Source organism: Amblyraja radiata, chromosome 31, assembly GCF_010909765.2.
Source record: "Amblyraja radiata isolate CabotCenter1 chromosome 31, sAmbRad1.1.pri, whole genome shotgun sequence".
In the NCBI taxonomy this organism is placed as follows: Eukaryota; Metazoa; Chordata; class Chondrichthyes; order Rajiformes; family Rajidae; genus Amblyraja; species Amblyraja radiata.
Genome location: NC_045986.1, coordinates 5,948,111 through 6,020,199, shown reverse-complemented (window position 1 = coordinate 6,020,199; position 72,089 = coordinate 5,948,111). Strand labels below are relative to the sequence as shown.

Below are 72,089 nucleotides of genomic sequence, written 5' to 3'. Positions count from 1 at the left end.
TGAACAGAGGGATCTGGGAATAACCGTGCATAGTTCCTTGAAGGTGGAATCTCATATAGATAGGGTGGTAAAGAAAGCTTTTGGTATGCTAGCCTTTATAAATCAGAGCATTGAATATAGAAGCTGGGATGTAATGTTAAAATTGTACAAGGCATTGATGAGACCAAATCTGGAGTACGGTGTACAATTTTGGTCGCCCAATTATAGGAAGGATGTCAACAAAATAGAGTGAGTACAGAGGAGATTTACTAGAATGTTGCCTGGGTTTCAACAACTAAGTTACAGAGAAAGGTTGAATAAGTTAGGTCTTTATTCTCTGGAGCGCAGAAGGTTAAGGGGGGACTTGATAGAGGTCTTTAAAATGTGAGAGGGATAGACAGAGTTGATGTGGACCAGCTTTTCCCTTTGAGAATAGGCAAGATTCAAATAAGAGGACATGACTTCAGAATGAAGGGACAGAAGTTTAGGGGTAACATGAGGGGGAACTTCTTTACTCAGAGAGTGGTAGCGGTGTGGAATGAGCTTCCAGTGGAAGTGGTGGAGGCAGGTTCGTTGGTATCATTTAAAAATAAATTGGATAGGCATATGGATGAGAAGGGAATGGAGGGTTATGGTATGAGTGCAGGCAGGTGGGACTAAGGGAAAAAAGTTGTTCGGCACGGACTTGTAGGGCCGAGATGGCCTGTTTCCGTGCTGTAATTGTTATATGGTTATATGGTTATAAGAGCTGACGATTCAGTATGACGTGAGCAACAAGGGATTGGGGGCAGCCTTGCTCCAAAAGGGACGTCCCATCGCGTATACAAGCAGAGCAATAACGATATGCCTCGATTGAGAAGGAGATGCTCGCCGTGGTATTTGCAATGGAGCGTTTCCATCAGTAGACATTTGGTCGTTTCACCGGCGTGACCAGCAATCACAAGCCGCTGGAAATTATAGCAAAGAAGACGCTAGTGAAAGCACCGAAGCGTCTTCAAGGAATGCTACTCTGCCTACAGAGCTATGATTTCGACATCAGCTACTATCAGGGGAAGCTCATGTACCTTGCGGATGCACTGTCACATGCAGTTAGCGGTACTCCGAGCAGAGAGCAAGCATTCGAGGAGGTAAACATGGTATCACACTTGCCAATTCGAGATGTGCGTCTTGAGCAAATTTGCGATGAAACAGCGACAGAAGACACACTACAGATGCTGAAACGTGTCATCATCAGTGGTTGGCCTAGTGAACTAGATAGGCTACCAGTGCTGCTCATGCCTTATTACAGCTATCGGGATGAGCTCGCAGTCCAAGGTGGTTTGATCTTCAAAGGCGAGCGCGTGATCATACCGATAAGCTTAAGAGACATGAAAGTAAAGATGCACTCTTCACATCTAGGCGTCGAAGGCTGCCTGCGAGGAGCATTCAAATGCCTACTCTGGCCTGGCATGAGTAGCGACATCAAGCAGTATATTGCTACATGTGATGTGTGCCAGCAAAAAGAGACACTCATGAGTCATGGGCCACCGACAAGACCATGGGAGAAAGTCGGCACAGATCTCTTTAAATGGGACGGGAAAGATTATCTCGACACTGTAGACTACCATAGCAATTTTGTGGAAGTAGACCGGCTGAGAGACACGAGCAGTCCAACTGTGATTCGCAAGTTGAAAGCTCATTTCGCGAGATACGGCAGCGCGACACAAGTTGTGAGCGATAACGGGCCGCAGTACACATCGGTCGCATTTAGCCAGTTCGCGAGGGAACGGGATTTTGAGCACCTGCGCATCAGTCCCGGTAATAGCAAAGCGAACGGGAAGTCAGAATCAGCCGTCAAAACAGCGAAGCGAATCATGATGAAGAGCAGCAAATCACGACCCACCTAGCGATGTTGGATCATCGCGACACGCCTTCGCAAGGGCTGAGCACGTCCCGCTCAGCGCCTCATGAATCATCGTACACGTACACTTCGGCCAATGACAGCGAGACTACTGGAACCCAGAGTTGTGTACGAGCATGTACGCATGAAGCAGTGCGTTCAGCTAAAGACCTTTCCACACATCATGAGGACGACACAGTTCCTCGTACAAGGAAAGAAGAGTTGGGAGAAAGTCATTGTTTCTAGCCAGCATGACAAGCGTTCATATGTGGTTCGGAGCCCATCTGGCATATACCGTCGCCATCGCGTACATCTCCCCAAGACCTGCGAAAATCCACCAGACGAGCTAGTTGCACGTCAACGCGCAAAGCACGACCAGACCATCAAAGAACAGGGCGAATCTACTACACCAACCACAACTAACGCGACACAGGCATTGAAATGAGATGTGTAATGTGCCTTTGACGACATAATAAAGTCCATGCATGCCCAGGGGTTCCAGCCATGCGTAGGTGTTTGACTTACTGGAAAAGCTTGTCCTTTCTTTTCTTTAAAATCTTTTTATTCGTTTTTTTCAAATCTAAAAACAAAACCACAAAAATAATGATAAACATAACAATGATATTGATACGAGTCCAGTGTCAAAATACACATTGAATATAGACCTCCCTCTATGTAAATATAGTTAAGTGTTTAAAAGAGAACTTGTGTATAAATAAGAACAAAAAGAAAAAAAGAGAAAAAAGAGAAAAACAAAACCCCCTAAACTAGAAAAAAAAAAGCAAAACAGAATCTGGGCTGCAAAGAATTTCAAACTACTTTGGTTCCTTCTTCACTAAGGAAGACATAAATAATCTGCAGGAAATAGCAGGGGACCACGGGTCAAATGAGATGGAGGAACTAAGTGAAATCCAGATTAGCCGGGAAGTGGTGTTAGATAAATTGAATGGATTAAAGGCCGATAAATCCCCAGGGCCGGATAGGCTGCATCCCAGAGTACTTAAGGAAGTAGCCCCAGAAATAGTGGATGCATTAGTGATAATTTTTTCAAAACTCTTTAGATTCTGGAGTAGTTCCTGAGGATTGGAGGGTAGCTAATGTAACCCCACTTTTTAAAAAGGGAGGGAGAGAGAAAATGGGGAATTACAGACCAGTTAGTCTAACATCGGTAGTGGGGAAACTGCTAGAGTCAGTTATTAAAGATGGGATAGCAGCACATTTGGAAAGTGGTGAAATCATTGGACAAAGTCAGCATGGACTTACGAAAGGTAAATCATGCCTGACGAATCTTATAGAATTTTTCGAGGATTTAACTAGTAGAGTGGATAAGGGAGAACCAGTGGATGTGATATATCTGGACTTTCAGAAGGCTTTCGACAAGGTCCCACATAAGAGATTAGTATACAAACTTAAAGCACACTGTATTGGGGGTTCAGTATTGATGTGGATAGAGAACTGGCTGGCAAACGGGAAGCAAAGAGTAGGAGTAAACGGGCCTTTTTCAGAATGGCAGGCAGTGACTAGTGGGGTACCGCAAGGCTCAGTGCTGGGACCCCAGCTATTCACAATATATATTAATGATTTGGACGAGGGAATTGAATGCAACATCTCCACGTTTGCGGATGACACGAAGCTGGGGGGCAGCGTTAGCTGTGAGGAGGATGCTAGGAGGCTGTAAAGTGACTTGGATAGGCTGGGTGAGTGGGCAAATGCATGGCAGATGCAGTATAATGTGGATAAATGTGAGGTTATCCACTTTGGTGGCAAAAACAGGAAAGTAGACTACTGTATTATGTAAATAGTGGCCGATTAGGAAAAAGGGAGATGCAACGAGACCTGGGTGTCATGGTACACCAGTCATTGAAAGTAGGCATGCAGGTGCAGCAGGCAGTGAAGAAAGCGAATGGTATGTTAGCATTCATAGCAAAAGGATTTGAGTATAGGAGCAGGGAGGTTCTACTGCAGTTGTACAGGGTATTGGTGAGACCACACCTGGAGTATTGTGTACAGTTTTGGTCTCCAAATCTGAGGAAAGACATTCTTGCCATAGAGGGAGTACAGAGAAGGTTCACCAGACTGATTCCTGGGATGTCAGGCCTTTCATATGAAGAAAGACTGGATAGACTCGGCTTGTACTTGACAGAATTTAGAAGATTGAGGGGGGATCTTATAGAGACTTACAAAATTCTTAAGGGGTGGGACAGGCTAGATGCAGGAAGATTGTTCCCGATGTTGGGGAAGTCCAGGACAAGTGGTCACAGTTTAAGGATAAAGGGGAAATCCTTTAGGACCGAGATGAGAAAAACATTTTTCACACAGAAAATTGTAAATCTCTGGAACTCTCTGCCACAGAAGGTAGTTGAGGCCAGTTCATTGGCTATATTTAAGAGGGAGTTAGATGTGGCCCTTGTGGCTAAAGGGATCAGGGGGTATGGAGAGAAGGCAGGTACAGGATACTGAGTTGGATGATCAGCCATGATCATATTGAATGGCGGTGCAGGTCGAAGGGCCGAATGGGCTACTCCTGCACCTATTTTCTATGTTTCTATGAAAAAGGGTCTTGACCGAAACGTCCCCCAATCCAGAGAATTGGCCTTCACTGCCTTCTGAGGCAGAGAATTCCACAGATTCATAACTCTGGGTGAAAATGTTTTTCCTCATCTCCGTTCTAAATGGCCGACCCCTTATTCTTAAACTGTGGCCCTTGGTTCTGGACTCTACCAACATCGGGAAGTTTCCTGCCTCTCGCGTGCCCAATCCCTTAATAATCTTATATGTTTCAATAACATACCCTCTCATCATTCCAGTGTATACAAACCATGTTGTTCCATTCTTTCAACATATAACAGTCCCGCCATCCCGGGAATTAACCTTGTGAACTACACTGCACTCCCTCAATAGCAAGAATGGTCTTCCTCAAATTTGGGAGACCAAAACTGCACACAATACTCCAGGTGTGGTCTCTCTAGGGCCTGTACAACTGCAGGACTCCATTCCTCCTATACTTAACTCCTCTTGTTATGAAGGCGAACATGCCATTAGCTTTCTTCACTGCCTGCTGTACCTGCATGCTTACTTTCAGTGATTAATGAATAAGGACACCCAGATCTCGTACTTCCCCTTTTCCGAACTTGACACCATTCAGATAATAATCTGCCGCCTTGTTCTTGCCACCAAAGTGGATAACCTCACATTAATCCACATTAAACTGCATCTACCATGCATCTGCCCACTCACCCAACCTGTCCAAGTCACCCTGCATTCTCATAGCATCCTCCTCACAGTTCACACTGCCACCCAGCTTTGTGCCATCTGCAAATTTGCTAATGTTACTTTTAATTCCTTCATTTAAATCATTAATGTACATTGCAAATAGCTGCTGTCCCAGCACCGAGCCTTGCGGTACCTCACTAGTCACTGCCTGCCATTCTGAAAGGGATCCGTTAATCCCTACTCTTTGTTTCCTGTGCGCCAACCAATTTTCTATCCATGTCAGTAACCATATGCTCTAATTTTGCCCACTAATCTCCTACGTGGGACCTTATCTAACACTTCCTGAAAGTCCAGGTACACTACACCCACTGGCTCTCCCTTGTCCATTTTCCTAGTTACATCCTCAAAAAATTCCAGAGGATTAGTCGAGCATGATTTTCCCTTCGTAAATCCATGCTGACCCGGACCGATCCTGTTACTGCTATGCAAATGTGCGGCTATTTAATCTTTTATAATTGACTCCAGCATCTCCCCCACCACCGATGTCAGGCTAACTGGCCTATAGTTCCCTGTTTTCTCTCTCCCTCCTTTATTAAAAAGTGGGATAACATTTACCCTCCAATCCACAAGAACTGATCCTGAATCTATAGTACATTGGTAAATGATCACAAATACGTCCATGATTTCTAGAGCCACTTCCTTAAGTACCCTGGGATGCAGACCGTCAGGCCCTGGGGATTTATCAGCCTTCAATCCCATCAGTCTACCCAATACCATTTCCTGCAGAATGTGAATTTCCTTCAGTTCCTCCGTCACCCTAGGTCCTCTGGCCACTAGTACATCTGGGAGATTGTTTGTGTCTTCCTTAGTGAAGACAGATCCAAAATACCTGATCAAACTCATCTGCCATTTCCTTGTTCCCCGTAATAAATACACCTGTTTCTGTCTTCAAGGGTCCAACGTTGGTCTTAACTAATTTTTTCCTCTTCACATACCTAAAGAAGCTTTGACTATCCTCCTTTATATTCTTGGCTAGCTTACCTTCGTACCTCATCTTTTCTCCCCGTATTGCCTTTTCAGTCATCTTCTGTTGCTCTTTAAAAGTTTCCTAATCCTCTGGCTTCCCGCTCATCTTTGCTATGTTATACTTCTATTTTTATACTGTCCTTGACTTCCCTTGTCAGCCATGGTCGTCTCATACTCCCTTAGAATCTTTCTTCCTCTTTTGAAATGAACTGATCCTGCTCCTTCTGTATTATTCCCAGAAGTACCTGCCATTGTTGTTCCACTGTCATCCCTGCTCGGGTCTCTTTCCAGTCAACTTTGGCCAGCTCCTCCCTCATGGCTCCATAGTCCCCTTTGTTCAACTCTAATACTGACACTTCTGATCTTCCCTTCTCCCTCTCAAATTGTAGATTAAAACATCATATTATGGTCACTACCTCCTAATGGTTCCTTTACCTTGAGTTCCCTTATCAAATCCGGTTTATTACATAACATTCCAGAATTGCCTTCTCCCTAGTAGGCTCCAGTACAAGCTGCTCTCAGAATCCATCTCGGAGGCACTCCACAAACTCCCTTTCTTGGGGTCCAGTACCAACCTGATTTTCCCAGTCTACCTGTATGTTGAAATCTCCCATAGCCACCATAGCTTTACCTTTGCGACATGCCAATCTTAACTCTTGATTTTACTTGCACCGTATATCAGGTTACTGTTTGGGGGCGTGTAGATAACTCCCATTAGGGTCTTTTTTACCTTTACAATTCCTCAATTCTATCCACAGCGACTCTACATCTCCTGATTCTATGTTACCCCTCGCAAGGGACTAAATTTCATTCCTTACTGACAGAACTCTGCCCGCCTGTCTGTCTTTTCGATAGGACGTATACCCATGAATATTCCGTTACCAGCCCTGGTCCTCTTGCAGCCATGTCTCTGTATTTACCACAACATCATCGTTGCCAATTTCTAACTGAGCCTCAAGCTCATCAACTTTATTTCTTATACTGTGTGTATTCATATATAATACTTTTAATCCATTACTCACCTCACCTTTCACATCTATTCCTATTTCACTTGGCCATACTCTCCTATCCCTTCGTGAGCTTTTTGCCCCGTTAATTCCAGTGTCTTTCTTAACTTTTCCTGTACTCTCTTTTCCTTTAACGCCATCCTTGTATTTCCAATGTGTCTCCTCCCTCCCCAGGGGCAAACCTATCTGCCAGAATGCTGGCCCCCCCGCCTGTTACGGTGCAACCCGTCCCTTTTGTACAATTTACCCTTACCGCAAAACATAAGAATCTAAACCCCTACTCCATTCACCAGCTCCACAGCCACACCTTCAGATCCCCTATCTCCCTGTGCCTGCCCTCACCAACCCGAGGAACTAGAAGCAAACCGGAGATAACCACCCTGGAGGTCCTGCCTTTCAACCTTCCTCCGAGCTCTCTGAAGTCATGCTGCAGAATCTCTTTCCTCTTCGTCCTGACCTCAGCCTCCTAGCGGAAGAAGCCAAAGACTCACTTTTCTCACAAGGCACTTCCCTCGACAAGGCCGCTCCCGTTCTCAGCCAATCCCCGCACTCACTCCTTCATCCGCCGCTCCTCTGCTGATTTTGAAGGTATGTGTTGAAGGCTGGCCCCGACCGGTTTTTAGTTCACCCGCTCCTGAAAATACACTGAAAAACACCCCAAGAGATTACCTTCTCCGCCAATCCCCGCACTCACCTCTGCCGACCTTGAAGGTATTGGCTTGGTAAATGTAAAAATTGTCCCTAGTGTGTGTAGGACAGTGTTAACGTGCGGAGATCGCTCGTCGGCGCGGACCCGGTTGGCCAAAGGGCCTATTTCCGCGCTGTATCTAAACTAAATTAAAGTAGACATCAGGGGAATGGGGCTGATGGGAATCCATGAGAGCTGGAAATTGATCTGGCCATCTCCATAAAACATTATCATTCCACTGCTGATATTGATGTCCAGCTAGGACCATGTACAGTTTTGCAGAAACCTAATGTTTATTGGCAGTGTTGTCCATGAACTATGAAAATACTCAGGCGGTGATTGACAGTAACAATGCCTGCTCCAGTATATTTGTGATGAGAGATCTGGCTTGCAAACAAATAACTAAACATTAAAATGAATTAGAACAGATCATAGAATATTACAGGCCCTCAATGTTTGGGCGAACATGATGCTAATTTTAAACAGATCTCAGCTATTCCTTGCACATCCATGTGCCTAGCCTCTTAAATACCATTATTGTATCTGCCTCCACCACCACACGAGGCAATGCATTCCAGGCCCCTAACACAAAATAAAAGCTTACCCCGCATATCTCCATTAAACTTTTCTCCTCTCACATTGCTCTGCCCTCTCGTGTTGGACATTTCCACCCTGAGTAAAAGGTTCCACCTCTTCTATCTTGACCTCTCAATTTTACAGTGTAGACTTCTCTCGTCTCTCCCTAACCTCCGACGTTTCAGAGTAAAAGTCCATCCAATCTCTCCCTGTTGCTGAAACCCTCTAATCCATGAAGCATTCTGGTAAACTTCCTCTGCACCCTGTCCGAAGCCTCCACATCTTGTAATGGGGCGACCAGAACTACACGCTGTACTCCAAATGCAGTCCAACCAAAGTCCTATAGCACTGCATCATGGCTTCCTGACTCGTATTCATTGCTCCTAGCAATGAAGGCAAGCATACCATGCGCCTTCTTTACCACCCTATTTATTTATACTGCCACCTTTAGTGAAGTATGAACTTAGACTCCAAGATCCCTCTGCATATCAGTGCTGTTAAGGATCTTACCATTCACTGTAAACACTTGCCTTACATTCAAAATGGTTTAATTTGTTTTGCAGATCAGTTTCTGGGGCTGCATTGATGAAATCGGTGCATGCGACTGTGGCTTTGGCCTTATCCAAGACATTAATTAAATTTATTTTTATTACATTTAATTGACTTTGTCTGGCATATACCTTGGTTTGTGATGTACAGTGTGTTCCTTTCAATGTCTTCAATCACTCCGATATGTCTGGTTTCAAGCTTCGCTTGACACAGCGGAGCTGTTTGATATAGGAGCCAGTTGGAGTTCTGGCAGTAGGAGTTGGCCATTTGCTCCCTTGATCTCACTCTGCCATTCACTTTCAATGCAGTTAATCAGAACCTCAGTTTGTTGCCTTTGTACTGTATTTTGATAGTCTCTATGGGGTAAATAAAAGGACATCCTTTTAGCAGATAAATCCATAATTAAGGAGCAATGACATCAGTTGGTAGAGGATTGGAGGAGAATTGAGAAATCATTACACTCATTAATGATGGCTGTGCAATCTGGTAGTCCAGATAGACTGAAACCTTTACATTGCTAAATGCTCAGATGCTAAATACCCATAAATTCTCATAACCTGCAGGCCAGTGTACCAGGAGCTGGCAATGGGATTAATCTAAAATTCACTTTTGATGGGCATAAATTGACTAGCCTTTTCTTCTGTAAATCTCTAAATCTAAGATTATGCAGTTATTGGTTTAAACTTTTTATAAAACTCACTAATAAAATGTGATGGCCAATGATCAACTGTAATTGTGTTTTTTAAAGTTGCAGTTTATAAAGCTACCGGGTTGCTTGGAAGAATGAGCAGGATGTGAGGCTTTGATGAAGCGGGAATGCTATGAATGATTAACTGGGCAAGGCCATGAAGTTCTGGATAGTTGCAATTTGGAATGAGGTGACAAAGTTAAAGGTAGCACTTGTTGATCTGCTCAACCTGAGAGGAGATCAAAAACATCACTTTTTGTTGGCTTAAAGATCATAACGTTTTGGCTATCCTTTGTATGAGGCAATGAATTACAAAGGAAAGCAAGCGGGCGACTCAACCCAGACGTTCCTGGTCCATTTGTTTAGTCCACGTCACATCTCATTTTGCTGCATCTCACCGTATCAGCATGCCGTTTTCCTTCCGGTAGTGATATGATTAGCACAGTGGCAAGGCTGATGGGAGGCCTTTAAATGATGCTGCCTCACAAACCTGGATTAGATCCTGATCTCAGATGCTGTATGTGTGGGGTTTACATGTTCTCCCACTGTCTGTGTTCTAGCTTCTTCCCATATACCAAAGACATGGGTAGTTGGGAGGATAATTGATTATTCCAAACTGCACTTTAGATGGGTGGTGGGATGAGGGTAGTTTGATCTGAAATTTGGGGTATTTAAAAGTAGGGATTAATACAGGATTAGGGTAAATGAATGGTTGAAGGTTGGCGTGGACTCGGTGAACAGAAGGGCCTGTTTCTGTGCTCTATCCTCCAGTTTAAATGCACCAGTCAATACTATGAAAATCAGTAATTATATTTTTGTTTTAATCTATATATAGAGTTTATTTCATCCATAACTTTATTTTAACAATAATTACACGATCCCAATGAGTTTTGCTTAAAATGTGCTTTGATTTATGAATATTTCTGAGTCCCTTTTCACTTCATGACTTATTTTTTGTGTTCCTTTGAATGATTGAAATTACAAATAACTTTGCAGGATGGTTAAAGGGGCATGGAAAATTAGGGAAAAGATGAAGTTATAGTTGGATACAAATTATAAGGTGCCAATGCTTTTGTGATGTATTTCTTAATAGCTCACAGGTGCCCTTTTTTGGTTGCTTATCAGTGTTTTTGCAATGTAAAACAACCCAGTTTAATTAATACCCGTAAAGCTTGAGCATTTATTGTAAAGTTGTGAAATGTGTTATTGTGTCATACCAAACCATATTGTTTAAAAAGTTGTCATTTTTGATATTGGTTACTCTTGTCATGTAAACTGAGATACAGTGAAAAACTTTGTTTATGGTTTAATCAGGCAGATCATGTCTATGAGTACAACAATTAATCATAAAGAGTAATTAAACAGGGTAGAATGTAGGGTCAAGTGCAGATTTTTTAAAAGTGCAATGTGAGGGGGACTGCAAGGTCGGGAATACATCCTTAGCATCTGAGAGGTCCGTTCAAGAGTCTATTAACTGCAGGAAAGAAGCTACTTGTGAATTTTATAATTTGTGTGTACAAGCTTTTATGGTGTTCCGCCTGATAAAAGAGAGGAGAAGATAAAGTAATTGGGGTGTCTATGGTAGACATGAATGTTTTCTATGGTGCATCTGTAGAAATTGGTGAGAGTCATTCGGGACATGTCGAATTTCCTTAGTCACAGATAAAGGATAGAATTAGGTTAAAATTGTTTAATTATTTTCGCTCTTGAAAAATTCTCAAGATATTTCAGATACAATGAATTATTTTGAAGAACAGTGACAGTTGCCATGAGGGCAAGTGTATCAGCTATTTATCAAGAGTTCACATAGAATAATGCATTCACTAAAATATTAATAAGTTACACGGGAACATGCAGTACCACAGATTTTGAATTGGTCACTTTCCTACATCAAAAGTAGTTAATTCGATTTTAAACACTTTGGAACATCCTTAGAACATTGCTTTTTGGTTCTTAAAAAGACAGTGCTGGAGTAACAGCGTGTCAGGCAGCACATCTGCGGAACATAGATACGTGAGGTTTTGGGTCAGGACCCTTAAGTGTCATTACTTTTTGTTTTTTTTACGATGATGTGCCATGGAGAAAATGAGCAGAACAAGGAAGATTCTTACTGTTCTTGCAATAGAACAACCGGACATTTGACATGTTTAAACTAGTAGGATAAGTATGTAGGGTAGGAAGGAAAACCATGTGCCGTCTATATCTCGCGTTTAACTTTCCCCTGAATCCCCTAACTTTCCCCTAACTCTCTGTCTGAAGAAGGGTTTCAACCTGAAATGTCACCTATTCCTTTTCTCCAGAGATGCTGCCTGATCTGTGTTCCTCCAGCTTTTTCTGTCTATCTTAAATGTGTAGGGCCTTGTGTTGAGCCTTGTCATTTAAGCAGTTGCATAATGTGATATATGTGCTGACTGTAATGCCAATTTAAACTGCATATCTGTCTGCATGTTGTCCATATTCTTCATTCCCTGCCTGTTCATGTGTCTGTTTAAATCCTCTTAAGCATTGCTTTGTATCTGCTTCCGCTGCACCCTCTGGCAGGACATTCAGGCACAACCACTCATTATGCTATAAATAAACAACTTGCTTTATAAATCCCCTTTAAACTTTCCCTCTGTCCCCTTAAAGATATGCCATCGAGTATTTGACGCTGGGGCACCCTGGGAAAGAGATGGACTCAATCTACTGTAAATATGTCTTTCATAATTTTAAATTCTGCAGTCATTTTGCCCATTATCCTTTGGTCCAGAGAAAACAATCCATTCGTCCAATATTTCCTTCTAGCTGATACTCTAATGCAGGTAGCATCCTAGTGGGCCAGTCTGAAGAAGGGTCTCGACCCGAAAAGTCACCCTTTCCTTCTCTCAGCCTGTCCCGCTGAATTACTCCAGCTTTTTGTGTCTATCTTCTGCTTCAACCAGCATCTGCAGTTCCTTCTTGCATATCCTAGTGGACCCCTTCTGCACTCTCTCTGAAGCCTGTACATCCATCCCATAACTTGGAAACACAATAATAAGTAATGGAATAAAAGCAGAACATTAGGCCATTCAACTCATCGAGTCTACTCCACCATTCAATCATGTCTGATTTATCTTTCCTTCTCAACCGCCTTCTCCCCATAAACTCTTGACACCCTTACTAATCAAGAATCTGTCAATATCCACATAAAATATACACAATGACCTGGCCTCCAAAGCGTCTGGCAATGAATTCCACCTTCAGACTGAAGAGACTCCTCTTCATCTCCTTTCTAAAGATTTGCCCTTTTTTTCTGAGGCTGTGCCGTGTGGTCTTAAACCCTCCCACTAGTGGAAACTTCCTATCCACATCCACATCCAGAAAGCATTCTACCCTTCATGTTTCTAAACTAATCAAAGTGGCAGGATCAAAGTAACATTAGCAAATTTGCAAATGACACAAAGCTGGGTGGCAGTGTGAACTGTGAGGAGGATGCTACGAGAATGCAGGGTGACTTGGACAGGTTGGGGGAGTGGCAGATGCATGGCAAATGAAGTTTAATGTGGATAAATGTGAGGTTATCCACTTTGGTATCAAAAACAGGAAGGCAGATTGCTATCTGAATGGTGTCAAGTTGGGAAAAGTGGAAGTACAACAGGATCTGGGGGTCCTTGTTCATCAGTATGAAAGTAAGTATGCAGGTACAGCAGGCAGTGAAGAAAGCGAATGGCATGTTGGCCTTTATAACAATTGGAGTAGAGTATAGGAGCAAAGAGGTCCTTCTGCAGTTGTACAGGACCTAGAGAGACCACACCTGGAGTATTGTGTGCAGTTCTGGTCCCCTAATTTGAGGAATGACATTCTTGCTATTGAGGGAGTGCAGCGTAGGTTTACAAGGTTAATTCCCGGGATGGCGGGACTGTCATATGCTGAGAGAATGGAGCAGCTGAGCTTGTACACTCTGGAGTTTAGACGGATGACAGGGAATCTTATTGAAACATATAAGATTGTTAAAGGTTTGGACACACTAGAGGCAGGAAACATGATTCCCGATGTTGGGGGAGTCCAGAACCAGGGGCCACAGTTTAAGAATAAGGGGTAAGCCATTTAGAACGGAGACGAGGAAACACTTTTTCTCACAGAAAGTTGTGAGTCTGTGGAATTCTCTGCCTTAGGCTGGAGGCTGGTTCTCTGGATACATCTTTAAGAGCCTCTGATAGGGCTCTTAAAGATAGCAGAGTCAGGGGATATGGGGAGAAGGCAGGAACGGGGTACTGATTGGGGATGATCAGCCATGATCACATTGAATGGTGCTGCTGGCTCGAAGGGCCGAATGGCCTACTCCTGCACCTATTGTCTATTGTCTATTGATCCTTTGGAGCAATGATATACAGAGGGATGTGTCTCAGCCTGGTATGGCAACTGTTCTGCTGCTGACACCCAGAACCTGCAGAGAGTGGTGAACGCATTCCAGTCCATCAAAGGACTTCCTTCCATTCATTCCACCTTCATGGTACAATGCATCAGGAAGGCTGGATGTGTCATTAACGGTGCCTGTCAACTTGCAATTCCCTATTTTCTCTTCCACTTTTTAAGAGAAGAATCTGGAGTTTGAAGGATAAGACATACAGACTTAAAATAGTGTGCATCATTCTGTTGTTTTGCAGTTGTGTTTATTGTTATTTATTATTACTATATCTATCCAGTTTACTCTGAGCTTCATGTGAACAAGACATTTCATTGCACCCTGGTAAATGTGAAATTGATTAATCTAATCCTATCTCTTGGTGTTTTCAATAATTCAGGCTATCATCCTGAATAGATCTCATCAGGTCCTGGGGACTGACCTATCCTCCTCAATGTTCTTTAAAAAAAATAACCCCTAAGACCACCCCTCCTTGATATCGCCATGCCCTAGAATATCCGCATACCCCTCCCTGGTCTCTCTGTGCTCCATGTTCTTCTTGTTGAAAATCGATGCAACTTCCTCTTTTAGTACCTTCTTGTTTTCTCTTTTATTATATTGTTTACAGTGTACTATGATTACATGTTGTGCTGCTGCAAGTAAGAATTTCATTGTTCTATCAGCATCATATGACAATAAAACACTCTTGAACCTATTTATTCCTCCTGATTCCCTGTTTAATTTCTCTCTTGCTTCATTTATATTTCTCTAAGGCCCTGTCTGATTTCAGTTTCCCAAACCTTACAAACGCTTCCTTTTTCTATGATTTGCTATATTGCTTGTCATCCATGTGTCCTGAACTTTGGCATTCTCGTGTTTCTTCCTCACAAGAACATGCTGGTCCTGATTTCTGACCAGCTCCTTTAAACGACTCGTGGAAGAATTCCATTTATAAAACTGGGGAATGACAGTGATTATCTGGTACCACTTTATGTGGCTTTCTGCACTTAAAAATCTGTTTCAGCTAGCTTGTATGTATCAAATTAACGAAGAAGCAAAGTTAATAGAGATCTTATTTTTATTCCACGCTTTATTTAGTTATCTAATCGTGTTTTGATACTTTTTCCTAGGTCTCCACCAACGGACCTTTCTGCTGGGATGTCTGTGCTCGATCAATCTGTCCTACCACAGTCGTCATCATTTGTATTCCGACCTAACCCATGTCCCACCAGCTTCAACAATAATGTTTCTTCTCCTGTGTGTCATAATCAGAACATGATCTCATTCAGAACAAGTGTATCCAACTCTATTACCAACACAGTGACTATTCGCCATGACACGGCTACCTCAAACTCTTCCTCAGGTTCAACACCTCCATTCAATGGCCTTCAAGTCCTTGGTCATTCCCACTCTTCAAGATCCAGTGGCCAAAGGCACATCATTCCAGAAGCCTCTAATAACATTGTTTCCAACGTGACAATGGGACGATATGTGAATGGCGACTTGATGGGCAGTCGCATCGGATTGGCACTTTTTGGCATTTGCAGTGGCAACAGAGCTTTGTTTAAAAGTATTCAAGAGGAGAGTGGCTGCACCTTGCTTTACATTGTAGAGGACTGCATTCAGGATCTGGAAAGTGCCTTCAGTGCGGATGTTCTTGCGAATACCAGGGTGTTACGTGGGCAGGATGCGGACATTGTGCTCAATGACCAATGGTATGGTTATATGCTCTCAGTTCAACAAAGACCTTCCAGAATTGGAGCCTTGTGTATTTCAGAAATTTACCAATTTGCTTTATTTCGCAGATATTCTGGGCAGATCTACAGCTATCCAAAGGTGCAACATGCTATCTATCTTAATTCTTTCCATGTTTCAGCTGCAGCAAATTGTCAAAGTCATCATAAGAAATAGAACCAGGAGTAGGTTGTATGGTCTCTTGTGCTGCTCTGCCATTAAGTCAGGCCATGGTTGAAACTTTACCTCACCCCACTTTCCTGCACTATGATTCCCTTAATGTCAAACAATATATCGTTAAAAACTTGATTACATTTCGCAACTAATCCTCCAAAGCTATCCAGGGTAGAAAATTCCAGAGATTTACTATCCTTCACGTGAAACCAATTTCTTATCATTGCTGTTCTGACAGATTCCCAGATCTTGATACCTAAGCTAAGGAAGCATGTCAAGCCTGTAAGAATTTTGTATTTTTTAATCACATTGCCTCTCATTCTTCTACATTCAATTTATTTTCGCCCAACAAACCTGCTGTACCAGAAACCAATCCGATGAAGCTCTGCTGCACTTCCTCTAATGCAACAATTCCCTCCTTGAGTAGGGAAACTCAACCGTCTTCCTGATGCAGTCCCATCATGTTCCTAAATTACTGCAGCTAGATATCCTGCCTCAAAATTACCTCAAAATTGCGTTAGCTTTCTGCTTCATGTTACCCACCAACATCTTTCAGTGGCTCACTGCTTTAAAAATATCTCCCTTTTTCTATTTATTCTATCAAAATGGATTACCTATTTTTCCACATCATATTCCATCTGCCACACCCCTGCCAAGCCTGTATCTATTCTGAAGCCTTTATGTATTCTCCTTGAAAATATTTGGCCTTGTAGTCTCCTTGGAGACTTTTGGATGGGCTCATTGATATGCAGGGAATGGATATGGATTTTGTGCAGACAGTTTAGAGTTGGTCTTATGTGGGCCGAAGGATCTGTTCTTGTGCTATGCCAAGCATCCTCCTCACAGATCACAATGCAACCCAGCTTTGTATCAATCGCAGGTGTGGATATGTTGCACTTGATTCCTTCAAGTGTAACATTAACAAGATGGCGCCAACTTGCGGCGACAATTTGCAAACAGCTCGAAGAACGGCACAAAGAAAAACAGTAAAATACAGCTATTATGAACTCACCTGCATCAGGAAATCCACTGGAATCAACGCCGTAAGTAGCGAGCTGTTAACGCATTTAAATGCATTAGCGCTACTGAGGACTCCTGATGTTAGCGCTGGCAAGGGAAGCCGCTGTCAGAGGGGATTCCCCAAACTCGTGGAGAAGTGCAGGCACAGCAAGAACCTTACCTGCAAACATCGGGGAGGTCTCCAGGGAGTCCGGAATCAAAGCCGTCGGGCAGGATCCCCCAGCAGCAATGGAGCTGGAGGTGCAGACTGTATGTGAATTCCCGATCTCGGGGGATTCCCCGACGTCGCAGAGACCCGTAAGTACTGTACCTGTAAACAGCGAGGAGGGCTCCATGGAGTACGGAAAAATGGCCGTCGGGCAGGACTACAGGTCAGGCTGAAACTGAGGGGACTTCGGCCCCCTCTCCCATCTATCCTACTGGCCAACGTACAGTCTCTAGAAAATAAAGTGGAGGACCTAAGGGCAAGGCTGCTTTATCAAAGGGAGCTGAGGAAATGCTCTCTGTTCTGCTTCACAGAGACATGGCTCACCTCCAGATCCCCAGACTCAGCGGTCCAGCCTGAAGGGTTCTCCATCCACTGTATGGACCGTACGCAGGCATCTGGGAAAGGGAGAGGTGGGGGCATCTGTCTCATGGTCAATTCTGCGTGGTGCTCAGACGTGGCAGTCCTGTCCAACTCCTGCTCTCCACACCTCGAACATCTGGTGGTGAAGTGCCGCCCCTTCTACCTTCCAAGGGAATTCACCTCCATCATCCTGACCGCGGCTACATCCCACCCCAGGCAGCCGTCCGTCTGGCACTGGAGGAGCTGCACGCCATGGTCAACAAACACCAGACGTCTTACCCCGAGGCATTTACCACCATAGCCGGGGACTTCAATAAAGCAAACCTCAAGAAATCACTCCCTAACTTCCACCAACATGTCTCCTGCGGCACCAGAGGACCAAACACCCTCGATCACTGCTAGTTAACAATCAAGGATGCCTATCGCTCTATCCCTCGCCCTCACTTCGGTAAATCCGACTACACCGTGGTGCTGCTTCTTCCTGCTTACAGGCAGCAATTGAAGAGCGCACCCCCAGAGGTGAGGACTGCACAGAGCTGATCGGGGGGAGGGGGGTCAGAGGAACAACTCCAGGACTGCTTGGAGTTTGTAGACTGGGCAATGTTCAGGGACTCGGCAACGGATCTCAACGAATACGCCACAGTCGTTACAGACTTCATAAAAAAATGTGTGGAGGTCTGCATCCCTACAAAAATCTTCCGAATGTTTCCCAATCAGAAGCCTTGGATGAACTCTGAGATCCACACTCTTCTGAAGACCAGACACCGAGCATTCATGTCAGATGATACAGTGGTATACAAGAAGTCCAGATATGACCTTGGTAAGGCCATCAAAAAGACCAAAAGGGACTTCTGCTCCAAGTTGGAGGATGAGACAGATGTTCGGCAGCTGTGGCGGGGCCTGAATGCAATCACCTCCTATAAGGTGAAATCAGGAGGTAGCTCGAATGTCGGCGAAACATCACTTCCTGACGAGCTCAATGCGTTTTACGCACGCTTTGATTGGGACTGATGTGCCTTCTCGAGCCCCCATTCGCTGTGATGGTATTTCAGTCTCAGTCACAGAGGCTGACGTCAGAAAATCCTTCAGAGGGGTGAACCCTCGAAAAGCGCCTGGATCTGATGGTATACCCGGTCGTGATCTAAAAACCTGTGCGGACCAACTGGCTGGAGTTTTTGCGGACATTTTCAACCTCTCTCTTCTGAGGTCTGAGGTTCCCACCTGCTTTAAAAGGGCATCAATTATACCGGTGCCCAAGAAGAGCAAGGTGACGTGCCTCAACGACTATCGACCAGTGGCACTAACTGATGGTGATGAAGTGCTTTGAGAGGTTGATCCTGGCGCAAATCAACTCCTACCTCGACAAAAACCCGGACCCACTGCAGTTTAAAGATCAAAGGTGGATGCGATCTAGCTGGCCCTCCACTCCGCTCTGGACCACTTGGACAATAAAACTCATATGTCAGGCTGTTATTCATTGATTACTGCTCGGCATTTAATACAATCATCCCCTCCAAGCTGGTTACCAAGCTCTCAGATCTGGGTCTCTGCGCATCCCTCTGCAATTGGATCCTCGACTTCCTCATTCAAAGACCACAGACTGTTCGTATTGGTAGAAATGTGTTAGCCTCGATAACAATCAGCACGGGAGCAAGGCTGCGTGCCTCAGCCCCCTGCTGTACTCACTCTATACTCATGACTGCGTATCCGGTCACAGTGCGAACTCCATCATCAAGTTTGCTGACGACACCACTGTTGTGGGAGGTATCATGGATGGGGACGAGTCAGAGTATAGAAGTGAGATCGACCGACTGACCAAAAGGTGCCAGCATAATAACCTGGCCCTCAACACCAGCAAAACCAAGGAACTGATTGTGGACTTTGGAAAGGGTAAGATGGGGAACCACAGTCCCATTTATATCAACGGGTCAATGGTGGAGAGGGTCAAGAGCTTCAAATTCCTGGGCGGGCATATTTCTGAAGATCTCTCCTGGTCCGAGAACACTGATGCAATTATTAAGAAAGCATATCAGCGTCTCTACTTCCTGAGAAGATTGCGGAGAGTCGGTATGTCAAGGAGGACTCTCTCTAACTTCTACAAGTGCACAGTAGAGAGCATGCTGACCGGTTGCATCGTAGCTTGGTTCGGCAACTTTAGTGCCCAGGCGCGGAAAAGACTACAAAAAGTAGTAAACACTGCCCAGTCCATCATCGGCTCTGACCTCCCTACCATCGAGGGGATCTATCACAGTCGCTGCCTCAAAGGCTGGCAGTATCATCAAGGACCCACACCATCCTGGCCACACACTCATCTCCCCGCTACCTTCAGGTAGAAGGTACAGGAGCCTGAAGACTGCAACGTCCAGGTTCAGAAATAGGTACTTCCCCACAGCCATCAGGCTATTAAACTCAACTGAATCAAATCTCTGAACATTAATAGACCATTATCTGTTTATTTGCACTTTATCTGCTTATTTTATGTGTGTATATATTTATATAATGGTATATGGACTCACTGATATGTTCTGTATTCATGCCTACTATATTCTGTTGTGCTGAAGCAAAGCAAGAATTTCATTGTCCTATCTGGGACACATGACAATAAACTCTCTTGACTTCATCCAAACCACTGGTGTAGATGGTGACCAGCTGAGACTGTAACACCGATCCCTGTGGCACTTCACAAGTTATTTCCCTCTCCTTTCTTAATTTGCTATCTCCTAATTTGTAGGAACTTTATAGAATATGTAGAATTTTGAAAGATAACCTCTGAATACATTATCTCCATACCCAGCATCCTGAAATGCCTTTCATTAGATTCTTGGCAGATATTTATTTTCAAACCCATTAATTTCTCCAAACTAATTTCTTTACTGATGTTAATTCCCATGAGCTCTTTCAAGCCTGTAGTTCCTCTCAATTTTCTGAGAGATTTGTTGTGACTTTTATTAAAATACTTGCTTAATTTATCTTGCGTTTTCTCGTTGCATGCAATTTCCCTCAATTCTGTGCGTAAGGGACACACATTAGCCTTAGTATTTTCTTTCTGACTTCAAGTTCAAGTTCAAGTGAGTTTATTGTCATGTGTCCCTGTATAGGACAATGAAATTCTTGCTTTGCTTAAGCACACAGAAAATAGTAGGCATTTACTACAAAACAGATAAATGTGTCCATATACCATGATATAAATATATACACACATGAATAAATAAACTGGTAAAGTGCAAATAACAGAAAGTGGTTGTTAATAATCAGAGTTTTGTCCGAGCCAGGTTTAATAGTCTGATGGCTGAGGGGAAGTAGCTATTCCTGAACCTGGTTGTTGCAGTCTTCAGGCTCCTGTACCTTCTACCTGAAGGTAGCAGGGAGATGAGTGTGTGGCCAGGATGGTGTGGGTCTTTGATGATACTGCCAGCCTTTTTGAGGCAGCGACTGCGATAAATCCCCTCGATGGAAGGAAGGTCAGAGCCGATGATGGACTGGGCAGTGTTTACTACTTTTTGTAGTCTTTTCCTCTCCAGGGCGCTCAAATTGCCGAACCAAGCCACGATGCAACCGGTCAGCATGCTCTCGACTGTGCACCTGTAGAAGTTAGAGAGAGTCTTCCTTGACAATCCGACTCTCCGTAATTTTCTCAGGAAGTAGAGGCGCTGATGAGCTTTTTTGATAATTGGTTGCATCTGTAGAACATGCCATCTCGTTTTACGCAAACAGAAGGAACTGCAGATGCTAGTTTTGAAAAAAAAAAGCAGTGCTCAAGTAACTCAGTGGTCATGCAGCACCTCTGGATCACTGCATTTGGTTCTCCCGATATTGGCGAGACCAAGCATAGACTAGGCGACTCTTTCACCAAACACTTGCACGTTCCACCAAGGCCTGCTGGATCTCCCAGTTGATACCCATTTTAACTCCCTAACTCATTGCCATACCAAACTTTCTGTCCTGCAACTCTTCCCTTGCCAGGAAGTAGCTTACAACCCAATGGTACGAACATTGAATTCTCCAATTTTAGGTAACTAACCAGAAACAACTCTTTCCCCTTCCCCTGACCCCTTCTACCTTAATCCCTTCCTTTTAATTCACCTTTCGTGCCTCTTTCCTTATCCTTATCTCATAGCCTTTGCCTTCTACCATCACTGACATTCAAAACCTCACCTGTATTCACCTACCGCCTGGCATGTTCACTTCTTCCAGCTTCCTCCTAAAACTACAACCAGTCTGAAGAAAGGTCCAGACCTGAAGCATCCCTTTGAATTCGGAAATATTCCCAGTTCTCACCTTTGCTGTTTTATTTAATTTACAACAGAAAAAACTTCTTATTTTGAAGTAACAGAATCTTTGAGTTCTCAGCTGGATCACATTTGCTGTTGAGTTTTTTGACTCTGAGATATTACGCCAACTATGTATTCATTATTTTAGTCAGCCATTGCTTATTACTGTCATAATGGTGATTAATATGCATCTGATTTTTATTGAACCAACTGGATTGTTGGAACAGTTAAGGTAAATGCACCAAGTTTGCTTGGCTCTCAGGAGATATTCCACATTATTTCCCCTTAAATCAATTACAATTCATTCTGTTTACTCTTTTGCATGGTTTGGTACTCTACCAGAAAAGAAGCATGATCTATTGAAAAAGATGAAAATACATAAGCTTTGTTTATTTACATAGAAACAGAAAATAGGTGCAGGAGGAGGCCATTCGGCCCTTCGAGCCAGCACCGCCATTCATTGTGATCATGGCTGATCGTCCCCAACCTGTGCCTGCCTTCTCCCCATATCCCTTTATTCCACCCGCCCCTAGAGCTCTATCTAACTCTCTTAAATCCATCCAGTGATTTGACCTCCACTGCCCTCTGTGGCAGGGAATTCCACAAATTCACAACTCTCTGGATGAAAAAGTTTTTTCTCACCTCAGTCCTAAATGGCCTCCCATTTATTCTAAGACTGTGGCCCCTGGTTCTGGACTCGCCCAACATTGGGAACATTTTTCCTGCATCTAGCCTGTCCAGTCCTTTTATAATTTATATGTTTCTATAAGATTCCCCCTCATCCTTCTAAACTCCAGTGAATACAAGCCTAGTCTTTTCAATCTTTCCTCATATGACAGTCTCACCATCCCAGGGATCAATCTCGTGAACCTACAAGGATGTCCTTCCTCAAATTAGGAGACCAAAACTGTACACAATACTCCAGATGTGGTCTTACCAGAGCCCTATACAACTGCAGAAGAACCTCTTTACTCCTATACTGAAATCCTCTTGTTATGAAGGCCAACATTCCATTAGCTTTCTTCACTGCCTACTGTACCTGCACGCCAACTTTCAGTGTACAAGGATACCCAGGTCTCGCTGTACCTCCCCTTTACCTAACCTAACCCCATTGAGATAATAATCTGCCCCCTTGTTTTTACCGCCAAAGTGGATAACCTCACATTTATCTATATTATACTGCATCTGCCACGCATCTGCCCACTCACTCAACCTGTCCAGGTTACCCTGCAACCTCCTAACATCCTCTTCACAGTTCACACTGCCACCCAGCTTTGTGTCATCCGCAAACTTGCTATTGTTGCTCCTAATTCCCTCTTCCAAATCATTAATATATATGGTAAACAGTTGCGGTCCCAACACCGAGCCTTGTGGCACTCCACTCGCCACTGCCTGCCATTCTGAAAAGGACCCGTTCACTCCTACTCTTTGCTTTCTGTCTGCCAACCGCTTTTCTATCCATGACAACACTCTACCACCAATACCATGTGCTCTAATTTTAGTCACCTGTCTCCCTTACGGGACCATATCAAAGGCTTTCTGAAAGTCTAGATACACTACATCCACTAGCTCCACTTCATCCATTTTACTTGTCACATCCTCAAAAAATTCCAGAAGATTAGTCAAGCATGATTTTCCTTTCATAAATCCATGCTGACTTGGACTAATCCTTTTACTGCTATCCAAATGCCCCATTATTACCTCTTTAATAATTGACTGCAGCATCTTTCCCACCCTTGAAGTCAGGCTAACTGGTCTGTAATTCCCCGTTTTCTCTCTCGCTCCTTTCTTGAAAAGTGGGATAACATTAGCCATCCTCCAATCCACAGGAACTGATCCTGAATCTATTGAACATTGGAAAATGATCACCAATGCTTCTACTATTTCTAGAGCCACCTCCCTGAGGACCCTGGGATGCAGACCATCAGGCCCAGGGGATTTATCATCCTTCAGTCCCATTAGCCTACCCAATACTATTTCTCGCCTAATTAACATTTCTTTCAGTTCCTCGACCCCCTTAGATCCTCTGTCCTCCAGTACTTCTGGGAGATTGTCTGTGTCTTCCTTAGTGAAGACAGATCCGAAGTACCTGTTCAACTCTTCTGCCATTTCCTTGTTGCCCATAATAATTTCACCCGTGTCTGCCTTCAAGGGAACCACATTTGACCGCTACTCTTTTTCCCTTAACATATCTAAAGAAGCTTTTACTGTCCTTCTTTAGATAGATAGATAGATAGATAGATAGATATAATTTATTGCCACACAACCAGGGTTGGTGGAAATTTGGGTTGTCAGCAGCAGTACAATAACAAAGAACACACAATAAAACTGTAACACAAACAGTTGTATTCCTTTATATTCCTTTATATTCTTTATATTCCTGGCCAGCTTCCCTTCGTACTTCATCTTTTCAGCCCGTTTTGTTTCCTTCTGTTGTCCTATGAAAGTTTCCCAATTCTCTGGCTTTCGGCCACTCTTTACTGTGTTATACATCTTTTCTTTTAGTTTTATTCTATCCCTAACTTCTCTTGTCAGCCATGGGTGCCTCCTACTCCCCTTAGAATCTTTCTTCCTTTTTGGAATGAAATGATCCTGCATCTTCCAGATTATGCCCAGAAATTCCTGCCATTTATCCCAAGCATACAGGAGGTCCATTGAAGAGTGGGCATAACAGTGGGGAAAATCCTGTTCTTGAATCAGTTCATGATGGTGAATATCAGAGCCATTGGATGATGGTCATTAAGGCACACTGACTTGTTTTACTTGGCACTAAGATGATAACGGTCATTAGAAACGGGAATAGTGCGCACTGCGCATGTTGTTCCATTGTTTAAAAAGGGTTCTAAGAGTAAACCTAGCAATTATAGACCTGTTAGTTTGACGTCAGTGGTGGGCAAATTAATGGAAAGGATACTTAGAGATAATATAATAATAATAATAATAATAATATCTTTTATTGTCATTGCACGTCAGTGCAACGAGATTTAGTATGCAGCTCCACTGATGTACAAGAAAGGTAAATAAATACAATACATAAATAAGCACGCTGAATTGATTGACGTGACCATCTGAGGGAGACTGTCCAAAGGGGGTGAGTGGGGGGGCACTCATTAGGGCCGGTTCAGAGCCGCTATAGCTCTTGGGATAAAACTGTTCCTGAGTCTGGAGGTTCGGGCGTAGAAGGCCTTGTAACGTCTGCCGGAGGGAAGTAGTTGAAACAGACCGTGGCAGGGGTGTGATGAGTCCTTATGGATGCTGAGGGCCTTCCTGAGGCACCGCGTGTGGTAGATGCCCATATATATAATCATCTGGATAAACAGGGTCTGATTAGGAACAGTCAACATGGATTTGTGCCTGGAAGGTCATGTTTGACTAATCTTCTTGAATTTTTTGAAGAGGTTACTAGGGAAATTGATGAGGGTAAACATAGAAACATAGAAATTAGGTGCAGGAGTAGGCCATTCGGCCCTTCGAGCCTGCACCGCCATTCAATATGATCATGGCTGATCATCCAACTCAGTATCCCGTACCTACCTTCTCTCCATACCCTCTGATCCCCTTAGCCACAAGGGCCACATCTAACTCCCTCTTAAATATAGCCAATGAACTGGCCTCGACTACCCTCAGTGGCAGAGAGTTCCAGAGATTCACCACTCTCTGTGTGAAAAAAGTTCTTCTCATCTCGGTTTTAAAGGATTTCCCCCTTATCCTTAAGCTGTGACCCCTTGTCCTGGACTTCCCCAACATCGGGAGCAATCTTACTGCATCTATCCTGTCCAACCCCTTAAGAATTTTATAAGTTTCTATAAGATCCCCTCTCAATCTCCTAAATTCTAGAGAGTATAAACCAAGTCTATCCAGTATTTCTTCATAAGACAGTCCTGACATCCCAGGAATCAGTCTGGTGAACCTTCTCTGCACTCCCTCTATGGCAATAATGTCCTTCCTCAGATTTGGAGACCAAAACTGTACGCAATACTCCAGGTGTGGTCTCACCAAGACCCTGCAGTAGAGCCTCCCTGCTCCTATACTCAAATCCTTTTGCTATGAAAGCTAACATACCATTCGCTTTCTTCACTGCCTGCTGCAATGTACCATGACACCCAGGTCTCGCTGCATCTCCCCTTTTCCTAGTCGGCCACCATTTAGATAATAGTCTGCTTTCCTGTTTTTGCCACCAAAATGGATAACCTCACATTTATCCACATTATACTGCATCTGCCAAACATTTGCCCACTCACCCAGCCTATCCAAGTCACCTTGCAGTCTCCTAGCATCCTCCTCACAGCTAACACTGCCCCCCAGCTTAGTGTCATCTGCAAACTTGGAGATATTGCCTTCAATTCCCTCATCCAGATCATTAATATATATTGTAAATAGCTGGGGTCCCAGCACTGAGCCTTGCGGTACCCCACTAGTCACTGCCTGCCATTGTGAAAAGGACCCGTTTACTCCTACTCTTTGCTTCCTGTTTGCCAGCCAGTTCTCTATCCACATCAATACTGAACCACCAATGCCGTGTGCTTTAAGTTTGTATACTAATCTCTTATGTGGGACCTTGTCGAAAGCCTTCTGGAAGTCCAGATACACCACATCCACTGGTTCTCCCCTATCCACGCTACTAGTTACATCCTCGAAAAATTCTATAAGATTCGTCAGACATGATTTACCTTTTGTAAATCCATGCTGACTTTGTCCAATGATTTCACCACTTTCCAAATGTGCTGCTATCCTATCTTTAATAACTGACTCTAGTAGTTTCCCCACTACCGATGTTAGACTAACTGGTCTGTAATTCCCTGTTTTCTCTCTCCCTCCCTTCTTAAAAAGTGGGGTTACGTTTGCTACCCGCCAATCCTCAGGAACTACTCCAGAATCTAAAGAGTTTTGAAAGATTATTACTAATGCATCCACTATTTCTGGAGCTACTTCCTTAAGTACTCTGGGATGCAGCCTATCTGGCCCTGGGGATTTATCGGCCTTTAATCCATTCAATTTACCCAACACCACTTCCCGGCTAACCTGGATTTCACTCAATTCCTCCAACTCCTTTGACCCGGTCCCCTGCTATTTCCGGCAGATTATTTATGTCTTCCTTAGTGAAGACGGAACCAAAGTAGTTATTCAATTGGTCCACCATATCCTTGTTCCCCATGATCAACTCACCTGTTTCTGACTGCAAAGGACCTACATTTGTTTTAACTAATCTCTTTCTTTTCACATATCTATAAAAACTTTTGCAGTCAGTTTTTATGTTCCCTGCCAGTTTTCTTTCATAATCTATTTTTCCTTTCCTAATTAAGCCCTTTGTCCTCCTCTGCTGGTCTCTGAATTTCTCCCAGAAAAGTATGCTGCTTTTTCTGGCTAATTTGTACGCATCATCCTTCGCTTTGATACTATCCCTGATTTCCCTTGTTATCCACGGATGTACTACCTTCCCTGATTTATTCTTTTGCCAAACTGGGATGAACAATTTTTGTAGTTCATCCATGCAGCCTTTAAATGTCTTCCATTGCTTATCCACCGTCAACCCTTTTAGAATTAATTGCCAGTCAATCTTGGCCAATTCACGTCTCATACTCTCAAAGTTACCTTTCTTTAAGTTCAGAACCATTGTTTCTGAATTAACAATGTCACTCTCCATCCTAATGAAGAACTCAACCATATTATGGTCACTCTTGCCCAAGGGGGCACGTACAACAAGACTGCTAACTAACCCTTCCTCATTACTCAATACCCAGTCTAAAATAGCCTGCTCTCTCGTTGGTTCCTCTACATGTTGATTTAGATAACTATCCCACATACATTCTAAGAAATCCTCTTCCTCAGCACCCCTGCCAATTTGATTCACCCAATCTATATGTAGATTGAAGTCACCCATTATAACAGTTTTGCCTTTGTCGCACGCATTTCTAATTTCTTGTTTGATACCATCTCCAACTTCACTACTACTGTTAGGTGGCCTGTACACAACACCCACCAGCGTTTTCTGCCCCTTAGTGTTTCGCAGCTCTACCCATACCGATTCCACATCCTCCAAACTAATGTCCTTCCTTTCCATTGCGTTAATCTCCTCTCTAATCAGCAATGCTACCCCACCTCCTTTTCCTTTCTCTCTATCCCTCCTGAATATTGAATATCCCTGGATGTTCAGCTCCCAGCCTTGGTCACCCTGGAGCCATGTCTCCGTGATCCCAACTATATCATAGTCATTAATAGCTATCTGCACATTCAACTCATCCACCTTATTACGAATGCTCCTTGCATTGAGACACAAAGCCTTCATGCTTGTTTTTACAACACTCTTACCCCTTATACAATTATGTTGAAAAGTGGCCCCTTTTGATTTTTGCCCTGGTTTTGTCTGCCTGCCACTTTTACTTTTCACCTTGCTACCTATTGCTTCTGCCCTCATTTTACACCCCTCTGTCTCTACGCTCACACATTTAAGAAACCCTTTCCCTTTAACTCCATCCTCCACTATCCCATTCGACACCCCACCCCCCTTATTCAGTTTAAAACCACCCGTGTAGCAGTGGCAAACCTGCCTGCCAGAATGCTGGTCCCACACCTGTTAAGATGCAATCCGTCCCTTTTGTACAGTTCCCCCTTACCCCAAAACAGATCCCAGTGATCTAAGAATCTAAATCCCTGCCCCGTGCACCAGTTCCTCAGCCACACGTTCAGGTCCCGTATCTCCCTGTTCCTGCTCTCGCCAGCACGAGGAACTGGAAGCAAACTGGAGATAACAACCCTGGAGGTCCTGTTTTTCAGCATTTTTCCGAGCTCTCTAAAGTCACGCTGCAGTGGATGTTGTCTTTATGGACTTCAGTATGGCCTTTGACAAGGTTCCACATGCAAGGTTGGTTAAGAAGGTTCAATTGTTGGGTATTAATAGTGGAGTAGCAAGATGGATTCAACAGTGGCTGAATGGGAGATACCAGAGAGTAATGGTGGATAACTGTTTGTCAGGTTGGAGGCCGGTGACATATATGACAAACCCAGTGGACCCAACACAGATCCCTGAGGCACCCCACTGGTTGGAACAGCAAATGGGAGTAGGGTGAGGTTAAGGATGTCCACAAATATTCCTGGCAGATGGTCCCCCTGTGCAGGTTTGAGGACACGGCCAAGGATTCCATCCTCTGGTTCACTTTCACGAAGGTCAGCCTTATCGTGGAAACAGATCAACTTGAGACTATTCCAGTGACCTTCTGTTCAAAACAAGTGGAGAATGCATTTGGCTCATTGGAGAGTAATACATTGTCGCCAGCGATACTGCCTAACTTTATAGCCCGTTCCCATGCAGGCCTTGGCACAATCGAAGGTCTGCAGAGCCACTTAGTTCAAGGTAAAAAGGATAGATAGGAAAGATATGAGGTGGATGGGAGTTAATCTTGTGGGTTAACTATAATAACTCCCAAAAACTAAATGTTACTGTTTAAGTGTTTTCTTATTTCTTGTACTAAGTCTGAGATGTTTATTTTTAATCTGATGGAACACGTAAATATGCCATTGGTAATATTGTAGTCAATATATATTGGGCTATTCCATTTCTTGGTGTCCATATTTAATGCCAAAGATGATAGTGTTTTGCAACAACCTTCCTTTGTGCATTAGAATTGGAACATTTCAATTTTTTATCCACAATTAGGAATGGTGATCTGGCTTTGTGATAGTCACGCTTTTCAAGTTATCCTATAAAGATCACTGATTGTTTCTTTTCCATTTGTATAGTGTCTCAGGAGTCGTTATTTGCTCGCTGGCAGAGGAAGGCTCGGAAGTTGTTTTGGATGCTTTACGCGCAGGTACAGTGTGTAGTGGATAAATGTCGATGGGAATTGGAGGGAAAAGAAAGGATGATGTTCAGGGACTAATGTTCATACAGTTAGTTATATGAAATTTAAGTTATATGAATAATATATAACCATATAACCATATAACAATTACAGCACGGAAACAGGCCATCTCGGCCCTACAAGTCCGTGCCGAACAATTTTTTTCCCTTAGTCCCACCTGCCTGCACTCATACCATAACCCTCCATTCCCTTCTCATCCATATGCCTATCCAATTTATTCTTAAATGATACCAACGAACCTGCCGCCACCACTTCCACTGGAAGCTCATTCCACACCGCTACCACTCTCTGAGTAAAGAAGTTCCCCCTCATGTTACCCCTAAACTTCTGTCCCTTAATTCTGAAGTCATGTCCTCTTGTTTGAATCTTCCCTATTCTCAAAGGGAAAAGCTTGATCACATCAACTCTGTCTATCCCTCTCATTATTTTAAAGACCTCTATCAAGTCCCCCCTTAACCTTCTGCGCTCCAGAGAATAAAGACCTAACTTATTCAACCTATCTCTGTAACTTAGTTGTTGAAACCCAGGCAACATTCTAGTAAATCTCCTCTGTACTCTCTCTATTTTGTTGACATCCTTCCTATAATTGGGCGAATGTTTGACAGTTTGTTGTAAAGGTTCGGAAAGTATGCATGATATGGTTATGCCATCCGAATTTGATATAATGCATTTTGCCAATTCTGTGCTATCTTTGTTTACTGTGACCAATAAAACACATTGAGTTCTGTAAACATCCTTGGACTAGGAAATTGTAAGTAATTAGTCAAATTTGCAAATGAATGGTTCCTGCTGGAAATGTTTTCCTTGTCTATTAAGGATGAAGATTCTCAGTATTGCTCTGGATAGTGAAGTGTTTGGCTTCATTGTAATGAGTGATCAATCAAATGGAGTCCTTGAACAGAGGCACAGTATACGGCAGATTTTGGAATTTTGCGCAGAGCACCAAGTGCTGGAGTAACTCAGCAGGTGGAGGACATGGATAAGTGACATTTTGAGTCAGGGCTCTTCTTAATACTAAAACATCGCTTGTCCATCTCCCCCAGAGATGCTGCCTGACCCACTGAGTTTCACCGGTACTTTGACTTCTTGAATAATTGCTATCACTTGTGTAGCTGCAGCAAACTATCAATTGTGGTGGAAGGAGGAATTAGTGGAATGGCAAACAAGCTGATAATTTGAACAGATTTTGTATTTTTATTTTTATGTTGAGTTACAATCTTATGTATTCATAAAGTTGGAGCTAAATTGATGCATACATTGAGATTACTAAAGGAATCATTATTTTATTAAAATGATGCTTTGTTCCTGTCTGTGCTACACATTGAATCAAGGAAAGTTATTTTCAAAATGCAGAAGCACTTAAATACCAAATCCAGGTGGCTTAATTGATCCTACCACAAACAAACCAGTGTCTGCCAATGCCAGCTTGTATGATTCATACAAACATAGAAACATAGAAAATAGGTGCAGGAGGTGGCCATTCGGCCCTTCGAGCCAGCACCGCCATTCATTGTGATCATGGCTGATCGTGGCTGAGCAGGCTATTCTAGACTGGGTATTAAGTAATGAGGAAGGGTTAGTTAGCAGTCTTGTTGTGCGTGCCCCCTTGGGCAAGAGTGACCATAATATGGTTGAGTTCTTCATTAGGATGGAGAGTGACATTGTTAATTCAGAAACAACGGTTCTGAACTTAAAGAAAGGTAACTTTGAGGGTATGAGACGTGAATTGGCCAAGATTGACTGGCAATTAGTTCTAAAAGGGTTGACGGTGGATATGCAATGGAAGGTATTTAAAGACTGCATGGATGAACTACAAAAATTGTTCATCCCAGTTTGGCAAAAGAATAAATCAGGGAAGGTAGTGCATCCGTGGATAACAAGGGAAATCAGGGATGGTATCAAAGCAAAAGATGATGCGTACAAATTAGCCAGAAAAAGCAGCATACCAGAGGACTGGGAGAAATTCAGAGACCAGCAGAGGAGGACAAAGGGCTTAATTAGGAAAGGGAAAATAGATTATGAAAGAAAACTGGCAGGGAACATAAAAACTGACTGCAAAAGTTTTTATAGATATGTGAAGAGAAAGAGATTAGTTAAAACAAATGTAGGTCCCTTGCAGTCAGAAACAGGCGAGTTGATCATGGGGAACAAGGATATGGCGGACCAATTGAATAACTACTTTGGTTCCGTCTTCACTAAGGAAGACATAAATAATCTGCCGGAAATAGCAGGGGACCGCGGGTCAAAGGAGATAGAGGAACTGAGTGAAATCCAGGTTAGTCGGGAAGTGGTGTTGGGTAAATTGAATGGATTAAAGGCCGATAAATCACCAGGGCCAGATAGGCTGCATCCCAGAGTACTTAAGGAAGTAGCTCCAGAAATAGTGGATGCATTAGTGATAATTTTTCAAAACTCTTTAGATTCTGGAGTAGTTCCTGAGGATTGGAGGGTAGCAAATGTAACCCCACTTTTTAAGAAGGGAGGGAGAGAGAAAATGGGGAATTACAGACCAGTTAGTCTAACATCGGTAGTGGGGAAACTGCTAGAGTCAGTTATTAAAGATGGGATAGCAGCACATTTGGAAAGTGATGAAATCATTGGACAAAGTCAGCAAGGATTTACGAAAGGTAAATCATGTCTGACGAATCTTATAGAATTTTTCGAGGATGTAACTAGTAGAGTGGATAGGGGAGAACCAGTGGATGTGTTGTATCTGGACTTTCAGAAGGCTTTCGACAAGGTCCCACATAAGAGATTAGTATACAAACTTAAAGCACACGGTATTGGGGGTTCAGTATTGATGTGGATAGAGAACTGGCTGGCAAACAGGAAGCAAAGAGTAGGAGTAAACGGGTCCTTTTCACAATGGCAGGCAAGGCTCAGTGCTGGGACCCCAGCTATTTACAATTTATATTAATGATCTGGATGAGGGAATTGAAGGAAACATCTCCAAGTTTGCGGATGACACTAAGCTGGGGGGCAGTGTTAGCTGTGAGGAGGATGCTAGGAGACTGCAAGGTGACTTGGATAGGCTGGGTGAGTGGGCAAATGTTTGGCAGATGCAGTATAATGTGGATAAATGTGAGGTTATCCACTTTGGTGGCAAAAACAGGAAAGCAGACTATTATCTAAATGGTGGCCGATTAGGAAAAGGGGAGATGCATTGAGACCTGGGTGTCATGGTACACCAGTCATTGAAAGTAGGCATGCAGGTGCAGCAGGCAGTGAAGAAAGCGAATGGTATGTTAGCTTTCATAGCAAAAGGATTTGAGTATAGGAGCAGGGAGGTTCTACTGCAGTTGTACAGGGTCTTGGTGAGACCACACCTGGAGTATTGCGTACAGTTTTGGTCTCCAAATCTGAGGAAGGACATTATAGCCATAGAGGGAGTGCAGAGAAGGTTCACCAGACTGATTCCTGGGATGTCAGGACTTTCATATGAAGAAAGACTGGATAGACTTAGAAACATAGAAACATAGAAATTAGGTGCAGGAGTAGGCCATTCGGCCCTTCGAGCCTGCACCGCCATTCAATATGATCATGGCTGATCATCCAACTCAGTATCCCGTACCTGCCTTCTCTCCATACCCTCTGATCCCCTTAGCCACAAAGGCCACATCTAACTCCCTCTTAAATATAGCCAATGAACTGGCCTCGACTACCCTCTGTGGCAGGGAGTTCCAGAGATTCACCACTCTCTGTGTGAAAAAAGTTCTTCTCATCTCGGTTTTAAAGGATTTCCCCCTTATCCTTAAGCTGTGACCCCTTGTCCTGGACTTCCCCAACATCGGGAGCAATCTTCCTGCATCTAGCCTGTCCAACCCCTTAAGAATTTAGTAAGTTTCTATAAGATCCCCTCTCAATCTCCTAAATTCTAGAGAGTATAAACCAAGTCTATCCAGTCTTTCTTCATAAGACAGTCCTGACATCCCAGGAATCAGTCTGGTGAACCTTCTCTGCACTCCCTCTATGGCAATAATGTCCTTCCTCAGATTTGGAGACCAAAACTGTACGCAATACTCCAGGTGTGGTCTCACCAAGACCCTGTACAACTGCAGTAGAACCTCCCTGCTCCTATACTCAAATCCTTTTGCTATGAAAGCTAACATACCATTCGCTTTCTTCACTGCCTGCTGCACCTGCATGCCCACTTTCAATGACTGGTGTACCATGACACCCAGGTCTCGCTGCATCTCCCCTTTTCCTAGTCGGCCACCATTTAGATAACAGTCTGCTTTCCTGTTTTTGCCACCAAAATGGAAAACCTCACATTTATCCACATTATACTGCATCTGCCAAACATTTGCCCACTCACCCAGCCTATCCAAGTCACCTTGCAGTCTCCTAGCATCCTCCTCACAGCTAACACTGCCCCCCAGCTTAGTGTCATCCGCAAACTTGGAGATATTGCCTTCAATTCCCTCATCCAGATCATTAATATATATTGTAAATAGCTGGGTCCCAGCACTGAGCCTTGCGGTACCCCACCAGTCACTGCCTGCCATTGTGAAAAGGACCCGTTTACTCCTACTCTTTGCTTCCTGTTTGCCAGCCAGTTCTCTATCCACATCAATACTGAACCCCCAATGCCGTGTGCTTTAAGTTTGTAAACTAATCTCTTATGTGGGACATTGTCGAAAGCCTTCTGGAAGTCCAGATACACCACATCCACTGGTTCTCCCCTATCCACGCTACTAGTTACATCCTCGAAAAATTCTATAAGATTCGTCAGACATGATTTACCTTTTGTAAATCCATGCTGACTTTGTCCAATGATTTCACCACTTTCCAAATGTGCTGCTATCCCATCTTTAATAACTGACTCTAGCAGTTTCCCCACTACCGATGTTAGACTAACTGGTCTATAATTCCCCGTTTTCTCTCTCCCTCCCTTCTTAAAAAGTGGGGTTACGTTTGCTACCCGCCAATCCTCAGGAACTACTCCAGAATCTAAAGAGTTTTGAAAGATTATTACTAATGCATCCACTATTTCTGGAGCTACTTCCTTAAGTACTCTGGGATGCAGCCTATCTGGCCCTGGGGATTTATCGGCCTTTAATCCATTCAATTTACCCAACACCATTTCCCGGTTAACCTGGATTTCACTCAATTCCTCCAACTCCTTTGACCCGCGGTCCCCTGCTATTTCCGGCAGATTATTTATGTCTTCCTTAGTGAAGACGGAACCAAAGTAGTTATTCAATTGGTCCGCCATATCCTTGTTCCCCATGATCAACTCACCTGTTTCTGACTGCATGGACCTACATTTGTTTTAACTAATCTCTTTCTTTTCACATGGCTTATACTCGCTAGAATTTAGGAGATTGAGAGGGGATCTTATAGAAACGTACAAAATTCTTATGAGGTTGGACAGGCTAGATGCAGGAAGATTGTTCCCGATGTTGGGGAAGTCCAGGACAAGGGGCCACAGCTTAAGGATAAGGGGGAAATCCTTTAGGACCGAGATGAGAAGAAACTTTTTCACACAGAGAGTGGTGAATCTCTGGAACTCTCTGCCACAGAGGGTAGTTGAGGCCAGTTCATTGGCTATATTTAAGAGGGAGTTAGATGTGGCCCTTGTGGCTAAAGGGATCAGGTGGTATGGAGAGAAGGCAGGTACGGGATACTGAGTTGGATGATCAGCCATGATCATATTGAATGGCGGTGCAGGCTCGAAGGGCCGAATGGCCTACTCCTGCACCTATTTTCTATGTATCTATGTCCCCAATCAATAACCCGTGCCTGCCTTCTCCCCATATAATAATAATAATAATAATAGATTTTATTGTCATAGTACATAGGTGCAATGAGATTTGGTATGCAGCTTCCATCCGATGTCATAAAATAAACAACTAATACAATTTAGATACCCCGAGAAACATGGTTTATAAAAAAAGAACAATAAAACAGTAAAACAGTCTAAAGTGCAAATGTGTCAGTGCCGGGTCGATGTGCAACGTGACCATCCAAGGGAGACAGTTCATGGGGGTGGGGGGAACTCAGCAGGGCCGGCTCAGAGCAGCTATAGCTCTGTGGATGAAGCTGTTCCTGAGTCTGGAGGTGCGGGCGTAGAAGGCCTTGTAACGTCTGCCGGAAGGTAGGAGTTCAAACAGACGATTACAAGGGTGTGAGGAGTCTTTGTGGATGCTGACGGCCTTCCTGAGGCACCGTGTATAGTAGATGCCCTCCAAGGCTGGTAGCTGTGTCCCAATAATCTTCTACGCTCTGTGTACGACGCGCTGAAGAGCTCTCCTCTCCGCCTCCGTGCTTGATTCCCTTGACTCCACTAACCCCAAGTGCTCAATCTAACTCTCTCTTAAATCCATCCAGTGATTTGGCCTCCACTGCCCTCTGTGGCAGGGAATTCCACAAATTTACAACTCTCTGGGTGAAAAAGTTTTTTCTCACCTCAGTCTTAAATGGCCTCCCCTTTATTCTAAGACTGTGGCCCCTGGTTCTGGACTCACCCAACATTGGGAACATTTTTCCTGCATCTAGCTTGTCCAGTCCTTTTATAATTTTATATGTTTCTATAAGATCCCCCCTTATCCTTCTAATCTCCAGTGAATACAAGCCTAGTCTTTTCAATCTTTCCTCATATGACAGTCCCGCCATCCCAGGGATCAATATCATGAACCTACACTGCACTGCCTCAATCACAAGGATGTCCTTCCTCAAATTAGGAGACCAAAACTGTACACAATACTTCAGATGTGGTCTTACCAGAGCCCTATACAACTGCAGAAGAACCTCTTTACTCCTATACTGAAATCCTCTTGTTATGAAGGCCAACACTCCATTAGCTTTCTTCACTGCCTGCATTACCTGCATGCCAACTTTCAGTGACTTTAATTCCCTCTTACAAATCATTAATCTATATGGTAAACAGTTGCGGCCCCAACACCGAGCCTTGCGGCACTCCACTCGCCACTGCCTGCCATTCTGAAAAGGACCCGTTCACTCCTACTCTTTGCTTTCTGTCTGCCAACCACTTTTCTATCCATGTCAACACCCTACCCCCAATACCATGTGCTTTAATTTTAGTCAGCAGTCTCCCGTGCGGGACCATATCAAAGGCTTTCTGAAAGTCCAGATACACTACATCCACTGGCTCCCCTTCATCCATTTTACTTGTCACATCTTCAGAAAATTCCAGAAGATTAGTCAAGCATGATTTCCCTTTCATAAATCCATGTTGACTTGGACGAATCCTTTTACTGCTATCCAAATGTCCCATTATTACCTCTTTAATAATTGACTCCAGCATCTTTTCCACCACCGAAGTCAGGCTAACTGGTCTGTAATTCCCCGTTTTCTCTCTCGCTCCTTTCTTGAAAAGTGGGATAACATTAGCCAATCCACAGGAACTGATCCTGAATCTATTGAACATTGGAAAATGATCACCAATGCGTCCAGAGTTTATAGAGCCACCTCCCTGAGGACCCTGGGATGCAGACCATCCAGCCCAGGGGATTTATCATCCATCAGTCCCATTTGCCTACCCAATACTATTTCTCGCCTAATGAAAATTTCTTTCAGTTCCTCTACCCCCTTAGATCCTCTGTCCTCCAGTACATCTGGCAGATTGTTTGCGTCTTCCTTAGTGAAGACAGATCCGAAGTACCTGTTCAACTCTTTTTGTCCATTTCCTTGTTCCCCATGTCTGCCTTCAAGGGACGCACATTTGACTGCTACTATTTTACCCTTAACATATCTAAAGAAGCTTTTAGTCCTTCTTTAGATTCCTGGCCAGCTTCGTACTTCATCTTTTCAGCCCGTATTGCCCGTTTTGTTTCCTTCTGTTGTCCTATGAAAGTTTCCCAATCCTCTGGCTTCTGGCTACTCTTTGCTGTGTTATACATCTTTTCTTTTAGTTTTATTCTATCCCTAACTTCTCTTGTCAGCCACGGTTGCCTCCTCTCCCCTTAGAATCTTTCTTCCTTTTTGGAATGAAATGATCCTGCGTTTTCCGGATTATTTCCCCAGAAATTCCTGCCATTGCTGTTCCACCGTCATTCCTGCTAGGATCCCTTTCCAGTCTCCCCTCTCATGCCTTCATAGTCCCCTAGGTTCAACTGACAATTCAGTGACAACTCAAGTTATTTAGTTGGCTTAAAGAGCTGCACACTTATCCTCCAGCAACCTAGTAGTTTATTCTGGAGTAATAGTCTGAAAATAAAACTGTAGATGATGGTACTATGAAATAGAAACATCGGCCAGGGCTCTAGAACTCCAGGCCGCCTGGAGCCAGCTGATCCATTCTCATAGCCTACTTCCGCAGCTGATCAGCAGGCTGAATTTGCTCACTGTGGTCGGGGTTCTGGAACCCTGGCCCAGCCGGAGCCGGCAGATCCGTTCCCATAGCTGAGTCCCGATACCAACTTTGTGGGCAGATATCACATCTCCCTGGTGGCCTCGGCGGACGTATACGGTACCGTTGGGCTCCTCTGGGAGGCCATGACCTATGTTCTGGCAAAACATAACCCAGAAAGGCTCTGGAACCAAGGGTGCTGGAAATTCAGTAATGGACCTGTATTCTGTAATTTCTATTTCTTATTAAAGCAGTGCTGTATAGTCTTCCAGAGCAGGAGTGTTCCAATTTCCTGTCTTTAGGGAAGGTTGGGGAGATGAAAATGGGACAGTCTAGCCTCTAGAAAAAATGTAAATACTGTAAACCCTCATTATACAGACCATTGGGGGGAGGTATAGTGTCTGTTGTTGCCAATTGTCTGTTTATTACCCAGTAAGAGGTTATCATTGTAAGTAGTTGAATTGCAGTTGATTGTAAATACTCAAAAGGACACTGTGCTGGAATAACTCGGCAGGTCAGGCAACATCACTGTAGAACACGGATAGGTGACGTTGGGACCCTTCTTCAGACTGATTCAGTCTGCTGAGTTAATCCAGCACTTTGGGTCGTTAAACCTTAAAATTAAGTGCCAATGCCACTGATCTGTACTCGTGAGCCCTTCTTCATCCACCGCACGGTCCGGTGACATGGCTGTTGTTGCAGCTCACGTTGTTCTTTGGGCCGCTGCCAAGAGGATGCACTCAGTCACCTTGGGGCTCCCTCCTCTCGTTTGCCTCGTCTTTTTTAAAAGTTTGTGTTCGCAAAATGAATTTTGGTTGTCAGGTGGCTGCTGCCCAAATGTTTGCCTTGGCTTGGCTTTTAAAATCGTTGCAACAGTTGGCTGCCAGCCCAAGAATCCATTCGGCCCACAATGTCTACACTAGCCCTCTAGAAACCAGTACCTTTGGCCCGCAACACCCATACTAGTGCAACAGAAAGCCCCACCCCCCCCCCCCCCCCCCCACTGGCGAGCAATATTGGAATTGGTGGAGAGGTGGAATATTGCGTTGGTGACCAGCCCTCCCGTGTGATGCTGGGACCCAACGGGTCCCACTTTGTCTAGTGGCTTAGGAAAGTTATCTTCTGCGATTTTTAATGGGTTATTCACCTGGTGTGACAAAAATGCATCATTTACATGTATTATTTTTAATGACACCAAGAAAAATCAATCAGATTTTCTTCCTAAAAGTATGGTAAACTTTTGGGGGAAATAAATGAGTATGCTTCATTGCGTTGCTTTATTGTGTTAGTTAATTTAAGATTTTATGTTCAAGTTCAAGTTCAAGTGAGTTTATTGTCATGTGTCCCTGATGGGACAATTAAATTCTTGCTTTGCTTCAGCACAACAGAACATAGTAGGCATAGTAGTACAAAACACATGAATAAGTACTGATCAAGTGCAAATAACAGATAATGGGTTATTAATGTTCAGAGTTCTGTCCGAGCCAGGTTTAATAGCCTGATGGCTGTGGGGAAGTAGCTATTCCTGAACCTGGTCGTTGCAGTCTTCAGGCTCCTGTACCTTCTACCTGAAGGTAGCAGGGAGATGAGTGTGTGGCCAGGATGGTGTGGGTCTTTGATGATACTGCCAGCCTTTTTGAGGCAGCGACTGCGATAGATCCCCTCGATGGAAGGAAGGTCAGAGCCGATGATGGACTGGGCAGTGTTTACTACTTTTTGTAGTCTCTTCCTCTCCAGGGCGCTCAAGTTGCCGAACCAAGCCACGATGCAACCGGTCAGCATGCTCTCTACTGTGCACCTGTAGAAGTTAGAGAGAGTCCTCCTTGACAAACCGACTCTCCGTAATCTTCTCAGGAAGTAGAGGCGCTGATGTGCTTTCTTGATAATTGCATCAGTGTTCTCGGACCAGGAAAGATCTTGAGAGATGTGCACGCCCAGGAATTTGAAGCTCTTGACCCTTTCAACCATCGACCCGTTGATATAAACGGGACTGTGGGTCCCCATCCTACTCCTTCCAAAGCCCACAATCAGTTCCTTGGTTTTGCTGGTGTTGAGGGCCAGGTTATTGTGCAGGCACCATATGGACAGTTGCTCGATCTCTCTTCTATACTCGGACTCATCCCCATCAGTGATACGTCCCACAACAGTGGTGTCGTCAGCGAACTTGATGATGGAGTTCGCACTATGACCGGCTACGCAGTCATGAGTATAGAGTGAGTACAGCAGGGGGCTGAGCACGCAGCCTTGAGGTGCTCCCGTGCTGATTGTTATCGAGTCTGACACATTTCCACCAATACGAACATACTGTGGTCTGTGGATGAGGAAGTCGAGGATCCAATTGCAGAGGGATGCGCAGAGACCCAGTTCTGCGAGTTTGGTAACCAGCTTGGAGGGGATGATAGTGTTAAATGCCGAGCTGTAATCAATGAATAACAGCCTGACATATGAGTTTTTGTTGTCCAAGTGGTCCAGAGCGGAGTGGAGGGCCAGCGAGATCGCATCCACCGTTGATCTGTTGTGGCGGTAAGCGAACTGCAGTGGGTCCAGGTTTTTGTCGAGGTAAGAGTTGATTTGCGCCATGATCAACCTCTCGAAGCACTTCATCACCACAGGCGTTAGTGCCACAGGTCGATAGTCATTGAGGCACGTCACCTTACTCTTCTTGGGCACTGGTATAATTGATGCCCTTTTGAAGCAGGTGGGAACCTCAGACCTCAGTAGTGAAAGGTTGAAAATGTCCGTAAAAACTCCAGCCAGTTGGTCCGCACAGGTTTTTAGAACACGACCAGGTATACCATCAGTTTGAGATTAAGTGTATTTTAGTAGAAGGTTAAAATGTTACCTAAGGAGTACAATGTCCTAAATGTTATCTAAAGCAGCTACTCTGCTCCAATGCATTAACCCAGTATTTATCAAAATACAGGGGGAAAAAATCCTTGTATCTGGTACTTTGAATCAATAATCCTCTTTATGTTTCAGGTAAAGGAGTATTATGTGAAAAGCTGCTGAGTTTAGACAAACAGATTGCTGAATCATGCTTTGATGAAGCTGCAAGAGTTGGAAAACCACTGGTCTGTGGACTATATAAGTGAGTAGAATCGTTTGGGTGGAAGTATAAGGCCTGAATCTAGATTATTACATTATCAGAGTAAATGTAGTGCATTCTAGGAAGGTTTTCCGTTTGATCCTCTGCCTCTGTTGCTACTTGATCTCAGCTGGCTGAAGAAAGTCGGAAAGCAAAATCAGCTAAGAACCCTGAATCTGCCCTTAGCTGGGAATTTGTTTGTATTTGATTCTAATGAACAGGTTCAATAAGCGAGTTTGGTATCTCGCGCATGCAATGAATTATGGGATTTTGTCAAAGGTCATCGGGATGAACAAAGAATGTATTGGATTCATACAAGCGATCAACCACCGAAAGCAAGCCAAGTTATCTCCGACTGCCTTACTGTTGTAGTACAAATAGCGAGCTTTGCTCCAATACAGCAGTAGTCAGACCGGCTTCCATCCCGCCTTTTGACTTTCACCAAATCATGAGAGCAGTCAGCGTCAAGGAAGTACTGAAGGTAATGTCGTCTTTGAAGGTAGCCTGATCAGATATATCCGAGGACATTGCGGGAAACTAGAGAGGAAATTGCACGAGCCCTGGTTGAAATTTATGAGTCGTCCTTAAATACAGGAGAGGTGCCAGAGGATTGGAGGGTGGCCTCTTTTCAAGAAGGGCTGCAGGAAAAATGCTGGGAACTGTAGGCCAGTAAGCTTAACATCTGTAGTTGGTAAATTACTGGAGAGTATTCTGAGGGATATGATATACAGGCATTTGGATGGGCAAGGGCTGATTAGGGACAGTCAGCATGGTTTTGTATGTGGAAGATCGTGTCTCACAAATCTGATTCATTTTTTTGAAGACGTGAGCCTAAAGGTTGATGAAGGCAGAACTGCAGATATTGTATTTGCAGGTATATGGGACTAGGGGAGAATACCTGTTCGGCATGGACTAGAAGGTCGAGATGGCCTGTTTCCGTGCTGTAATTGTTATATGTTATATGTTGTGTACATGGATTTTAAGACGTTCGACAAGGTGCTGCATGGTAGGCTGCTCTGATCTCATGGGATTCAAGGAGAGAAATCTGAATGGATAGCAAATTGGCTCTATGGAAGGAAGCAGAGGGTGATGGTGGAAGGTTGCTTCTCAAAATGGAGGCCTGTGACTAGTGGTGTGCCACAGAGTTCAGTGCTGGGCCCGTTACTGTTTGTCATCTACATAAATTACTTGGATGAGAACATTCAGGGCAAGATTAGCAAGTTTGCTGATGATAAATATTTAATACAGAGAAGTGTGAGGTGTTACATTTTGGGACGTCGAACAAGGGCAGGACTTACACAGCTAATGGTAGGCCTTTGGATAGTATTGTAGAGCAGAGGGATCTAGGAGTGCAAGTGCATTGTTCCTTGAAGGTCGAGTCGCAAGTAAATAAGGTGCTCAAAAAGGCTTTTGGCACTTTGGCCTTCATCAGTCAGATTATTGAGCATAGAAGTTGGGAGGTCATGTTGCAGTTGTATAAGACGTTGGTGAGACTGCATTTTGAATATTGTGTTCAGTTCTGGGCACCATGTTATAGGAAAGTTATTGTCAAGCTTGAAAGGGTACAGAAAAGATTTACGAGGATGTTGCCAGGACTAGAGGGTGTGAGCGAGAGGGAGAGGTTGAGAGGCTGGGTCTCTATTCCATAGAGTAGGAGGATGAGGGGAGATCTTATAGAGGTATGCAAAATCATGAGAGGAATAGATCGGGTAGATGCACAGAGTAGGGGAATCGAGGACCAAAGGACATTGGTTCAAGGTGAAGGCGAAAAGATTTAATAGGAATCCGAGCACTGTCCCCCAGCACTGAGCCTTGCGGTACCCCACTAGTCACTGCCTGCCATTCTGAAAAGGACCCGTTTACTCCTACTCTTTGCTTCCTGTCTGCCAGCCAGTTCTCTATCCACATCAATACTGAACCCCCAATACCGTGTGCTTTAAGTTTGCATACTAATCTCTTATGTGGGACCTTGTTGAAAGCCTTCTGAAAGTCCAGATATAACACTTCCACTGGTTCTCCCTTATCCACTCTACTAGTTACATCCTCGAAAAATTCTATAAGATTTGTCAGACATGATTTACTTTTCATAAATCCATGCTGACTTTGTCCAATGATTTCACCACTTTCCAAATGTGCTGCTATCCCATCTTTAATAACTGATTAGCATTTTCCCCACTACTGATGTTAGACTAACTGGTCTGTAATTCCCCATTTTCTCTCTCCCTCCCTTTTTAAAAAGTGGGGTTACATTAGCTACCCTCCAATCCTCAGGAACTACTCCAGAATCTAAAGAGTTTTGAAAAATAATCACTAATGCATCCACTATTTCTGGGGCTACTTCCTTAAGGATGCAGTCTATCTGGCCCTGGGGATTTATCAGCCTTTAATCCATTCAATTTACCTAACACCACTTCCCGGCTAACCTGGATTTCACTCAGTTCCTCCATCTCATTTGACCCCCGGTCCCCTGCTATTTCTGGCAGATTATTTATGTCTTCCTTAGATGGCGGATGTGCGGGAGTGGGCGCCGTCTGTGTATGGCAGCCTGCCCGCAGTCCGCCTCTACACCTTTCTTTATTTTATTTTATGTTAGTGGAGGTCTTCTATGTGGGGGGTGGGGGTGGGGAAGGGGGAAACTTTATTCTTAGTCTCTTACCTGGTCGGAGAGGCAGCATCCCTCCGTGCTGTTTCTTCGCCCCGTCCTCGCGGCCTACCACCGAAAGGGGAGCGGCGTTTTCCTGTCGGGACCGGCTGGGACTACAGCTTCGGCGGCGGTGGCGCAGCGCTGGGATACCAACAAGGAGCGGGCGATGCCTACCGGGTCGCCGTGCGGTAAGCTCCGGAGCGCTTTGGTCGCCGACTTCCAACATCGCGGAGCTGTGGCTGCGGGCGTTCGGCCGCGGGCGGCGCTGGATTTGGATTTGGAGCGCCGCAGAGCCAGAGATCGAGTTCGCCGGGGTCGGAGCTCCAGCCGGCGCGGCCGGAGGACTACAAGTGCTGCGGTCTCCGGTCTCCGGGGAGGGGACAGCCGCTCCAGACTTTTCCAAGCCGCTGAGGAATGTTTCACCCGACGCCGATGTTTCATCTTTACGGCAAGAGGGCCCTGAAAATCATCGGACTGGCTGCACGGCCACAGATGGGCCCTGACCTCGGGATGTTTCACAGAGGAAGAGGACTTAACTTTCTGGTGCTTTTCCCCCGCAGTGGAAATGTTTTGATTCTGCTGTGGGGGGATGTTTGTGTTGAACTCTTTAATATGTTGTGTCCATTTCTATTCATTTTTTTTAAAAAACCTTTTTCTATGGAACTTATTATTATTTAAATTATGTGAAGCGCTTTGGGGTCAATGCAAATTGTCTTAAAATGCGCTATATAAATAAAGTTTACTTACTTACTTACTTACTTACTTACTTACTTACTTACTTAGTGAATACAGAACCAAAGTAGTTATTCAATTGGTCTGACATGTCCTTGTTCCCCATGATCAATTCATCTGTTCCTGACTGCATGGGACCTACATTTGTTTTAACTAATCTTTTTCTCTTCATATATCTATAAAACCTTTGCAGCCAATTTTTATGTTCCCTGCCAGTTTTCTTTCATAATCTATTTTCCCGTTCTTAATTAAGCCCTTTGTCCTCCTCTGCTGGACTCTGGATTTCTCCCAGTCCTCTGTTAGGCTGGTTTTTCTGGCTAATTTGTATCTTCATCTTTTGTTTTGATACTATCCCTGATTTCCCTTGTTATCCACGGATGCACTACCTTCCCTGATTTATTCTTTTGCCAAACTGGGATGAACAATTATTGTTGTTCATCCATGCAGTCTTTAAATGCCTTCCATTGCATATCCACCGTCAACCCTTCAAGAATCAATTGCCAGTCTATCTTGACCAATTCACGCCTCGTACCCTCAAAGTTACCTTTCTTTAAGTTCAGAACCCTTGTTTCTGAATTAACAATGTCACTCTCCATCCTAATGAAGACTCAACCATATTATGGTCACTCTTGCGCAAGGGGCCACGCACAACAAGACTGCTAACTAACCCTTCCTCATTACTCAATACCCAGTCTAGAATAGCCTGTTCTCTCGTTGGTTCCTCTACGTTGGTTTAGAAAACTATCCCGCATACATTCCAAGAAATCCTCTTCCTCAGCACCCCTGCCAATTTGATTCACCCAATCTATATAGATTGAAGTCACCCATTATAACTGTTTTACCTTTGTTGCACGCATTTCTAATTTCCTGTTTGATGCCATCCCCAACTTCACTACTACTGTTAGTTGGCCTGTACACAACTCCCACTAGCGTTTTCTGCCCCTTAGTGTTTTGCAGCTCTACCCATATCGATTCCACATTCTCCAAGCTAATGTCCTTCCTTTCTATTGCGTTAATCTCCTCTCTCACCAGCAACGCTACCCCACCTCCTTTTCCTTTCTGTCTATCCCTCCTGAATATTGAATATCCCTGGATTTTCAGCTCCCAGCCTGGTCACCCTGGAGCCATGTCTCCGTGATCCCAACTATATCATATTCATTAATAACTATCTGCACATTCAACTCATCCACCTTATTATGAATGCTCCTTGCATTAAGACACAAAGCCTTCAGGCTTGTTTTTACAACACTCTTACCCCTTATACAATTATGTTGAAAAGTGGCCCTTTTTGATTTTTGCCCTGGATTTGTCTGACTGCCACTTTTACTTTTCACCTTGCTACCTATTGCTTCTACCCTCATTTTACACCCCTCTCTGCTCACACATTTAAGAAACCCACCACCTCTTATTCTCTGTTTATTATCTTTTTCTACTTCCTCCCCTACATGTTGGGTCTGAGTGCTTCCCTTCTCTGCCTCCTGCCTCACCCACTGTCTACTAGCTTTCTTTATTTGAGTCCCTCCCCCCAACCGTTCTAGTTTAAAGTCTCCCCAGTAGCCTTTGCAAATCTCCCCACCAGGAGATTTCAAATGCAACCCGTCCTTTTTATACAGGTCACACCTTCCCCAAAAGAGCTCCCAATGATCCAGAAACTTGAATCCCTGCACTCTGCACCAATCCCTCAGCCACGTATTTATCCTCCACCTCGCTCCATTCCTACTCTCACTGTCGCGTGGCACAGGCAGTAATCCTGAGATTGTTACCTTTGCGGTCCTTCTCCTTAACTCTCCTCTTAACTCCCTAAATGCTCCTTTCAGGACCTCTTCTCTTTTTCTACCTATGTCATTGGTACCTATATGTACCACGACCTCAGGCTCATCTCCCTCCCATTTCAGGATATCTTGGACACGTTCAGACACATCCAGACCCTGGCACCATGGAGGCAAACTACCATCCGGGTCTCCTGACTGCGTCCACAGAATCGCCTATCTGACCCCCTAACTATAGAGCCCACTATTACTATTGCCCTCTTCTTTTCCCTACCCTTCTGAGCAACAGGGCTGGTATCTGTCGCTACCCGCAGGTAGGATGTCCCCCCCAACAGTACTCAAACATGAGTACTTATTTCCAAGGTGTACAGCCACCGGGATACTCTCTAGTCCCTGCCTCTGCCCCTTGCCTTTCCTAACCGTGACCCACTTGTCTGCCTCCCGTGGTCTTGGAGTGACCACCTCTCTATAACTCCTCTCTGTGACCTCCTCACTCTCCCTGACCAGACAAATGTCATCGAGCTACTGCTCCAGGTTCCTAATACGGTCCCTTAGGAGCCCCATCTCGATGCACCTGGCACAGATGTGGATGTCTGGAAGGCTATCAGACTCCAAGACCTCCCACATCTGACATCCAGAACAGTAAAGTGCCCTGGGCCTCATACTCCCCCCTAACCCAGGATACAAAACAAAGCAAAGATACTGATACAAAGTGCTGGAAGAAATCAGCAGGGATTGAACTCCCAATCAGCTGCTTCCTCTAGTCCGCTTCCACCAATCAGCGGCTTCCTCAAGCCCACTTATTTTGAAATGTGAATGGAATGTGAATGGAACGTTGCAGAGTTGGGTTCCTCCCACTACAACCGCTCCTGGGCCTCTATGAAGCAAAGCCCCGCGCTCTGTTTTTGTACTCACCGCCCGGACGCCGCTCCTCCCACTGCAACCGCTCCTGGGCCGCTAGTTGGGGCTGGGACTATCCCATCGTTTAAGAAACAGTTGGACAGATTCGTGGATAGGACAGGTTTGGAGGGATATGGACCAAGCGCAGGCAAGTGGGACTAGGGTAGCTGGGACATTATTGGCCGGTGTGGACAAGTTGGGCCGAAGGGCCTGTTTCCACACTGTATCCCTCTATGACTCTGACTATGGTAACCCTTACTGTTAATGCAACCATAATGTGAACTGCGGGCTTATGATCCATTCCAAACTGAATAGTTCACTCGCTTGTACTCGCTAGAAGTTCGGCTCGTACTCGCTAGAATTTAGAAGATTGAGGGGGGATCTTATAGAAACTTACAAAATTCTCTGGTATTCTCTGCCACAGAGGCCAGTTCATTGGCTATATTTAAGAGGGAGTTAGATGTGGCCCTTGTGGCTAAAGGGATCAGGGGGTCTGGAGAGAAGGCAGGTACAGGATACTGAGTTGGATGATCAGCCATGATCATATTGAAGGGCTCAAAGGGCCGAATGGCCTACTCCTGCACCTATTTTCTATGTTTCTACTATGGAGACTGGACCACCTCCCTCAAGTCTCAGACAGCGGAGGCATGAGGGAAAGAACACCATTCTCTGCTGACTTGAGTAGCCCTAAGCTAATTGTAGCAAAGTCTGAACATTCAACATTGTTAGCTCGCCCTGCAATGAAGTAGACCTGAGCACTCACTCACTCACTCACTCACCAGAAGCTGCTGCTGTTGTTGTCCCCATCGGTCTGGTCTGGTCTCAAGACGATGGCCCAGGTGAAGTGAATTGGGTCGAGTCTGGCGTCACCTGCCAAATCACTGCAGGTGGTCACTGCCTGGCTCCTGCAGCGACTATCCCCACCACAGACAAAGTCAGGCAGCAACTATCCCCACAGGAGAGGCTGTGGACACCATCCCCCGCCATCATGTGCAAACGCGGCGAGGGAGGAATTCAGCACCCTATCTATCTCCGCACGCAGGTCGCTAGTTCAAAGTCAATGAGGCAAAGCGGGGAGACCTGTTACTTGGGTAAAACAGCAGCTATGCAGGACATTTTGATGCGCCCACTGAGGTGGATTCCCCACAACACAAATCTTGCCTGTGCCTATGCTAAAATATACTTTTTATGTTGGGATAGCTATTACATTTAGTCTAAGTGGCTCCCATGAGAGTGGAAAAGCAAAAGAAATTTGTAAGTTTATATAGCAGTTAAGTCTGTGGGAGCTGAGCTCATTCTCCACCTCTGTGAGCTCCTACTGATTGCTTGCCTTCATGGTTTAATATTTACTCTGCTGCAGCAGCAACCAGCCAGTAGATATTAATTAGAAGTTATAGAAATCATACATTTCATTTCATTCTCCCCCCCCCCCCCCTCCCAAAAACAATACAAAATGGTTGTTATTCATTGTCACAATCTCGCTCACTCACCGAAGCGATCGAGGAGAAGCCAATAAAACCACCAAAATCATTGTAGTTTTGTACAAGTGAACCATAGTTAATAGTTTTGAAAGCAGTATTTTTTTACCTCAAGGAAGCAAACCTGGAAAATACGTATGAAATGCAGGTCAAAACAATTATCGATCGTAATGTATACACACAGTAGCTCAGCTGCGAGAATGTTTATCCCGAATGACCCATGACCTGAGCAAACTCACGCATGCACAGTTGTAATACCGAACTCGCTTATCAAAACATTAAGTACACACTTGTTCAAAGGGGTGTTATAATGTCTTCTAAATAGTGAATCCTTGAGTCGAGATTGGAATATCATCTCTCTGGGAGTCTACAAAGATTGCTTGTTTCCAGACTCCTATTGATTCATTTCTATCAGGATAAATTTATTTTGGTATTGTTTTCTATTGCATTTCATAATCCAACATGACTGCTTCTTAATATAATTGACCATTTTCTATTTCCATACAGACGTTTTGATCCTGCTGTCCAGTTCTTGTACAAAAAGGTTCATAACAAGGCTCTGGGAAGGATTCAGCGAATTGTCAGTGTCAGTAAGACGTATCCTTCTCCATCTTTAAGCTATATTAAAAAGACAGGTATGACATCGCAGAAGCAAATTGGATTTTCTGATTTAAAATTTAGGTGATATGTGTAAGCAAAACCAGGAAAACTGATTTGGTGCGTCAAGATAAGGCAGACTAAACAGAGATGGGGGTAAACTAGGAAGTGGAGTTGCTTTATTGATTAAGGAGAATATCAGCAGTTATCTAAGATGGCACGAAGATAGACACAAAAAGCAGGAGTAACTCAGCGGGACAGTCTGAAGAAGGGTCTCGACGCAAAACGTCACCCATTCCTTCTCTCCAGAGATGCTGCCTTTCCTGCTGAGTTACTCCAGCATTTTGTGTCTACCTTAGCTTAGTAACATGCTGTTGGGCTGCATCACAGCTTGGTTTGGGATCAAGACCACAAGAAATTCAATAGAGTTGTAGATGTCGCCCAGTCCATCACACAGACCAGACTCCCCACCATTGTAGATGTAGCCCAGTCCATCACACAGACCAGACTCCCCACCATTGTAGATGTAGCCCAGTCCATCACACAGACCAGACTCCCCACCATTGCAGATGTAGCCCAGTCCATCACTCATACCAGACTCCTCACCAATGACTGCATCTACACCACTCTGCCTTGGGGAAGCAGCCAACATTATCAGACTTTTCCCAACTCGGTCATTCCTTCTCCCCACTTCCATCCAGCATAAGGTACGGAAGCTTGCAGTTGCGTGTAGGAAAGAACTTCAGATGTTGGTTTAAATCGAAGGTAGACACAAAATGCTGGAGTAACTCAGTGGGACAGGCAGCATCTCTGGAGAGAAGGATAGGGTGACGTTTCAGGTCACGCCCCTTCTTCAGTCTGTTCTTGATTGGTTAAAAGTTCAGTAGGTTTACTTGAAACGAGTTCATGTTAACAGAAGTCATATCGCATGACAGTACCAGTGTGTCCTCATTCTATCACAGGTAAAACCTTGTCCTTGGGCGCTAGATGCCTGTGTCTGACATACAATGTTCATGGTTTCTCAGCTTTAGATAATGCCTGCCAAACTAATCCTTGGTAATCCAAGATTTACTGTAATCACAAGTATTTCTGTTCTTGGCTGTCTATTATATATCTGTTATCTTGCTGTTCAATATGGTTGTTGGTAAAATCATCATGAAAATGTACAAAATATTAACATTTTTAGGATCCATGGTAGTTTGCTTTTGTATTTAAGTTCCTTGCTAAAAACTGAATTTTCCTTCATTCATGGATAGGATACTTGCAGTCTACTTGGACTTGCTGGTGGTTCAACTTTCATCCCTAAGTGTGTTTTTTTTAAATAGTAATACCTCAATAACTTTCAGAATAATGTACCCAGGTTTTGATAAGTGAGCCCCGTAAATGCATCTGATAAATTCTGCTCATGTGGTACATACATTACATTTCTGCTCATTATAGCTTGTCAACAAATAAAATAAAATTGAATTGAGCAGGAATGAAAAGTGAGAGCTACTGTCTTTACGTTTTGTGGAATGTTGTCTTGCCTTCAGAGTGAGCTGAAACCTGCTGGAGATAACATGGAATAATTTAGGAGTTAAATGCATGAGCAGATTATGAACTATTCAAACAGGCATGAACCATGTCAGGCATGATTAGTAAGGGTAGATAGACACAAAAAGCTGGAGCAACTCAGTGGATCAGACAGCATCTCTGGAGAAAAGTAATAGTAATTTTGGATCGAGAGCCTTCTTCAGACTGTTAAGTCTGACGTAGTAAGTGTTGAGAGTGAAAGTTGGAGCAGCCATGCTTGAATGGTGGAGTAGACTTGATAGGCCGAATGCCCTAATTCTGCTCCTAGAATTCATGAACATGAATATTCACCTATGTAATCTCCTAGATGCTATTTCTGAGGAGTTCAAAATAAATTAAGTTTTCGATACATAGATACATAGACAATTGATGCAGGAGTAGGCCATTCTGCCCTTCGAGCCAGCACCGCCATTCAATGTGATCATGGCTGATCATCCACAATCAGTACCCAGTTCCTGCCTTCTCCCCAGACCCCTTGATTCCGCTAGCCCAAGGAGCTCTATCTAACTCTATGTAAGTTTTCTCCAACTAATGTGGCCTCTGAAAGGAGACTGAGGCTGTAAGAGCTGATGGAAGTGTTTAATCATGATGCTGTCATAGTCGCTAATGTAGAACAGGCTTCATGAGCCAGCCTTTGTTTCATGATCATTTATAAAAGTTCATGTGCATTGAGGTTCAGGATTTGCTTTGTCATTTTCAACCCTCTGTTGCTGAAACAGTTCAGTGTCTAAAATCTCCTTGAATTGTAAGTGCAGCGCCCTGATGTTTTGTATACAATCTGTCTGAAATTTTCTCTATTATACAGGTGGAATATTCTACGAAGGCGTGGTACATGACTTAGATACTGTCTGCTGGATACTTGGAGAAAATGCTCCAGATACCATATTCTCCTTGGGCCATGCATTCTGCCAAGGTAGAAACTAAATGAATATTTAGTTGGTGATTGTAACAAAGACCATATCCGCAGGTGACAAGGGTTAGTAGATCTTAGTAGAAAATTTCATTCCTCTGAATCAATAAATTTCTGATTTAACATAGAAAATAGAAATGGTGTGGTATAGGACTATGAAGAATAATATGAAAATCATAAACTGCAGATGTTAGAAATCTGAACTAAAAGTAAAAATGCTAGAGAAATGTAGCAGTGTGGGCGGCATCAGTGCAAAGAAACGGCCAATGTTCCAGATCAAAGATGCTATCCCAAAAGGCCGGCCTTTTGTCGGCATTTTCTGTTTTTGGTAATGAAGAATAATTCTCTATTGTTGACACATGCATTCTCCGTCTCCCTCAGTTTGGGAGGTACATTTGTAGATTTATTTCCTTTCTATCTTTATCCCTCATCAAATCCCATGTGTAAAGTTATGGAGTGGATGGTCACAGCAAAAGAATAGCTGTTCCAGAAATGTAAATGGTGAATTTAAATCATTTTATGACCAGTTTAATCAATGAGGCCTGGAGCCATTGGTTGGACATTTAAAACTTCAGTTGGTTCACCAGTTTTTGTCAGGGGAATGAGCTCTGTCACCCCACTCCTGCCTGTCTGGTCCACATGTCAAGGTGGCTCAATCAGCTTTTTGTGATGTTGAATGAAAACGTTGACTAGGTAACCAGAGATAAATTACCTGCTCGTTGAAGTAATTCCGTAGAATCATTATATCTAAATACGGGACTTTGGTTTAACATTTTGTCCTAATGATGTCTGCTGCAGCATCCTAACATCACTTTGGCACTGCGCTGGAGTCTTAGAACTAATTTTGTAGTCCTCCCACCACCCATTCTTTTAAATCAGGATTTGAACCTGGTACAATGAATTTGCTTGTGCAAAAGTGTTATTAGCTGAGCTGCGGCATAAGACATGGAAGCAGAATTCGGTGGTTCCGTCTATCAAGTCTGCTCCGTCATTTGATCATGGCTAATTTATTTTTCCCTCTCAACCCCATTCTCCTGGCTTCTTCCTGTAACCTTTGACACCCACAAACTAATCAAGAACCTATCAAACTCCGCTTTAAAAATACCCAATACCTTGGCCTCCACCGCTGTCTGTGGCGACGAATTCCACAGATTCACTACCCTTTAGCTAAATAAAATTCTTGTCATCTCCATTCTTTAGGTGTGTCCTTTTAAGGACCCTTCCACTTCTGTAAACATCCATTTTATCCAGGCCTTTTATTATTCAGTAGGTTTCAATGAGATTGGCCCTCAACCTTCTAAACTCCAGCAAGTAGAGGCCCAGAGTGATCAAATAACCCAATCATCCCTGGGATCATTCTCGGAAACTCCCGATGGAACCTGTCCAACATCAGCACATCTTTCCTCAGATATTGGCCCAAATCTGCTCACAATATTCCACATGAGGCCTTGCCAGCGCTTCACAAAACCTCAGCATTATATCCTTGTTTTTATATTCTAGTCCTCTCGAAATGAATGCTAACTCGGGCCAAATCGGCGAGGGTACGTAAAATTAAAAAGCTGAATGCGTGGCTCAAAGACTGGTGTGGGAAAAATGGGTTTGGTTTCTTGGGCCACTGGCACCAGTACTGGGACAGGGGGGATCTGTTCTGTAAGGACGGACTTCACCTGAACGGTGCTGGGACTGGGGTCCTGGCAAATCATATAACTAGGGCAGTAGAGAGGTCTTTAAACTAAGTAGCGGGGGGGAGGTATCAAGGGGGGTAATAACGGCAGGGGTAGAGGAAATAGAGCAGGGTATCAGTGGGGAAGCGGAAAATCAAAATGTGACAGGAGGATCCAGAATGTGTGAAGATAAAGCTCTAGATGTAAAAGGGGCAAAAACGGAAAGGAAGGGTAGTAAAAATCATCTGAAAGTGCTTTATCTAAATGCACGGCGTATTCGAAATAAGATAGATGAATTAACGGTGCAATTAAGTATATATAGTTATGATATCGTGGCCATTACGGAGACATGGCTGCAAGGGGATCAGGACTGGGAGTTAAATATAGAGGGGTACTCGACAATTAGAAAAGATAGACAGGAAAGAAAGGGAGGAGGGGTGGCCCTGTTAATAAGGGAGGGAATAACGGCAATAGAGAGGAAGGATATTGCGTTGAAGGATCAGGATAGTGAAACAGCTTGGGTACAGATAGAGAATAACAAGGGGAAAAAAACACTAGTGGGTGTAATTTATAGACCTCCAAATAGCTGTGACGCTGTTAGTCAGAACATAAATCTGCAAATAGTTGACGCATGTAAAAAGGGAACTGCTGTAATCATGGGGGACTTCAATTTTCATATTAATTGGGCAAACCAAACTGGGCAGGGTAGACTAGAGGAAGAGTTTATAGAATGTATTAGAGACGGGTTCCTAGAACAGTATGTCACAGAACCGACAAGGGGGGAGGCAATCTTGGATCTGGTCCTGTGTAATGAAGCAGGATTAATTAAAAATGTCATAGTTAGGGACTCGTTGGGAACAAGTGACCACAATATGGTCGAATTCCATATTCAAATAGAAGGGGAGCAGGTTGAAACTCAGGCTAGGGTGCTTAGTCTAAATAAGGGGGATTATGAAGGTATGAGGACTGAGCTGATCAAAGTTGACTGGGATAGCAGACTCAAGAATAAGACGGTACATGAGCAGTGGTGTACGTTTAAGGATCTACTGTATAACCTTCAAGAAAAACTTATTCCTATGAAGAAAAAAAGGGGTAAGGGTAAGAACAGTCAGCCATGGCTCAGTAAAACTATAAAGGATAGTATTCGGCTGAAGGCAAGGGCATATAAGGTAGCCAGAGATAGTGGGAGGGTAGAGGATTGGGAAGCATTTAAAGGTCAGCAAAAAATAACTAAGAGATTAATTAAGACGGGGAAAATAGACTATGAAAGGAATTTAGCGAACAACATAAAAACTAATAGTAAGAGTTTTTATAGCTATATAAAAAGAAAAAGGGTGGCTAAGGTGAACGTTGGTCCATTGGAGGGTGAGACTGGAGAGTTGTTGGTGGGGAACATGGAAATGGCAAAGGCATTAAACGAGTATTTTGTATCAGTCTTCACCATAGAAGACACAAAAAATATTCCAACGCTGGATAAACAGGGGGCGGTAGGAATGGAGGAGCTAAATACTATTAAGATCACCAAGGAGGTGGTATTAGGGAAATTAATGAGACTGAAGGAGGATAAATCCCCTGGGCCTGATGGATTACATCCAAGGGTCTTGAGGGAGATAGCGGTGGGGATTGTGGATGCATTGGTGATAATTTTCCAAAACTCCCTGGAGGCAGGAACGGTCCCAGTGGATTGGAAAATGGCCAATGTAACACCTATATTTAAAAAAGGAAGTAAACAGAAGGCGGGTAACTATAGACCGGTTAGTCTAACATCGGTGGTGGGTAAAATGTTAGAGACAATTATTAAAGAAACACTAACGGGGCACTTGGATAAACATGACTTCATCGGACAGAACCAGCATGGTTTTGTGAAGGGGAAGTCCTGTTTAACGAATCTGCTCGAATTCTTTGAGGAAGTAACAACCCGGGTGGATAAAGGGGAACCGGTGGATGTGGTATACTTGGACTTCCAAAAGGCTTTTGACAAGGTGCCACATAAGAGACTATTGCTAAAAATAAAAAATTATGGGATTGGGGGTAATATATTAGCATGGGTAGAGGATTGGCTAACAAATAGGAAGCAGAGAGTGGGGATAAATGGTTCATACTCGGGATGGCAACCAGTAACTAGCGGGGTTCCGCAAGGGTCGGTGCTGGGACCCCAGTTGTTCACAATTTATATAAATGATTTGGAGGAGGGAACCAAGTGTAATATATCAAAATTTGCGGACGATACAAAAATGGGAGGAAAAGTAGGGGATGAGGAGGATAGGAAGAGTCTGCAAAAGGATATAGATAAGCTAGGTGAGTGGGCAACAACTTGGCAGATGAAATTTAATACTAATAAATGTGAAGTCATTCACTTTGGGAAAAAAAATGATAGGGCAAGTTATTTTCTAAATGAGGAGGAGCTGCGTTGTAATGCAACGCAAAGGGATCTAGGGGTATTAGTACATGAATCACTAAAAGTTAGTATGCAGGTGCAGCAAGCAATCAGGAAGGCCAATGGAGTTTTGGCCTTTATTGCTAGGGGGATTGAGTATAAAAACACGGAGGTCTTGCTGCAGCTATACACAGTATTAGTGAGACCACATTTGGAATACTGTGTACAGTTCTGGGGTCCATACTTAAGAAAGGATGTACTAGCCCTGGAGGCAGTGCAGCGAAGGTTTACAAGATTAATTCCTGCAATGAGGGGATTGACATATGAGGAAAGGTTAAGTAGGCTGGAACTCTACTCTTTGGAGTTTAGAAGAATGAGAGGCGATCTCATTGAAACATATAAGATCGTGAGGGGCCTTGATCGGGTGGATGCACCGAGGATGTTCCCAATGATCGGGGAAACTAGAACTAGGGGACATAGTTGCAGAATAAGGGGGGGCTCTTTTAAAGCTGAGATGAGGAAGAACTTCTTCACCCAGAGGGTGGTTAATTTATGGAATTCACTGCCCCAGGGAGCAGTGGAAGCAGAAACGTTAAATATATTTAAGTCTAAAATAGATGGTTTTTTAGCTGCCAAGGGGATAAGGGGCTACGGGGAGAGGGCAGGGATATGGACCTAGGTATGGTTAGTATAGTAAGACCTGAGTGATCTCCTGGACAAGTGTCGATCGCCTGGATTGGGGTCGGAGAGGAATTTCCCGGATTTTTTTCCCGAATTGGACCTGGGTTTTTATCCGGTTTTTTGCCTCCCCCAGGAGATCACGAGGTTCTTGGGGTGGAGAGGGGTGATAGCGGTATAAAGGGGAGGGTAGTGTCTTGTGTTCTGTGTCTTGTGTCTACTGTTTGTGGGTAAGTGTGTCTGTTTAGTGTTCAGCCATGAGCGAATGGCGGTGCGGGCTCGACGGACCTGGTGGTCTACTCTCGCACCTACTTTCTATGTTTCTATGTTTCTAACATTTCATTTGAGTTCTTACTACTGACTCAAGCTGCAAATCATCTTTTTAGTTATCCTGTAGCAGCAATCTCAAATCCCTTTGCACCTCCTGTTTCTGAATCTTATAACCATATAACTTCTCCCCATTTACAAAATAGTCTTCACCTTTATTCGTTCTACCAAACTGTATGGCCATACACTTTGCTCTTCTGTATTCCATGATACTTTTCTCACTCTCCCAACCTATCTAAGTCCTTCTGCAGACTCTCTGCTTCCTCTACACTACCTGCCCCTCCAACTATATTTGTTTCATCTGCAAACTTGGCCACAGCCATCATTCCCACATCCAGAACAGCAAAATATAATGAAAATTGCAGACCTAACGGCGAACACTGTGGAACACCACTACTCATCGGCAGCCAACCAGAAAAGGCCCCTTTATTCCTACTGTTTGCCTTCTGCCAATCAGCCAACCTTGTATCCATGCTAGTACCTTGCCTCTAATACCATAATAATAATAATAATAAATTTTATTTATGGGCGCCTTTCAAGAGTCTCAAGGACACCTTACAAAAATTGAGCATGTAGAGGAAAAACATGTGAGGGGAATGAAATAAATAGTAGAGACATGACTAGTACACAAAGTAAAGACAGAATTCAATACAAAACACAGTATGAGGCACAGATGAAAAGGGACGGGGACGTGGGGCTAAGGATAGGCAGAGGTGAAGAGATGGGTCTTGAGGCGGGACTGGAAGATGGTGAGGGACACGGAATTGCGGATCAGTTGGGGGAGGGAGTTCCAGAGCCTGGGAGCTGCCCTGGAGAAGGCTCTGTCCCCAAAACTGCGGAGGTTGGACTTGTGGATGGAGAGGAGACCGGCTGATGTGGATCTGAGGGACCGTGAGGGTTGGTAGGGGGAGAGGAGGTCAGTGAGATATGGGGGGGCCAGATGGTGGAGGGCTTTGTCGGTGAGGACCAGGATTTTGTAGGTGATCCGGTGGGAGATGGGAAGCCAGTGAAGTTTTTTGAGGACTGGAGTGATGTGATGCCAGGATTTGGTGTGGGTGATGAGTCGGGCGGCTGCGTTCTGGACCAGTTGGAGTCGGTTGATGTAGATGGAGCTGATGCCAAGGAGAAGTGAGTTGCAATAGTCCAGTCGGGAGGAGATGAAGGCATGGATGAGTCTTTCAGCAGCAGGCGGTGTGAGAGAGGGTCTGAGTTTGGCGATGTTGCGGAGATGAAAGAAGGAGGTTTTAATGACATGGCGGATGTGAGGCTCAAGGGAGAGGGTGGAATCAAAGATCACGCCAAGGTTGCGGGCCTGGGGAGATGGGGAGACAGTGGTGCCGTCGATGGTGAGAGTGGGGTTATTGATTTTGCTGAGTGTGGCTTTGGAGCCTATGAGGAGGAATTCTGTCTTATCGCTGTTGAGTTTGAGGAGATTATGTTGCATCCAGGTTTTTATAGCTGACAAACAGGAGTTGATATGGGAGTGGGGGAGGTTGTGGGGGGATTTGGTGCCAAGGTAAATCTGGGTGTCATCAGCGTAACAGTGGAAGTCCAGATTGAAGTGGCGGAGTATCTGACCAAGGGGGAGGATGTAGATGATGAAGAGGAGGGGGCCGAGTACGGAGCCTTGGGGAACGCCTTGAGTGACTGCGGCTGTAGCAGAGGTGTGGTTGTGGAGAGAGATGAAGTGGGATCTGTTGGAAAGGTAGGAACGGAGCCAGCTGAGTGCAGAGCCTTCAATGCCGAGGTCTTTGAGTCTGGTGAGCAGGATGTTATGGTTCACTGTATCGAAGGCTGCGCTCAGGTCGAGGATGTTGAGGGAACCAGTGTCAGCAGAGGTGAGGAGGTCGTTGAGGACTTTGAGGAGAGCAGTTTCTGTGCTATGGAGGGGGCGAAAGCCAGATTGGAGGGGTTCAAGTAGGTTATACGCAAGGAGGTGGGAATGAAGTTGCGACGCAACAATACGCTCCAGGGTTTTTGAAAGAAAGGGGAGGTTTGAGATTGGGCGGTAGTTAATGAGAGAGGAGGGATCAAGACCAGGTTTCTTTAAGATTGGTGTAACGGCAGCAGTTTTGAAAGCGGAGGGGACAATTCCTTGGGACAATGAGGAGTTGAAGAGATTAGTGAGGTAGGGGCAGAGAACGGGGAGGCAGGACTTCAACAGGGGAGTGGGGAGAGGGTCGAGGGAGCAGGTAGTGGGTTTGGAAGAGCTGATGAGTTTGGAGATTTCAATAGGGGTGACCAGGTCAAACTGGGAGAGGAAGCAGTGTGGAGGAGGGGTAAGGAGGTCAGTGGAGATGTTGAAAGGAGGGGCCTTAGTAGGTGGTGGAGTAGATGCTGGGGAGTCGGGTACAGGGGATAAAGATAACCATGAACTTATAGCACCTTATCAAAGGCCTTCAGAAAATCCAAGTAAACAACATCCACTGACTCCTTTGTCAATCCGATTTGTTAGTTTTCCAAAGAATTTCAACAGATTTATCAGGCAAGAGATCCCCTTAACAAAGCCATGCTGACTTCAGCCAATTTTATTGTGTGTTTCCAAGTACCCCATAACCTCATCCTTAATAATGTTAAAAATGTTCCCAACCACTGACCGGCCTCTAATCTCCTTTCTTTTGCCTCGCATCCTTAAACCATGGAGTTACATTTGCGATTTTCCAGTCCTCTGGAACCATTCCTGACTCTATGATTCTTGAAAGATTACTGCTAATGCCTCAGCAATCTCTACAGCTACCTCTTTTAAAACCCTGGGATGTAGTCCATCTGCTCCAGCTGACATCCATCTTTCAGCTTCCCAAACACCTTCTGTTCAGTAATAGCAACTGTACTCACTATTGCCCCCTGACTCTCGAATTTCTGGCACATCTTGCAGTGTGAAGACTGAAGCAAAAACATATTTATTTTTCTGTTCCCCTTTTACTACTTCTCCAATATAATTTTCCAATGTCCACTTCTGCCTCTCGTTTACTCTTTATATATCTGAAATAACTTTAGGTTTCTTTTATATCTTGGCTAGCTTACTTTCATATTTCATCTTTTATCTCCTTATTGCTTTTGTATTTGCCATCTGTTGGGTTTTAAGAGTTTCCCAAACCTCGATAATCTTTGCCATGTTATAGGTCTTCTCTTGCATTTATACTGTCTTTGACTTAGTTTGTCAGCCACGATGGCCTCATTAGTATGTTTCTTCCTCTTGGGCATGTAAATATCCTGCATCACATGGGTATGTTGACATGTGGTCCTGCAATCCTTAGATCTTGATTGTTTGCAGAGGATGCAAAGGTTCACCAGAATGATGCCTGGATTGGGGGGGGGGGGGAGGGTTAGCTGCCAGGAGAGGTTGGACAAGCTTGGATTGTTTTTTCTGGAACACTGGAGTTTGAGGGGAGACCTGATAGATGAATATACAATTATGAGAGGCGTTGATAGGGTAGACAGTCGGAATCTTTTTCCCAGGCTGGAAATGTGACAGATAAGAAGGCATAGCTGTAAGGTGAGAGGGGCAAGTTTAAAGGAGATGTGCGGGCAAATTGTTTTACATAAAGTGGGTGCCTGAAACGTGCTGCCAACGGTGGTGGTGGAGACAGAAATTATAATGACGTTTAAGAGGCTTTTGGATAGACATATGGGTATGCAGAGAATGGAGGGATATGGATTATGTGCAGGCAGGTAAGAGTTGTTCTTGGCATTATGTTTGGCACAGAATTTGTGGGATGAAGGGCTTGTTCCTGTGCTGTACATGTACTATATTCCGTGTAGTGAGCATGAGTATTTTCAGGTGGGATAATGGGAATATTGCTGGTCGTGATTGAAGTGAAATTACTGGACATTGCTTTGGCATGAAACTTAGATCCCTTATTCCATGAAGTTGCATAATTTGCAGGATTTTCTGAAATTCCTCAGTGCTTCCATCTTTTCATGAGTGCTGCATCTGCCACGATAACCCAGGAAAAGTCAAAGAAAAAATGAAAAAATAAATAAAATGAAAAGAAAATAATCAAAGAAATCTCCTTACCAGTAAATAAATCAAAGGGATTACAACAATTTAATCGAGGAGAAATTTGACTAATAGAATTTAGTATAAAGTGTGCCATCTCATCTATTTTCTACTTCTAACAGAAATTGCAGCCCTTAAGGATGCTGATGCTGTCTCCGTTAGTATGAAATTTGCCAGTGGGGCTATAGTGACGCTGGATGTCAGCCAGCACTGTACACTGAGCAGTGACCAGAGACTGGAGGTAACGTGCAATTGTAATGTTTTATGTTTTTCTCAAGTTCAAGTGAGTTTATTGTCATGTGTCCCTGTATAGGACAATGACATTCTTGCTTTGCTTCAGCACACAGAACATAGTATGCATTTACTACAAAACAGATAAGTGTGTCCATATACCATAATATAAATATATACACACATCAATAAATGAACTGATGAAGTGCAAATAACAGATAATGGGTTATTAATAATCAGAGTTTTGTCCGAGCGAGGTTTAATGGCTGTGGGGAAGTAGCTATTCCTGAACCTGGTTGTTGCAGTCTTCAGGCTCCTGTACCTTCTACCTGAAGGAAGCAGGGAGATGAGTGTGTGGCCAGGATGGTGTGGGTCTTTGATGATACTGCCAGCCTTTTTCAATATCAATATTCAATTCAATATTTCAATTCAATATTTATTACATGTCTTTTGAACCTCAGTGAGGCTCAAACGAAACTCCGTTTCCACAGCCATACAAACAAAGACAATTTCCTACAGACATACACACAATTCAATTTACAGAAACATCCATCTCGTTGCACTGACGTGCAATGACAATAAAAGATATATTATTATTATATATTATTATATTATTATTATCACAGTGAACCCACTGTGATGGAAGGCAAAGTCTTTTCTCTCCCCTGTTCTCCATTTCTCTCCCAATGTCGAAGCCCCCGGCGGGCGATGGTGAGTCCCACGGCCATTTTAGGCCGCGCTGGGCGATGTACGGCCCCGCTCTGGGTCGTTCCAACCCGGCGACACGGGCTGGAGAAGTCGCGTTGCGGGAGCTCCGGAAAGCGGTCTCCACCCGGACCCGCGAGTTCCCGATGTCCCAGTCCACCGGACCTGCGGCTGCAGATGGAGCCTCCGAGCTAAGTGGTCGGGCCGCAGCAGCGAGTCACCACCGCTCCCCACGCTCCGATGCCGGCCAGCCCCACGATGGTAATTCCGCAGCTCTGCAGGCTCCGTGACTGGAGCCCCCAAGTCGTTCAGGCTGGAGGCCGCTCCACGGTGCTAGGCCCCAACGGCAACGGAGACCCGACAGGGAAAAGGTCGGGTCTCCCATACAGGGAAGAGATTGTTTTAAAATTTCCCCCTCCCCCCCCCCCCCACATATACACAGTTAAAAACACTTAAAAAACACAAACAACTACATTTAACTAGACAAAGAATAAAAAAAAGACAGACAGGCTGTAACAGGTGAGTCGCGCCTGCGACTGAGATAAATCCCCTCGATGGAAGGAAGGTCAGAGCCGATGATGTTTACTACTTTTTGTAGTATTTTCCTCTCCAGGGCGCTCAAATTGCCGAACCAAGCCACGATGCAACCGGTCAGCATGCTCTCTACTGTGCACCTGTAGAAGTTAGAGAGAGTTCCCCCTTTGCAAACCGACTCCGTAATCTTCTCAGGAAGTAGAGGCGCTTATGAGCTTTCTTGATAATTGCATTAGTGTTCTCGGACCAGGAAAGATCTTCAGAGATGTGAACGCCCAGGAATTTGAAGCTCTTGACCCTTTCAACGTTGATATAAATGGGGCTGTGGGTCCCCCTTCCTACTCCTTCCAAAGTCCACAATCAGTTCCTTGGTTTTGCTGGTGTTGAGGGCCAGGTTATTGCGCTGGCACCATATGGACAGTTGCTCGATCTCTCTTCTATACTCTGACTCATCCCCATCAGTGTCTTATTGTTTTCCTCTGTTCCCACTCTATTCTCTTCACCCATTTTCGTCCTCTCCTTTTGTCAACTTTAACTATTACTGCCATTTCTGAAAGCACTGCTCATCCTGGGTAACAATATCTGTAATGCCAGTGTATGTTGACTGGGAGAGTCCCACACCCGTTCTCTGCTTCTCTGGTATTGAGAGCTGGGTTGAAAGGGTTAAATGCTTTAAATATATAATTGATGCATTATGGGATACTTGACTATTTTGTAGCTTTGTATTTCTTCTTAAGCGGGCTTTCTCTAGTGGGAAGGTACCAACTGATAAGAAAGACAAGCCCAAACTTGCCCTGGACTGCTGTAAATTGGCACCATGACTAATGTTGGAATGTCTTGTCCTGAAGGTACCGCAGACTTGTTGTGTACTGAGACAATGACTAATGCCTTTGAAATGTCTTGTCCTGAAAGTACCATCTGATAAGAGACAGATGCCTTTGAAATGTCTTCTCCTGAAGGTGCCAACTGATGAGACATGCTCAGACTTGTCCTGGAATGATGTATATTGGCTGCATCTTGTGACCATGTCTAATGTCTGGAATGTGTCCATATGGCATATACAGTATAAAAACAGCCTGTGGGTCTTTGTTCAGAGAAGCGGTGGCTCGGGGAAGTCAAGTACCTGTTGCTTACTGGACTGGTGTATCCCCGACACTTCCACCGGCTGATGTTTCAGAAACGCTTGAGTTGGTTTACCTAACCCATTGTGTGTTGTCTGTTTTTAAGTAGGGAACTTTATCAGGGTTGTTGATTGGTAATGGAAATCATTTAAATTTGCAAATCATCTCCTACCAAAGTTTCCGAGGGTTTAGCTTTTTACCACTTTTGATTCTACATATATTGTCCAAAAATCAGTTTCTCCTTTCTTTGTTAGGGAAGGTGTAAATACAATGAAGCAGGTTTGAGAAATGAACGCGTTTACATTTTATTTCCCGTATCATTCAAGGTTCATGGCTCAGAAGGAACGCTAAAGATGGAAAATCAGAATGCTTTGGGAATAACTGAACAGGGCACCGCCAGGCCAGTCTGCTCCCACTTGCATAGTGACCGCTACAAAGATGCACACAGAGAGCTGCTGAAACACTTCCTCAAGACTCTGAGTGGTTAGTAAAAGGGAATCCATTTTGAATGTTTTTAAAACATTGTTTTGGAATATGATGAGATCATTAGTTATCCTCAGGTTAGCTGGCTCCATTGCCATTGACAAAAACTTAAATGTCAATTTGATCTCAATTTGTCCCTTTTCAAGTCCGAAGGATGTGGGACAAACCCCATAACAGGATATGTGCATATGATGAATGTAGGTAGATATTCCGGGGAAGTCACTTTCTTAGTGGCACCACCTTTGAGGTGTTAAACTAGTTCCATTGAAGATATATTGACTAATTTCAAAAAAGACCACATATATGGCCCTGGGTGACACTCATTTCACTGACAGACCTTCCCACGTTAAAATTGTCTTTTTATCTTGCCAAAAATAATTGTGGCTACAATATAGCGTGGAATTGCCTTGAAGTTCTTGAGGTTTCCTTAGGATGTGAGAAAGGTGGAGTAATTTACATCTTAATTTTTTAATTGTTGCCATTTTGTCGTCGTTCTCCCCAATTTCTGCCCTTGTAGCTGTCCTGTGAGATATAACACTAGGGGATGAGGAGTTTAAGTGCCAGGAAAGCATTAGAGCTGACTTCTATTTCTTACTCTCATGCAGCTCCAGAGTTTCAAACTGATCATTAATGTTACCATACATGCATTAGCAATATCCCAGATTGCCATAGCATGCAAAAGCGTTAGCCAGTGAAGAGCATTCTGAATCCGTTACCCAAGTTTTAAATCATTGTGTTGGGTTTAGTTTAGAGAGACAGCACGGAAACAGGCCCCGTTCAAGACGGCATGGTGGTACAGCTGCAAAGTTGCTGCTTTACAGCGCCAGAGGCACGGGTTCGATGTTCGATTCCGACAATGGGTGCTGTCTGTACGTAGTTTGCATCTCCCTGTGACCTGCGTGGATTTTCTCCAGATGCTCTGGTTTCCTTCCATGCTCCAAAGATGTACAGGTTTGTTGGTTAATTGGCTTTGGTAAAATTGTAAATTGTCCCTCGTGTGTGGAATAGTGCTAGTGTACAAGAATCGCTGGTCAGCACGGACTCGTTGGGCCAAAGGGCCTGGTGCCGCACTGTGTCTCTAAACTAAAGACCCTCAGCCCACTGGGTTCACGCTGATCATTGATCACTAATTTCTCTCACTTCAAGTAGCCTCGGCATTCCCTCTCTCTCTATCCTTCCCCCATCCAAGTCACACTAGCTTCTCGTTTTCACCCTTTGAGCAGCTAACAATGTCCTTTCCTTTATCATTGTTAACTTTTTGTATATATTTTATTCATTGTTCTTTATCTCCACTTCATCGTCTATATCTCGTTTCCCTTTAACCTTAGCCAGTCTGAAGAAGGGTCTCGACCCGAAACGTCACCCATTCTCTCCAGAGATGTTGCCTACTGAGTTATTCCAGCTTCTTATCTATCTACTGTTTACACTAGTTCTATGTTGATCCACTTTCACTTCTACTCCTTACACACTCGGGCAATTTACAGAGGCCAATTAATCTATAACCCGCATGTAAAGCCCACGCAGACAGGTCCAGATCGAGGTCAGAATCTAACCCAGGTCTGATTGTGAGGCACCTGCTCTACCAGCTGTGCTGCTATGCTGCCCCTACAATTATATAATTAATCCCACTACACCAGTGGTTTATTCTTTTATGATACTATTTAAATGTTCACATTAAGACTAGGGTCTGGTTTCACCCTTGGAGTTACGAGCATTAATCAACGGTGCCACTGGGAAAGAGATGAAATACAATCTTGCATTTCCATAAAACCCTTCCTATCCTGTGGACTACGCAAAGTTCCTCACAGCTGATTAAATGTTTTTAAAGTGTAAGCAGTGCAATGTAGGATTGCCACATCAATTTGTTCAGAGCTGCCAATAATGACAGGAGTGTCATTATGTGAGTGTCTGTAAATGGGTAGTTGATTGTCAGTGGGTTGAAGGGCCTGTATATGACACTCTGTGACATCTGTTTTACTGAACCTGAGAGGGATCCGTACTGGTTAATAAACCTGGGATAATTCCCTTGCTCTATGCTGAATTGATGTTCTGAGAACTTTTATTTCAGCTTGAAAGGGCAGAAAACTCCATGACGTAATGTAGCATTCCAAAGGCATCACTGCTGACTAGTTTTAGTTTTTCAGGTTTAGAAATGCAACATGGAAAAGGGGCCTTTGGCCCACTGGGCCCATGCCGACCATCAATTACCCGTTCACACTTGTTCTATGTTATGTTCTATGTTATGGGAGTATATCGTGTTGGCAATTTTACAGGGGCCAATTAACCTCCAAATCTGTACATCTTTGGGATGTGGAAGGAAACTGGAGCACCCAAAGGTAAACCCCATGGTCACAGTGTGGTCATAAGAAATAGGAGTAGAATTAGGCCATTAGGCCCATCGTCTACTCCGCCATTCAATCATGGCTGATGTATCTCTCACTCCCAGCACCATTCTCCTGCCCTCTCCCCATAACCTGACAACTGTACTAATCAAGAATCGATCTATCTTTGCCTTAAAAATATCCACTGACTTGGCCTCCACTGCCTTCATGGTAAAGAATTCCACACATTCACCACCAGAACGTACAAATTATCCGAGGTCGGGATCAAACCCGGGTTTCTGTGAGGCAGCAGCTCTACCAGGTGTGCCACTGTGTCACCTTGTCATTCATCTGTTGGGCTCAAACAAATGACCTTCCGCTTCAGTGCGAGTAACTGATCCACAGTTGACAGATGAAGAATTGTATAGGTCCAGGAAAGCTGTCTTCACTCAGGAAACCATTTCCAGCTGGTCAGGAGAGAATAGGAAACTCCAATGTCAAAGGTGGTGTGATCTAACCTAAATCTTTACTAATTGTTTCTTCCTTAAGAGACAGTGCTCTGTTAGTATTGAGTAATTGTCTGATCTTCCTCACTCAGGGAAGGAACAGCCCTTTATCACGAAGGAGAACTTTCTGTGGACGATTCAGGTTGCTGCAGCCGCAGAACAGTCATGGAGGAATGGGTCGGCAGTGGACCTGCGGAATGAACCACTCGACGGCACTGTTATTAAAACAGAAGTGCCCTGATAAAGACATGCATGGCCCTGTTTAATCACATGTAGCAGTAATGCGCAGAGGGGAAATGTTCTGCATACCATTTGTATTTTGACAGACAGAAAACAGATACTTGTAAAGGAATAATTTTATTGAAAGTAGGACTAGAATGGTAGAAAATGTACTAGTCTATTGTGAGGAGAGGGTTGGAGGAGCAAATTAACCCATTGAAGGGTCCACTTCTATGTGCTACTGAGAAGCTGATGCCTCGCCTGTAATTGGCATACCTTAATGTCAACTGTTCAGAGGGAGAAACAGGTTCCTGCACACAGAAATATTTGTAAGTATCTGGCATAAGAACCAGGAAAAACCTGCCGCGCTCCCTTCCTACATGCAGCACTGTCCGTTTCATGTCCTGTGGCCTATAAAAGTGTTGAACTCTTGAACCACATGGGTAAAGCATGAATTAAATTTGGTGTACGTGAGACTCTCTCAATAGTGTATCAGGAGTGCGAAGGCTCAGGTTTAATGTGTATTTTTCAGACCACTCTGAGGCGTGAGTTTTCTGTGTGTGAACTGAAAGAATATGTCCAACACATTTCATGGCTCATTGGCTGTGGATCAGCACCAGCACGTGTAACTAATGTGGGTCAGATTGCATATGGACGTGGTCATTTTGTTGTTCTCTATGTAACATACCTTGGTTTGATTCTTCGTTACAGTCATTTAATTTTATTGAATGTGTGCTGTAGTTTCAAATAAGTTATTTAGGAACATGTGCTTTTAAATTTGCAATAATTGGAGAATTTCAGATTGCTAATAAATATGATACTCACTAGATCCATTTTGATAGTGAAGAAGCAACAATGTAGAGTTGGGGTGATGAACAGTTTGAAAGCCACCCCTTTTGTAATAGATTAGTCCATTTTTATTTTTTTAAATGTAAACATTTTAATGGATGTAATTATGTGCACTGCTTTCTCTTGTTTTTTGACAGCCGTATACTGAAATGCATATAATGTCACTGTTTTGGCAATGCATTGAGTATTAATTTCACCTATCATATTAGATCACCATTCATATGGTTCATGTGGCAGAGGGGAGGGAAAAGGAAAGTCCACATTTTCTGGCTAAGGTTTATTGCAACAACAACCAAGTTTCTGTTCAAGTGGAGAAAAGCTGACCACACATCAGCATTTAATCCTAACAAAGGAAAACTGAAGGTTGCACAAACGGAAGGTGAGGAGTGTGTGTCTTCTCCACAACACGTCACAGATCTGCTTTGAGTTTTCAGTGTGTGAGTTAAATGAAACAAGGAGGAAATAGTGGAGGCCTTGATTAGAATGTGTTATCCCTCTCCGGCTGCAGGGGTGATTGGATAATTGCTAAGGGACTGTTCTTTAATAAGTAATTACAGGCAAGTTAGTGGTGTGAAAATCCATTTCAAGGAATGGTAACACTGACACATTATTTAGGGACATTTGACATGCAGTTTTTATCGCAAGCTCATGTCTGACTAAAGTAATGGCATCCTTTGAAGGGGTAACAAAGTGGGTCGATGAGGAAGGTGAGCTCCATGGGGATTTTGGAAATGCTTTCAACAAGGTCAAATATGACAATGCAGTCAAAAAGGTAAAAGCCTGGCAAAGGTAAGTTGGATCCAAATTGATTTGGCAGGAAGCAGAGTATAATAATTGATCGATGGTTTTGAGAATAAGGGGCTGTTATCAATGGGATTCCACACCATTCATTACCTGTCCTTTTGTAAGATAGTAATGATATGGACAGTAAGATAGCTTGATTTTTTTTTCTAAGTTTGCAGATTGTTTAGAAATTAGTCTTGTGGCTGACTGAGAGATGGAGAAGGTGCTGGAAAAATAGAATTTAATTCAGAAAAGTGAGAGGTGTTTGAGGAGGTGCAAGGGTTAGAAGTGGGAGGATATTCAGAGCTATGAAGAAAGAATTATCTTCGAGTGATGTTGGAGAGGGTGCAGAACTTTACTAGAATGATGCCTGGACCCAGGGGTATTAGCTACAGGGAAAGATTGAACAGACTTGGATTATTTTCCCTGGACGGGTAGAGGCTGAAGGGAGACCTGATAAAGTATATACAATGATGAGGCATAGAATAGAATAGAATAGTTTCTTTATTGTCATTGTAACATGAACCATGTACAACGAAATTGTAAAATGTCAACCAGTCAGTGCACCATTCAACATTTCTAAAAGCTAACGATACATACAAGGTAAAATATTTAAAAAAAGATAAACAACTAAAATAAATATCATAAAAAATAGCACGCATAAACACCCAGCCCTACATCCTTCTGTCGATTTCACAGTCTCTTAGTATGTATCGCCCCTGCGTTCCTTGGCGGCTACATTTAGTGCCTTTATAGCAGTGGGGTAAAAACTGTTTTTAAGTCTGTTTGTCCTTGTCCTTGTAGATCTGTACCGTCTGCCTGACGGTAACAGTTCAAACAGGGAGTGTCCGGGGTGGGAAATGTCCTTTATAATACTCTGGGATTTTTTGATGCAGCGGGAACTGTGTAAGTCCTCCAAGGTAAGGAGAGGGCAGCCGACAATCCTCTGGGCGTTGTCAATGGCCCTCTGGAGCGCTTTCCTCTGAGCCGCTGTGCAGCTGGTGTACCATACGCATACACAGTATGTTAGGATGCTCTCAATGGAGCACCGATAAAAGGACAGCAGCAGTCTCTGAGTGATGTTATTCTTCCTGAGCACCCTCAGGAAGTGCAGTCTCTGCTGGACCTTTTTCAGCAGCGCAGAGGTGTTCACGCTCCACGTCAGGTCCTCCTCAATATGGATTCCCAGGAAGCGGAAATCCGCCACCCTCTCCACACAGTCCCCTCTGATAATTAATGGTACCATGTCCGTTTTATTTTTTCTGAAGTCTATTATTATTTCCTTTGTCTTTAAGGTGTTGAGCAGGTTATTTTCTCCACACCACACTGTCAGCTGCGTAGACTGGAAAGGGATCCTAGCAGGAATGACGGTGGAACAGCATTGTTAGGGTAGACAGTCAGCACCTTTTTCCTAGAATGGAAATATCATATACTAGATAAAGTTTGAAGCAGATATGCAGGGCAAGGTTTTTACACAGGGCGATGAATGCCAGGAACACGCTGCTGGGGGTGGAGTTGGCAAATAAGTGGCATTTGGCTAGGCACAGGGATTTGCTGGGAATGGAGGAATATGGATTACGTGCAGGAAGGTAAAAGTTGGTCTTGGCATCATGTAACAAAGGTAATGCCACTGTGGTGATGGGGGATTTCAATATGCAGGTAGACTGGGAAAATCAGGTTGGTTCAGGACCCCAAGAAAGAGAGTTTGTAGAATGCCTCCGAGATGGATTCTTAGAGCAGCTTGTAATGGAGCCGACCAGATAAAAGGCAATTCTGGATTTAGTGTTGTCCAATGAACCAGATATGATAAGAGAACTCGAGGTAAAGGTTCTCTTGGAGGTAGTGATCATAATATGATTCGTTTTAATCTGCAATTTGAGAAGGAGAACGTTAAATCGGAAGTGTCAGTAATGCAGTTGAACAAAGGGGACTATGAAGGCATGAGAGGGGAGCTGGCCAAGGTAGACTGGAAAGGGATCCTAGCAGGAATGACGGTGGAACAGCAATGGCAGGAATTTCTGGGCATAATCTGGAAGACGCAGGATCATTTAATTCCAAAAAGGAAGAAAGATTCTAAGGGGAGTAGGAGGCAACTGTGGCTGACAAGAGAAGTTAGGGATAGAATAAAACTAAAAGAAAAGGTATAACACAGTAAAGAGTGGCCGGAAGCCAGAGGATTGGGAAACTTTCATAGGACAACAGAAGGAAACAAAACGGGCTGAAAAGATGAAGTACGAAGGGAAGCTGGCCAGGAATATAAAGGAATATAAAGAAGGACAGTAAAAGCTTCTTTAGATATGTTAAGGGAAAAAGAGTAGCGGTCAAATGTGGGTCCCTTGAAGGCAGACACGGGTGAAATTATTATGGGCAACAAGGAAATGGCAGAAGAGTTGAATAGGTACTTTGGATCTGTCTTCACTAAGGAAGACACTAACAATCTCCCAGATGTTTTGGAGGTAGAGGAACAGAAATACATTTTCATTAGGCGAGAAATAGTATTGGGTAGGCTAATGGGACTGAAGGATGATAAATCCCCTGGGCCTGATGGTCTGCATCCCAGGGTCCTCAGGGATGTGGCTCTAGAAATAGTAGAAGCATTGGTGATCATTTTACAATGTTCAATAGATTCAGGATCAGTTCCTGTGGATTGGAGGATAGCTAATGTTATCCCACTTTTCAAGAAAGGAGCAATAGAGAAAACGGAATTACAGACCAGTTAGCCTTACTTCGGTGGTGGGAAAGTTGCTGGAGTCAATTATTAAAGAGGTATTAATGGGTCATTTGGATAGCAGTAAAAGGATTAGTCCAAGTCAACGGATTTATGAAAGGGAAATCATGCTTGACTAATCTTCTGGAATTTTTTGAGGATGTGACAAGTAAAATGGATGAAGGGGTGCCAGTTGATGTAGTGTATCGAGACTTACAGAAAGCCCTTGATAAGGTCCCGCACGGGAGACTAGTGACTAAAATTAGAGCACATGGTATTGGGAGTAGGGTGTTGACATGGATAGAAAATTGGTTGGCAGAGAGTAGGAGTGAACGGGTCCTTTTCAGAATGGCAGGCAGTGGTGAGTGGAGTGCGGCAAGGCTCGGTGTTGGGGCCGCAACTGTTTACCATATATATTAATGATTTGGAAGAGGGAATTAGGAGCAACACGAGCAAGTTTGCGGATGACACAAAGCTGGGTGGCAGTGTGAACTGTGAAGAGGATGTTAGGAGGTTGCAGGGTGAGCTGGACAGGTTGAGTGAGTGGGCAGATGCAATATAATATAGATAAATGTGAGGTTATCGACTTTGGCGGCAAAAACAAGGGGGCAGATTATTATCTCAATGGAGTTAGGTTAGGTAAGGGGGAGGTGCAGCGAGTCCTGGGCATCCTTGTACACCGGTCATTGAAAGTTGGCTTACAGGTACAGCAGGCAGTGAAGAAAGCATCCCTGGGATGGTGGGACTCATATGAGGAAAGATTGAAAAGACTAGGCTTGTAATCACTGGAGTTTAGAAGGATGAGGGGATATCTTATAGAAACATAAAATTATAAAAGGACTGGACAAGCTAGATTCAGGAAAAATGTTCCCAATGTTGGGCGAGTCCAGAACCAGGGGCCACAGTCTTAGAATAAAGGGGTCATTTAAGACTGAGCTGAGAAAAAACGTTTTCACCCAGAGAGTTGTGAATTTATGGAATTCCCTGCCACA

The 72,089-nt window shown here is 43.9% G+C and overlaps 1 protein-coding gene across 1 annotated transcript; it reads left to right on the top strand.

Annotated features, from left to right (window-relative positions):
* The first annotated feature begins 15,077 nt into the window (after positions 1 to 15,077).
* LOC116990333 (inositol 2-dehydrogenase-like) lies at positions 15,078 to 68,273 on the top strand. The gene is made up of 8 exons (XM_033047861.1): positions 15,078 to 15,683; positions 29,473 to 29,543; positions 40,885 to 40,993; positions 49,021 to 49,148; positions 51,488 to 51,595; positions 60,761 to 60,879; positions 63,556 to 63,712; positions 66,632 to 68,273. The coding sequence occupies exons 1-8, from the start codon at positions 15,127 to 15,129 to the stop codon at positions 66,778 to 66,780; spliced, it is 1,398 nt and encodes a 465-aa protein (XP_032903752.1). The 5' UTR covers positions 15,078 to 15,126; the 3' UTR covers positions 66,781 to 68,273.
* Positions 68,274 to 72,089: the final 3,816 nt, after the last annotated feature.

Coding starts and splice junctions, on each gene's coding strand:
- LOC116990333 (XM_033047861.1), top strand. CDS start 15,127: ATGTCTGTGCTCGATCAATCTGTCCTACCACAGTCGTCATCATTTGTA. Junction 40,994..49,020: donor CTGGTCTGTGGACTATATAA/GTGAGTAGAATC, acceptor ATTTCCATACAG/ACGTTTTGATCCTGCTGTCC. Junction 63,713..66,631: donor CTTCCTCAAGACTCTGAGTG/GTTAGTAAAAGG, acceptor TTCCTCACTCAG/GGAAGGAACAGCCCTTTATC.